At 33.6% G+C, this 72089-nt stretch overlaps 4 protein-coding genes and 2 pseudogenes across 4 annotated transcripts; 2 read left to right on the forward strand and 4 right to left on the reverse strand.

Annotated features, from left to right (window-relative positions):
* Positions 1-29304: 29304 nt before the first annotated feature.
* On the reverse strand, positions 29305-32766 carry LOC132252642 (rust resistance kinase Lr10-like). Its single transcript, XM_059733851.1, has 6 exons — positions 31945-32766; positions 31798-31833; positions 31664-31696; positions 31426-31467; positions 31150-31179; positions 29305-30610 (listed from the first exon to the last, which is right to left on the reverse strand). Exons 1-6 carry the CDS (start codon positions 32672-32674, stop codon positions 29487-29489), a joined length of 1995 nt encoding a protein of 664 aa, XP_059589834.1. The 5' UTR covers positions 32675-32766; the 3' UTR covers positions 29305-29486.
* A 478-nt stretch (positions 32767-33244) lies between these two features.
* LOC132252731 (rust resistance kinase Lr10-like) lies at positions 33245-36771 on the forward strand. Its single transcript, XM_059733852.1, has 3 exons — positions 33245-34190; positions 35361-35387; positions 35499-36771. Exons 1-3 carry the CDS (start codon positions 33518-33520, stop codon positions 36605-36607), a joined length of 1809 nt encoding a protein of 602 aa, XP_059589835.1. The 5' UTR covers positions 33245-33517; the 3' UTR covers positions 36608-36771.
* Positions 36772-46021: 9250 nt separating this feature from the next.
* Positions 46022-48627, reverse strand: LOC132255335 (rust resistance kinase Lr10-like; annotated as a pseudogene).
* Positions 48628-62141: 13514 nt separating this feature from the next.
* LOC100248613 (rust resistance kinase Lr10-like) lies at positions 62142-64022 on the reverse strand (annotated as a pseudogene).
* A 155-nt stretch (positions 64023-64177) lies between these two features.
* Positions 64178-65654, reverse strand: LOC132252599 (LEAF RUST 10 DISEASE-RESISTANCE LOCUS RECEPTOR-LIKE PROTEIN KINASE-like 2.1). The gene is made up of 2 exons (XM_059733854.1): positions 64484-65654; positions 64178-64391 (listed from the first exon to the last, which is right to left on the reverse strand). The coding sequence occupies exon 1, from the start codon at positions 65526-65528 to the stop codon at positions 64740-64742; it is 789 nt and encodes a 262-aa protein (XP_059589837.1). The 5' UTR covers positions 65529-65654; the 3' UTR covers positions 64178-64391; positions 64484-64739.
* A 355-nt stretch (positions 65655-66009) lies between these two features.
* LOC100243477 (putative RING-H2 finger protein ATL21A) lies at positions 66010-67696 on the forward strand. Its single transcript, XM_019225999.2, has 3 exons — positions 66010-66755; positions 67149-67178; positions 67302-67696. The coding sequence occupies exons 1-3, from the start codon at positions 66062-66064 to the stop codon at positions 67679-67681; spliced, it is 1104 nt and encodes a 367-aa protein (XP_019081544.2). The 5' UTR covers positions 66010-66061; the 3' UTR covers positions 67682-67696.
* Positions 67697-72089: the final 4393 nt, after the last annotated feature.

Consider the following 72089-nt stretch of genomic DNA (forward strand, 5'->3'; position numbering starts at 1 on the left):
ATTTGGCCTTTAATTTATGACTACAATTTTAAAAAATTAAGCTTAATTCTCTACCATCATTTCCGTACAAAGCAAGTGGCTTTACCTTTAGAAAGGTCTCATATGGATGCATTATCAAAGACAAAGTTCATTAATATTGAAATTTGGGGATGGTTGATCATCCCCTTACCTCTATCACAGTTCTAATGCTAATGGAATATCCTCAAAAGGCAAAGGATCAACTTCTTTTAATGCTAAGAAAATTTATTTAGTGGTAATTTAAAATGAGATATTTAACCAATACAAATTACCAATGGATCATATGTACGGTAGACCATGAAAAATATTAAATTGTGGGAGAAATTAACCAATGAGAAAGAAAGAAAAAATATATGGAGTGAATAGATTATGATAATAATAATGGACTCAAACTCTCTCAATAGATTATGGTATATATTGTTTAACCTAAACAATAAAAAGTCCAGTGTCTTAGGACCTTGATGCAAACAAGCTTGTCTTAGCCGAGGGGTCTTAGGGTTCCTCCATGTGTTTAAGATCAACTACAATTAGGCCAGAACATCGAATCACTGGAACAATCTACTCTATTTGACTGGGCCAAGCCCAATGGAAGGTTCATAGGCAGAGCTTGGATCATGTGCTACTCAGGCTGGGTTGGGCTTGATACGGAGTTTGATACCAACTTTCTATTAGTATATGGGACATAATTTGATCATGGCAGCCCAATAAGATATTTATTTTCCTTGTTTTGTGCTTTTATAATTTTTTTTTTATGTTTATAGTAATTAATTATACTATAATCATATCAATCATTACAACTATTTTTGTAATTAAATTTTTTGTCCCACTATTTCAGTATTTCTAATTTTATTTGATAAATTAATTCTTCTTTATCATCTATAAAATATTTACTTAAACTTATTTTATTATAAATTTATTTATCCATTTTTCTTCCTATTTATTCTTAAAACTTTGGAGTCCTTATTTATATTTTTCATAAATATAATTGTAATTTAAACAAAAAAAATTACTTAGAGATATACCAAACAAAACATACACTTCTTCAATGAAAAAGTGACACAAAATTAAAATATAAATTCTAAAGAATTAGACTAAATTAAAATAAATTTAGAAAAAATTAATTGATACCAATGACTAATAGTTAAACCACTTAGATAATTTTTTGATAAATTTTATTTTTATTATATAAAAATTATTTATATAATAATGAAAAAAACTTTGGGACGTTTTCTTAGTTCTTTTAGAAAAATTTATATTGAAAATTATTAAGGTAATAATGAAAACTATAAATTATCATTCTTTCTTCTTCTTCTTTACCCTGCCGCAAGTTGCTATCTCCATATCCAGTTAGTCAATTCTTTTGAAGGTTTTTCCTTGCATTTGACAGACTTTAAATTCTTTTGCAACGAGCAATGTGGAATGGGATAGATGTAGGAAGAGGTCATAACCTTCTCAACTAAGCTTATCTTTATGGAAGAGTAGGTAATGTATTTCTAGAAAGGGAGAAGGAAATTTTTTTGGTTTTGTCTTTCTTGACGGACCATAAAGGCCACCAAATTGAAAAATGAAGCACTATCTTTGATGATGGTCATATTGAGGCCTTTTTAAAATGTAAAGCTTTTGTAGGAAAAGGATAGTGGGGAATTAAGCTAAATTTATCAAAAATTATATTCAAAGCTTAATGAAGAAAATCAAATATAATTAAAATTAATTTAAAATTTATTATGTAATTTTAAGTTATTTAATTATACATAAAAAAGGAAGAATGTGTAAAATTAATTTGAAGTGACACATAAATAAAATTCATTAATTTCAAATCTATTTTTTTCTTACTTTTTATTTTTCTTCTTCAATTTCTTTTCATCGTATTCTCTCAATTTTTCTAAGAACTAAATATAGCTTTAGTTTTCAAAGTTTCTAACTCCATTTTTTATCCAAAAATCTCTAAAGAAATTAATTTCCCCATCATTTATTTTCTAAAACAAATCAGCTGAAAAAGGTTTTCATTTTCATCAATGAAAAACTCCTAACCATTTCCATACACTCTCCACCCCCTCCTACCCTTTTCGTATCTCTCCACGAGCAGGAAATATAGCTCAATATTTAGACGTTTTCCCTTAAAAAAATGCACTAAACCATAGTGTGGAGATTGAGACACTCTTGCCAGTATTGAAAAATGGTATTTATTTCTATATTGGAACCTTTGTGGGCCTCATGTCTCTATAGCTACGCCAGCAAAAAGTAGAATAATATATTCACACCAATTTATTAACGAAACTTTCAAATAAAATATTTTATATAAAAAATTATTTAAAATCTTGAATGACTTAATTTTTTATTTATCAAAATGCAATAAAAATACTTTAATAAAATTAATAATTTTATGGTGTATTTTTAAATTTTTTTAATAAATGAATATAAATATATTAAAGAAATCTATGATAATTTTAAATCATTTGAATTTGATTAAAAAAAACCTTATATTTTCCGATAATTTGATCACATAAGGTTTTACTATTTCATGCTTTTTATATAAGGGGATCCTTTAAGTTGTCTTATTTCCATGAAAAGACTATCAATTAAGCTAACTCATCTAAGACTACCTACAAGTGCTATCGGCTTGAGAATTTTCAACACAAATTCAATTCAATTTAATTGAACCTTTTTTTTTTCCCCATTTGCTTGCCAAATTATAGAATTGAGGGCTTAATAATGGTTGTCTCAAGTCAAAATAGTTTTAATTAAAAATGAAAAAGTCCAACTTACAAAATGATTAATGAGGGGATCATTTTTAGGGTAAAGAAGAGGTCCAAAGGGCCCCCATTTCCTTAGCCTAATCCACTACTCAAAAGGCATAAAGATAGAATCACAATTAAGAGTATAAGAAAATGAGTATCAAAACCTAAGATTCCAATTCAATATCGCTTAAACCAAAGCTTATAAACAAGTATGTTCAAACACAATCTAAGAAAAGGAGTTTAGGACATTAAAAAACAATTACAAAGTCCCAAAAAAGTAGGCAAATGAGTGTGGCAACCCAAGCTCCAGCTGCAACAAGGTTTTCTTCCCTAAAACTCTCCCAAAGAAGGAGCAACCCATGAACAATTGCAAAATAGCTTTTTATAGTTTCTCCAATGATGACCTAGGTAGTGTACCACACGGAGACATAAAAACAATACGAGAGATCCAATGGAGGGGCTTGGGAAAAATATTACATGTTAGTGCCTCAAGACAATATTACATTATATATTGGACCTTGCAAGAGGAGTTACAGCCCATGCGTACATCTATGCCAAATTACAAACATATGATATCATAGGAGAGAATGCAAGTAGGTAAAATGCTACTTATCCATGGAATTGTGCCAGGAAATTGATGCTCCTATTGGATTGTTGATATGATCCTCAATTGACATTTCTTCATAGTATAGAGTAGACTTAGGAGACATTTCTAACAATTCAACCTTTCCTTCCAACATCTCCAAGGCTTTGCTCATTGAAGGGCGGTCTATCGGCTTCATCTGTATACACCATAGTGCAACTATAACCATTTTCTTTACAAACTTCTTTTCATCTTCAATGGCATCTTCCAAGTCTATATTCTCTCCTTGATCATATCTGAGGTAAATCCATGATGGGAAATATATTTGACTCGAGTGCTTTGCATTTGCATTCACATTATTTCTTCTCCCTACCATTTCCAACAATAACATTCCAAAACTATAAACATCAGCTTTGTATGAGACACCTCCAATGTTTTTATAGAACAATTCTAGAGCAATATATCCCAATGTTCCTTGTGCAACAGTGAGGGATACTATACTTTCATTTGTCGAATACAATTTGGCAATGCCAAAATCTGAAAATTTTGGTGTAAAGTCTTCATCAAGAAGAATATTGTGTGGCTTGATATCAAAATGTAGAATTTGCATGTCACAATCTTGATTTAAGTATTTAATCCCACACCCCACTCCAATTGCGATCTTATACAACCTTTCCTAGCTCAAAAGAGTGTTGTTTTCTTCTTTAAGAAAAATAAACTTATCAAGAGAGCCATTGGGCATGTAATCATATATAAGTGCCCATTTTGATCCTTGTACACAAAATCCAACAAGTCTCACCACATTAACATGATGAATCCTTCCTATTGTAGCAACTTCATTGATGAAATCTTGTCTATTAGCTTTTGACATGATCAACACTTTTACAAATACAATGTGACCACTTCGAAGTTTTCCTTTATATACAGAGCCAAAGCCTCCTTGACCTAATTTATTCGCAAAGTTATGAGTCATCTTCTTTGTATTTGAATATGAGTACTTGATAGGTTGGAGATTTTTGTGACTCCGTAGGAATTCTTCAATGCTATCATATAATGATATATGTCTCCTATGGAACTTGTAAACCAAATAGGCAAAATAGGCACAATATCCCGAGTAGAGTTCTTCCTGTGACTAAACACAAATCAATTGTCAAAGCAATGAATATTTTCAAAAAAAAAAAACAAGATATCACAAATAAAGTTAAATCCATCTGATACAAATGGCAGGAAAAACCATTCTACCTTCGTACCAAGTAAAACATGTGGTAGTGTTGTTAGAGAGCCAAGTGAAGTAGCTACTTTAACAATCACTTAATTCACCTAAAATGAATTTTTTTCACTAAGCTTTTACAGCGTATTGTTGCTTGGGGAGCAATTTGATGGAATTACTAATGGGTTGAATAGCAGAAAAAAAAATAATATGTTGTTGGATGCATAGGACTGGGGCCTTGGATAAGAAGACCCCAATTTCAATTCAATTATTTTGACTTCTTTAGATGTTGGTGGAGTTGAATTACACTTAAATTAAGTTCACCCTAGTCAATATATAAAAACAATTTGGAAGTAGAATTTGAATTTACAAATTTAAAAATTGAATTCACATTCAATTTAATTTGTACTATTAAACAAAGCAAATTCAATTTAGAGATCACTGAACATCCTTTGAATGTAAGAATTCCAAAAATTTTCATATCAACTCTTTATAATATTACTTCACAAAAAATTAGTAGTGGAATTTGGTAGCCTTACCAATAATGCGTAGTAACCAACCTCCTAGCAAGGAAGAAATGCACAGTATGATGAAAATTTAAACAACATAGGATCACATGTAGACATTAAAGCATGCATTAAACAAGAATAAACGAAACGCTCACCTTGATTAATGTCGTGGAAAGCCATTTTCGTGCTCCACTGCCTCCAAGACGAAGCTTAGTCTGTGATGGTATGTGAATCCGGGTTCAATGAGCTCTTCCATTTTCTACACTTAAGATTCAGTCCAAATGTGATGTGTGTGCCCTCTCCAGCCCAAAGAAGAAGAAGCTGAGAAATGGAGCAAAAGAGCTTTCTCTTTTCACTTATATATATGCACACACACACACACATTATTTGGACCACTTGACTTAATGGGTTAGTCAAATGAATTAGGGTGAGCCCATAAAAAAAAAACAAGCAACAATATGTGTCCAACCCCATTATGGACCACAATGCAAAAATAAAATAACATTGATTTATGGCATTATCACATTGATTATGTAAGTCCACACATAAAAATTCCAACAATTCTCCTACTTGGACTACATAATCAAACATCACCACATATACATAATCATAAATCAATATCTCATAGAATCTCATCAAAACAAATAATCAAAAGCAATCATACATGCTTCATTGCTTGATTCACAGGAAAATATACAATAATAGCAATCCTTCCAACAATAGCATAATATTACAATACCAAAAATGGCTTCCACTAACTTAATGCAACTTAGGCTCCCAACAACCCCATTTGAGATACATGTTCATGAAACACAACTATGGGTAAACCTTTTGTTAGTGGATCTGCCAACATACATTTTGTGGACATGTGTTCAATATCAATAAGAGACTCTGCCATTTTCTCCTTAACAAAATAAAACTTTACATCAATATGCTTGGAGCAAGAAATACTCTTAGTGTTCTTGGAGAAAGCAACAGCTGCGGAATTATCACAAAATAATTTCAATGGTCTAGAAATGGAGTTAACTACTCCCAAACCTAAAATAAAATTTTGCATCCATATAGCATGACAACAAGCCTCATAACATGCCACATACTCTGCCTTCATAGTTGAGGATGTTGTAAGTGTCTACTTGACACTTTTCCAAGGTACAGCCCCTCCTGGCATCATAAAAATATAGTTTGTAGTGCATTTCTTATCATCTATGCAACCAGCAAAATCAGCATCACAAAACCCAACTACATCAAGTATGTTGGTGCGCTAATATGTCAACATTAAGTCCTTAATTCCTTGAAAATACCTAAGGACCTTCTTAGCAGCTTTCCAATGTTGACTCCCAAGATTGCTCAAGTACCTTCCCAACATGCCCACAACAAAAGCAATATCAGGGTGTGTACATACTTGAGCATACATAAGGCTGCCAACTAAAGATGAATAAGGAATGGTTCTCATTTCCTCTCTCTCATGATAATTTTGAGGACACTGAGCCTTTGAAAACTTATCACCCTTCACAATTGGTGCTCTAGTAGAACTACAGTTATGCATATTGAACCTCTTCAATATCTTCTCAATATAGGTTCTTTGAGACAATTTAAGCACCTCATTAGCCCTATCACGAAGAATCTTTATGCTCAAAACATAAGAAGTCTCACCAAGATCCTTCATGTCAAAATAGGTTGACAACATGTGCTTTGTCTCAATCAACAAGTTAGAATCATTTGATGCGAGTAGTATATCATCAACATATAAAACAAGAAATATGTAACTACTCCTACTAACCCTTAAATATATGCATTTGTCAATTGTATTCTCTTTAAAACCATTTTGGGTGATAATTCTATCAAACTTTAGATACCACTGCCTCGAAGCTTGTTTAAGACCATAAATTGATTTATTGAGCTTGCAAACTAAATCTTCCTTTCCAACTTCTGCAAAACCAGTAGGCTACTCCATATACACGTTCTCATCCAGATCACCATTCAAGAAAGCTGTCTTGACATCCATATGATGTAGCTCCAAATCAAAATGAGCTACTATGGTCATAATCACTCTAAAAGAGTTCTTGGTCGATACAGGTGAGAATGTTTCTTTAAAATCAATTCATTTTCTTTTACTATAACCTTTAACCACAAGTCTAGCTTTATATCTCTCTATTTGCCCGCTAGAATCATGTTTGGTCTTAAAGACCCACTTGCATGCAACTGGTTTACAACCATGTGGCAATTCAACCAAATCCCAAACACCATTCATATACATAGTTCATTTCATCATCCATGGCTTTTTTCCAAGAAGTGAATTGAGGACAATGAATTGCTTCTTGATAAGTGACTAGATCAGAAGCATCATAACCATCATACTCATGCTCCTGCAAATAAATCATATAATCATCTGAAATAGCCGGCCTACGAACCCTTTGTGATATTCTTAAAAGAATCCCATCAACAACAGTACCATCAACAGGAATATCAAGTTCCACTTGATCACAATACTCTCCTTGATTAGTGGTCGGTTGTTGGACAATAGGAACATCCACATCTGGAACATGAGATGTAGGAAAAGGAATTATAACATGCTCTTCTCCAAAAGGTATCTCATGAGGCACAAAATTAGGATCAACATTAACTTCATCTTCAAACTATACAACTCTGTCTGACTCAATGATCTTAGTGGTATGAAATGGACAATAAAATCTGGAACCCCTCGATCCAATGCAATAACCAACGAAGAAACCACTAATGGTTTTAGGATCAAGTTTCTTTGATTGTGGGTTATATGGTATAACCTCAGCCTTACATCCCTAAACATGAAAATGGTGAAAGCTCGATTTCTTCCCTGGCGGCTCATTAGGTGTCTTAGGCACAGACTTAGTGGGCACTTGATTCAAAATATATGTCGTAGTCCTTAAGGCTTCACCCCATAGAAATTCTGGTAAGGAGGAATTAGACAACTTGCAGCTCACCATATCCAATAATGTGTGATTCCTCATTTCTACAACCCCATTATGTTAAGGAGTGTCTGGCATTGCATATATAGCATCAATGCCGCATTCCAACAAAAACTTAGCGAATGGTCCGAGATTTCATCCAATCTCATCATATCTCCCATAATACTGACCACCTCTATCAGACTTTACAACTTTAATGGGCTTTCTCAACTACAACTCCACCTTAGCCTTAAAGGCCTTAAACATATTTAGGGAGTCAGATTTCTCATGGATTAGTTCAATATAACCATATCTAGAGAAATCATCAATAAAAGTGATGAAATATTTATAACCTCCTAAAGCAGTTGGTGTCATGGGACCACATATATCTATGTGGATCAAGTCTAAAGTACTTTCACACCAATCAATCTTTTCATTTCTGGTCTTAACTGTCATCTTCTCCTTTAAACAAACAACACAAGTCTCGAAGTTTGAAAAATCAAGATTAGAAAGCACACCATCTCTAACCAATCTCTCTACTCTTTGCCTAGAAATATGACCTAGGCGTTTGTGTCACAACATGGAAGAACTTATATTCATTCTAGCACGCTTGCAACCAATAACAGAATTAACAGAAGATGAATCACATAAAGGACCATGATGTAAATTGAGACTATAAAGATTGCCAAACAAAAAAGCATTGCCAATTAGAACTGAGTTGCTAAATATATCCACTTTTCCTCATCCAAAGTGGAAAATGTAACCTTGTCTATCCAAAATAGATACAGAAATCAGATTCCTCCTAAGTAAGGATATGTAGGCAACATTGTGTAACAACAAAAAAACTTTATGTGATCAATCTTAGCTTTATCATGCCAAAAAATTCTACTTTCACTTTGCTTCCATCACCCATATACACACATTCTTCATGCTTTGACGACCTCCTTTTGTTTGTCATCTCTTGCAAAGAATTAGTGACATGAATAGTGGCACCTGTATCTAACCACCAAGAATTGGCATGAACATCAACAATATTAGTCTCAATCATGTTTGCATTCAAATTAACCACAACCACAATTTCACCTTTCTTTTTTTTTTCGAGCCAATTTTTAAACTTGAAGTAATCAGCCTACTTGTGGCCAATCTTGTGGCAAAAGTTGCACTTCCCCTTGAATCTCTCACTCTTTGTAGCATTAGAAGAAGCAGATGCATTGGAGGTTCCTTAACTCGAATTCCTTTTCCTCTTAAATTGCTTAGAGCCTCCAAAATTCTTGTGTGAAGGTTTTTTCTTCATATTACTCACTTAGTCAGTAACAAGAGCAAGGGAGTGAGTCTCATTTTCTTCAGTGAGACTTGATGTTGCACCACAATGGACATCAACTCCTCTAGAGTCCATTCTTCCTTCAAGGCATTAAAAGTCAACTTCACCACATCAAAGGAAGTAGGAAGTGACTCGAGTATCAACCATTTCAAGAATTTCTCACTCAACTCCACTTTCATCTCATTTGCCTTGTTGAAGTGGTGCTTTAGCTTGATGATGTGATCTCTAACCCCACCTACTCCATCATACATAGTGGTTGTGAGAAGCTTCAAATAAGTTGTCATTTCTGCCTTATCAATCTTGGTATAATTGGCTTTCACATATTCCAAAAAGTTTTTGGCCATTTCCGTTTTTGGGACACATTCTTTAATAGATTTATCCATAGTATACTTCATCACCATCAAAAACCTCCTATTGGAGTGCTCCTATTGGAGTGCTCCCATCTCTCATAAAAGGATCTTTCATCAGCAGAGCTCACATCAGTGGGCTTACTTGGCACATCAACTCTCAAAGCCAAGTCCAAATTGTGTAAAGTTATATGCACATTGAAAGACTCATACCATTCCTCAATTATTTCCAGTAAGGGACTTGATGGCAGATAATTGCAGAGTAATTCCAGGATTGCTAGTAATTGGAAAATATAAAAATTAAACAATATGCATGTTACTACAATATCATGCTCTTTGTTAGTTTCCATAAATTTTCAATTTAGCAATAGCTTGGAATTTTGAAATTCCACAGCGGTAAGGACAACTAATTAAATATCACAACTAAGATACACTAATTTTATTACCGAAAGGGAAAAAGAAAATTAGTATGGTTCATAATATATAATTAATTTCCTTCACCAATCTAAACATCCTACCAAGTATTATAATCATCGATAGGACAATTACAATACCCTTATGGACCTTAATAATCACAATAATAAAGCAACCAAAAGTGGGAGATAAAATATCTCAACAAAGACAATTTGACACATATTGGATCACGATAAGCAACCACATATATGTTCACTATTGTTATGATAAACTCAAATATTTAATTTGCACAACTTGACACACTTGGAATTGCAATAGGCAATCACATAAGTGTTTTTCATTGCCATAATAAATTTAAATATTTAACAAAAATGGCCTAGGACAACATTATTGGTATAAGATAAAAAATTATACCATAAAGAACAATAATAATAATAATAATAATTGTCCCAATAAAACCAAATTTAACAAATGCATAATCATTCCAAGAATACCAAGACAACCAAAACCAAAAAAAAAAAAAGTTTTTTTAATGATGTCATGATGACGTCATCTCATCTTCTCCACCAGAACAGGACTTGGTTTTGGTTCTTTTGGAAAAAAAAAAAATTCGGCCAAAATTTTGTGCATTTTCCAATGAAAACACTTAGGTTTCCACCCTCAAACATCAATCTTTCAATCTAAACCCAAAAAATACACAAAAAAACGCATAAAAGGAAGAACCAAAATAAGCCCTAATTTCCGAAATTCCATCAAATGAGCTCCAAAAACCATTAAAAAAAAAAAGATGGGTTTTAATTTGCTTTAAACAATATTCTTTACAAGTCTCCAACATCAATCGGGCTTGAAAACCGAGAAACAACACCAAACGAAAAAAAATAAAAATAAAAATAAAAGCTCCAAAAAAAATGGCTTCCAAAACCAAAAAAGGGGGAACCTAAAATAACCCAAATATGCAGCTCAAATGTCATCCATGTTGGCTCTGATACCAATTGATGAAAATTTAAACAACATAGGATCACATGTAGACATTAAAGCATGCATTAAATGAGAATAAACGAAACGCTCACCTTGATTAATGTCGTGGAAAGCCATTTTCGTGCTCCATAGCCTCCAAGACGAAGCTCAGTCCGTGATGGTATGTGAATCCGGGTTCAATGAACTCTTCCCTTTCTTACACCCAAGATTTAGTCCAAATGTGTTGTGCGTGCCCTCTCCAACCCAAAGAAGAAGAAGTAGAGAGATAGAGCAAGAGAGCTTTCTCTTTTCACTTATATATATAATTATCATGCATTAAACACATTATTTGGAGTCAAGTGAATTAGGGTGAGCTCATAAAAAATAACAAGCAACAATATATATCCAGCCCCATTATGGACCACAATGTAAAAATAAAATAACATTGATTTATGACATTATCACATTGATTATGTAAGTTCACACAAAAAAATTCTAACACAGTAAAGTAGGAGACACTTGAGTGAAGAAAGCCTTACCAATCACCAAGCATTTGCAGCAATAGTAGCATTCCAAACAATTATAATATTCTTTTTGAAGTCCTATATGAAACCATCCAAGCCATGTTAGTCACAAGGAATAATGCCCTTGACAGCCCAAATAATATTTTTATGAGAAGCAAGAATGGGAGGGATTAATTAAGATGAAAGAACTCTAAATAAATCATTTATCTTGTTCTTTTGAGAAATTGATGATTGCAAGTAGCAACCTTACCTCGGAATGTTAAGGTGTAGGGAGAAAGTAACCCCTCTGTTAACAATGGAAGTCCAATTTGTAAAAATTAGGAATGAATAAAATAAAATTTTAATTTTAAAGAAAATTGGAGTTGAAGCCTTACTCATAAAGGGTAGCAATAGATTAATTGTTATGAACTTCCAAAGCGCTGCAAGATTAAACCAAACCAGTGAAATTAGGGATAGAAATATTGAAGACTCATTCAAGGAAGATAAAAGCAGGTCATCATGTATCCTACTCACATTTTTAGTACAAGTTGCTTGAGTTGTAGCATTGAAAGGTATTCTCATCCATAGCTGTACAGTTGCAAATTTGCCCTTTCATTTTGCGTTGGCTGCTGCAGAAGAGAGGCAAAAATGAAAGCTGAAGCCCCAGAAGCAGGTAATCTTGCAAATCTGACATGGAAAGATTGCTGGACTCTGGACGTGCCTTCAACGGTTGAATAACCATGTATGTGCTGATGGTGCAGGAATACGGCATATCTACCACGGACACGTATTCTCCGACTATTGCATAAGAGTATGTTGGTGATGAGGAAGAGGAATAGCCTGTCGTGTTGCATGGAATAATAGGAATGTAGTTGTGGTCGCTGATTGACTGCTCACAGTTCATCGAAAGTATTGTATAGAATATCGGTCCAGACCCGAACCATGATAAAAAGTTTTCCATGCAGAAGGCAAATAAGATCGAAATCCATTCATCCTGTAATATGCACCAATGGAATGAAGAGGACTGGAGATCAAACAGTTGCCCTTCTTTAGCCCAGGATCCACCACCCGAATGCTATAATTCTGGTAGTTGATATCCACAACATAGTATTTCCCACCGTACAGGTTTATCATAGTACAATTGTTTTCGCAAATAAATTCATACTCAGGTTAACCGCAAATGGGGGGATCGCCTTGTAATCCAAAAGGGTAGTAAATATCTCCGCAGGAAGAGGGGCTGCATATCTGGTACTTGTGATCCTTAGCAACACAAACTGAAAGGAAGCAGGCATGGAGAACTACAGTAATGAGGCCTACTCCCACAAGTTTTGCGTCCTTCAACATCATCAACTTAGAGAGAGAGAGAGAGGGAGAGCGAGAGAGAGAGAGATGCTCTGTTCTTGGGTTAGTTCAGATCAAATTAGTCACTCACATGGCTTGGTAGGATATCGATCATAATTCTACCAATTTAAATAATATATATATATAAGTAATTTTTTCTAAAAAAATTCAAGTAAATTTTCATTTATAATTTTTTAAAATTTAAAATTTTTTTATTTTGAAATTCCCAAGAAGCGCACCTACTTCATAACTTCCTTGTTTTCACTATTTTGTTCAAATCTAATTATAAATATAAAGTAGGTGAGAAACCCTGCAAATTAAAAAATTAAAATAATAATAATAATAATAATGCTTTAATTATTAGAATTTAGTTCCTAATAAATCAACACATTTTAAAGTATTCCACCGGTGAAGAGCAAACCATCCTTTTCCTAAAAGCGACATTTTCAAGAAGCGGGAGATAATCCACGTGTCAGTATAAGTCTATCCTGAAATTAGATATTTTTGGCTTAATTCTTTCTTAAGCAGCAAGCAAAGGCACATAGGTTCCCCCTTTCGTGAAAGGAGTCCATTTGCTTATTGGGCCTAGAATCATAGCCAATTGGGCCAAGGAAGCAATTCTAGCCATCAACACAAACCTATCTGGCCTTGCTCTCAAGTAATATTAAATGGCTATATTCTAGCAAGTTATCGGGACCCAATCAATGGGAGAGCCCAAATGGGTCTTTATTTGGACCGGCAGTGAATATCAGTCAGTGGCTACATTCTAGCAAATGCCTCTCACCTTAATATAGATTCGGTGTACATGGTACCATAATTCCTGAGTACTCTATTGCATGTCGTACTTACTCTTGAGAAGTTGCTTAAGAACCACCATCAGATCTTCAGACATCATTTTTCCAGGTTGTTTGATGGTTTGATAAGGAGTGACATGCTATTTTATTTTCTAAACCATTTTTTATTCTTTAATTTACCTTTAGAATGACTCCATAATATTGATGAAAGCATGTTCAACTTTGTAGAACTCCTGAATGCATGTTAGACCGAACGATTAACCGCCCTATAATGCTTGATCTGTGTAAGCCAACAACTTTCTATTAGTTAAGCTTATCTTTAATTACCACTAACAATTACTAATTCAATAAGTCGATGTGCCTTCATCTAACTTGTTCAAATTAGCGCCTCTTATTCCATTGAAAAAGAAAAAACTTTAGAGAGAGAAACAATCTTAAATTTAATTAATTAATGGGTTATTCAACTCTACATGATAGATTTCATAGCTTTATCATTAAGAACGTGTTTCACACATTTTCTCCTTTTTCAAAAATATTACGGATCGATGAGCTTTATTAAAAACTAAGCATTATAAATAGTGTTTTAATAAAGTTACCAAAATTTTTGGTCAACAAAGAATAATACTAGCTTATTGGTCAACATAAGAAATATAAGAAGGTAATAAGTTTAAATATAAAAGTTGTTTTTCTTAAACAATAACTTTAAAATTCAATTAAAATTATCTTTTCAAAAGACAATTTTCAATTGATTTCTTAAAAAGTGCAATAGATTTGGAAATAGTTTTAAAAATGACATATTTTAATAATTATTTTTTAAAATTGTTATATTTTTTTCAAAAACCATTTATATGTTTTATTTCTTTTGTCATTTTGAGCAGGCATTCTGGTATCGGGACTCTTCTTCATTGGTAAGACATTGAATTTCCTCATTGCAGTGATGATGAAGAAAAGGAAACAACTTAAGGTGGAAAATGTAAAAGACAAGCCTTTCAAGATCATCTGGTCGGTTAATAAATAAAAAGGAAAACAAAAAACAAGAGAAAACTGTAAAACTCAGCAAAATGGTACCACAGATGGAGCAATTGAAGTTCTCCTGCTGATTTTTCTATAATTGTCCTTTACAGTGGCTATTGTTGCAGCAGTGAAGACTTTGTTCGGGATTCCATGTGTTGAATGGAGAAGAGGAACTTATCCATGTACCATGCGATTGAGGAGTTCATTCAAGCTCAAAATAATCCAACACCGATAAGTAACACTCACTCAAAACAACAACAAAATTGTTCCATTGCTTCTAGCTTTCTTACTTTTAGGTTCCCCTTTCCTGAATTATGCCATGAGGAATTATGCCATAGATTCGGTGTGCAGTGTACCATAATAAAGCTAACTAATTCCTGAGTACTCTACTGCATGTCCTACTTCGTCTGGAGAAGTTTCTTAGGAACCACCATCAGATCTTCAGACATCATTTTTTCCAGGTTCGGACTCATTCGTACGGAAATTATTGATGAAGTTACGGTGGGAATTGTTCGAACTCAGTTAAGCTAAATGTTGTATTAGCTATGTTCTGTTGAGAACAGTTTGGGGCCTCATTAAGGGAAGTTGATATTCAAAACTCCAATCTACTTTCTTTTCCTCCCTAATTTGTCCTCCATAACATCTCCCATGTCCATGTTTTCTCCTCTATCATATCTGTAATAAATCCACAATTAATGAAAAATATATTTGACTTGAGGATGGTACAAATGCAATCACATTCTTCTTTCTCTCTTATAATTCCATCAACAACATTCCAAAAACTATAAACATTAAACTTATAAAAGATGCCGCCAGTGTTTTTGTAAGATACTAATGGATTGATATATACCAGTATTCCTTGTGATACAGTGGGACACAATAATTTTATCTATCAAACATAATTTCATTTAGTAAAAGTTTAAAACTTTTGGTGTAAAGTCTTCATGAGGAAGAATATTGTAGGCCTTGATATTAAACCATATAATTTGCTCGTCATAACCATGATGCAAATATTCGATTCCTCTGGCCACTCCTAATGCAATCTTATACAACATTTGCAAGCCCAAAGAAATAGAATTTTCTCTTCCAAGAAAAATGTACTTATTAAGAGATCCAATAGGCATTAAATCATATGTGAGAGGGCATTTTGATCCCTTCACGCAAATCCAATTAGGCGAACCACAATAAGATGAAACCATCTAATAGTAGTGATTTCATATTGATGAAATCTAGCTCATTAACTATAGAAGTGACCAACACTTTTATAGCTCACAATGCTACTACCTCGAAATTTCCTTTGTATGTCATGCCAAAACCTTCTAGTTATAATTTGTTCTTCAAATTGTTAGTCATCTTCTTTATATCCTAATCATATAGACTTAGTCATAATATGCACTAATGAGATTTTAAACTTTTTCTACCGCCTCGCTTTCCTCTTTTTTTTTAAAAAAAAAGGTTTAGATGAGCCCAAAAAGGTATCATAAATTGTGTATTGGTACTAGTGCATTTTTTTCATCAATTATTCAAAGAAAAGAATGATAATGACTTTCACAAAAAAAAAAAAAAAAAAAGTTTCTTTTGGTAGGAAATACGAAAAAAAAAACAAAGTTGCCTTTTGCATTTGGCATATCTTTTAATCAATTATTTGAACATAAGAAATATGTCAAATAACGATAAAACCAAATCAATTTGGAGGGGATATGATATCCAACTTTAGCACCATTAAATTGGACTAAAATCTTAAATTATATCTATATGCCAAACCTACCTCCATAAGCATAGTTGATTTTGACATCTAGCTGTACCACAAATATGAAAAGTACATGTTGGGCATAACTATAAAGGTTTAATTTCACTCACATTTTTAGAAGTTTGGGTTAAATACCCTTAGTTATCATTAGTTTGAAATTCCATCAAATAGATCCCTTACTTCGTATCAAAGGGATGTGGTTCACACTTTTTCCCATTAATGAGTTATTTAACTCTATATGATAGATTCCATAACCTTATCACTAAGAACGTGTTTCACACCTTTTACCCTTTTTTTTAAAAAAAAAAATTTAATAGACGAGCTTTAAGAGAAGTGTCATAAATAATGTTTGAATAGAGTCATAAATAAAAGCACCCACCCAACAATGCTGAAATCTAAATGGCTGAGGTGGGCAACTTGTACAAAATTGGATACTGTTTTAGCGAAATGAATATTGAACTTTTATGAAAGGTATGGTGTATACGGTTAGCTTGTTGTGAAAACAAATATGGATATGCAATTGGCACAAAAGAGAGCCAAGTGACCATATTTTTTCCATGCTCTACTCAAGTACTAGTACTAACTACTATTCATCCCTGTAACCGTGCCATGACATCTTTTTTATCTTTTCACTTTACTTGTGTTCCTAAACATGGGTAAACTACCTACAAATATTATTGCTTGATATAGCATGTGATTTTGCGAAAGCTAATAGGAAATAGGGGTGGAAATGGCAAGTCTAAGCACGTTAGGTAACCGTTTTCAAAAACAATTTTTTTTAAAAAAAGAAGAAAGAAAATAGTAGAATACATTTGATAGTTGAAAAATAAAAAATAGTTTTCTATTTGTAAAAACGGTGTTTTCAAAACATATTCTTTAATTGTTTGAAAGCATCCTTTAATTGTTTTCAATTTTTTTGAAGGTCTATTTTAAAAAATAATTATACAAACATGGAGAATGATAAAAAAAACAATACATTAAATATAAAAATTATTTTTAAACATATTTTAAAATATAAAAAAATAGGTTAATCTTATACCTATTTTGAGAGCCTCAAGTTGCATGATTAAACCCAATGAATTAACAAGTAATATTAGTTATACATGTTAAAAAAGCTTATGCTAGCAAGCAAAATAAATTTATAAATCAATTAAAATAGGCATTGATCATTTGTATGTTTGGAATATAATATATGGTATTATCATCATAGTTCATTTGGTATTATGGCCCTATCACATCTAGCTCATTGCACATTTCTAAAGATAAAGAAATAGTCCTCTAAATGTAAGGACCTAATTCCTTTTGTGCCAAGAAAATTGACTTGGTCAGTTCATATTTGAAAAGTCATATTCAATCAATAAAGTATCACAATTGACCATATGTATAATGGACCGTAGAAATTATTGAAAGAGTACAATACTTGGAGACCATTTTAAAATTTTAAATATTCATATGCTCCTACAATTTTATACTTATAATGAATTATGATAGTAGACATATGCCAAAGGAAGGTTTGAACTCTCAAATTGTTCTTTGTTAATTTTCTCTTTATCAAAATGCAACTTTTAATTTGCAAGCATGATTTAAAGTGAGAAGAGTAAGATCAGAGTCTTCGACAAGGAGTAGAAATCTAAGAATAGAGAAACCAAAGCATCCATTAATCTAAATAAATGTACATGGAATGACGCAATTCAATGTCGAAGAATGTTATTGTAACCTTTGTAGAGGCCCAAAGATACTTCTCTAATAGAAACTATTTGGAATTAGTTATAATAGAAATGTTGTAATTGACATTATTGATCTTTGAAAGCCTAGATTATTGTAGATAACAAATGCATAACAAAATAGGGAAATCTATTTGATAATTTTAAGAGCTTCAAAGAAGACAACTCAAACATTCGAAATGATATTTTATTACCTATACACATACTCACTCATAAGGAGCCAAGCTATGGTTCAAGGATGAAACTTTGTCTTATTACATAGACCAATCTTATAAAAACCTTATACCTAAGACTATCACACATTATTATTGGATTACATAATATGCAACTAGATGGTGTAGTAGTACCTTCCATTTAAGGTGATTGTACCCATGGAATTGGATGATGAAATTGGTACCACTACCATGGATTGCTCGTGATTCTCAATAGACCATAGAAATGGCTTAGGAGGCATTTTCAAGATTTCAACCTCTCCTTCAAGCATCTCCAATGCTTTGCTCATTGAAGGACGATCTACAGGCTTCATTTGTATACACCATAGTGCAACTATCACCATTTTCCTCACATACTTTTTTTCATCCTTAGTGGCCTATCCTATTTCCATGTCCTCTCCTTGATCATATCGATCATAAATCCATGATGGAAAGTATATTTGACTTGAGTGCTCTGCAAATGCATTCACATTCTTCCTTCTCCCCACAATTTCTAACAATAGCATTCCAAAACTATAAATATCAGCTTTATATGAAACTCCTCCAATATTTTTATGGAACAACTCTGGAGCTATATATCCCAATGTTCCTCTAACAGTAGTGAAAGACACAATACTTTCATCTGTTGAATGTAATTTTGCAAGGCCAAAATTTGAAACTTTTGTTGTAAAATCTTCATTAAGAAAAATGTTGTGTGGCTTGATATCAAAATGGAGAATTTGCATATCACATAAAGATTAAATAACTTAAATATATATATATATATATATATATATATATATATATATATATTTTTAATTAATTTTAATTATATTTAATTTTCTTTCTTATTTTTTATAATGAAAGTAAATATAAGAAAATTATTTTTTTTACCATTTTTTTTCTTTTTTTAGTAATTTCTGGAACCAAACATGGCCTCAATGTTTGGAACATTAATTGCGCATTCCATCAATGGCCTTCCATTATTTCTTTGGGTCATTTTTCTCCTTACCAAGTCTCACTGTGGGTGGACCTTGTAATGAGATTTAATAAACCCAAAACTCAGGCCCAAGGTCGGCCCAAACAACTCCGGCCTTTAATAAAAAAATATAAAGCCCAGTGGCTGCCATTTGGACCACCCCCATCCTATATAGCCCATCACAATCGTCTTAATTCTTTTTCCGTCTATATTAGAGTTCTGATACAAAGTATGGAAATTGATAGCATGAATTTTGACAAGAAAAAGCTCCATGTTCACTGCTCAGGATTACAATGGAGATCGGGTTCCCTACTAGACAACTAGACAAAATGGCAATAATTTCAGAATTAGAGTAAAAATAATTGTCTACATGTTCAAATTATTATGAATGTATAATTTGATAAAAATTCATCATCATAGCATTTCTATTTATATTTGTGTTAATTGAACAAATGATTGTGCAAAATGATTATACCAGAACCGATGTTAGATTCCAAAAGTTCTTGTTCCCACGTAATGTATTTCTCATGTATGATATTTTAATGAATATGTCCAAGAATATTCTCACAACCCAAGTTATAGTTCAACTACACACGACTCTAATTAACACGACTTTAATTCAAAATTGAGCCTAAAAGTAGTCTATTGTAAAAATATCTCATTGATCATGAACCATTAATTACAACATTTGCTAACCATACATTCATAAATAATAATAAAAAAGAATTTTATTTTTTCACTCTAATTATAAGATGATTGTAAAATTAACTTGTAAATAGGTGAATGTTAGCCTAACTTGTTTTTGACAGTTGAAACATTAATGATTATTGTGCATAAGTTATTAGTTTTAAGATTTCATTGAAATTATTTGCTTACAAGGGGGTGACACCATGACTAAACAGAACAAAGGAAAGGAGGATAAACTTTTTGGAGAGAAAATCGATATAGAAAAATAGTGGATTAAGAGGTTTGGGTTTAAATTTTGCTTTAACTATTGTCTTAATTGGTTAGAGGTTTCAATGAAGGACCATACACTCATTAATTACATACTATAATTTCATCTAGGTTGATTTGAAGTAGGATATAGGATAACCATAAAATTATGACAAAAATTATTTTATCAAAAAATATTTTTAGTAATTTCAATCCTCACCTTAATCAACTTCCATGACCTATACTTTTTATGGAATAACAAGTTTCTAGGCAAGATGTGGAAATGTGTACTTCATGTTTCAATTGAATCATAACTTATTCATGACTTCATAGAATAAGGCTTTTGATAGAACCTTGACACTAGTTTAATGTATTTTCCCTTTTATAGAATTTTTTTTAATAGATTTTTCCTTCGTATGAATGTGGCATGTCTACTTTTAATAGCATTTTTCAAAAATGAATTTTGAGAATAGTCATAATAATAGTTCTTTATTATTTTTAAGAAAAAAAAATTATTTGCAAACTTAATTTGACCTATACTTTGTGTGTTTTCTTTCTATATCTTGCATTTTCTAATCCAAGACCACGCTTTTGTATGTTAACCTTTCATCCAACTTACAAGGCTTTGGAAATACTCATGGGCACCATATTTTTCAAAATAATTGATTCAAACTTTAGTTTTACAAGCAAATCATGATAGCCTTCTTATTTTCGTGTTTACTTTATCTAAGGGTGCATGCTATGCTCCTAAGGTCATATTAGCTTTATTAATTCTCTTTATCATATCGGAATTTAACAATCTCATGAAAAAAAATGGAATCTACATATATTTTGGACAATAAAATTACTTCTTGTATTTATTAGATCTCTTAGATATTTCTTTCAAAAAATATTCATGTTAATCACTTTGAATAACCAAAATAAAAAATTAAAAATAAAAAATAAAAGCATATATATATTAATTATCATATTTCATTAATATTTTGTCCTAGTCTAGACCGTAAATTAAATATGACCTTAATTTACATAATTTCATCATTTACATTTACATGTGTTTAACATTCATAAGAAGATTATAGATAACATTTTATGTTTTTTGACAATGATAGTGCAAACCAAGCAAATTTAAATATTGAAGTTTCCTAGCTACTTAAAGAAGCTGCCAAGGAACCTTTGCAATCAAGATTAATTAATGTCTTATTTGGTCAGTCAAGCAAGACAAAACCAAAAAAATTATTCATCACCTTCTTGAAATATACTACCCACTTTTCCACTAAAATCCATATTTGAAAAGTTCATAGATCCTTCCCTCGGTCATATTTCTTAAGGCAAAGGAGTCAAAGTCTTTCAAGTCAAGGTTCATAGATCCATTTATTGCTAAGAAAATTCATTGGTAGACATTTTTTTTTTTTTGAAATTGAGACATGTATAGTGGACCATATGACTTATGACAATATAGTGGTCATTGTTAACAAAACCAGTCTTGTTGGAGTAGTTGAAGGAATATGTTGCTATCCATTTATTGCTAAGAAAATTCATTGGTAGGCCATTGTTTGAAATTGACACATGCATAATGGACTATATGATTTATGACAATGTGGTGGCCAAGATCAACAAAGCTGCCTTATTTGAATTATTGAAGGAATATGATGCTTGAAAGGGACCAACTAAGAATTTTGATCCATGTACAAGGGTTGTTGATGTAGTAATGGGCATTTATATTCTTCAAAATAATTGATTTACATTTTAGTTTTATTTGCAAATCATAATAACCTTTTTTTTTTGTTTGCTTTATCTAAGATAGATGCTATGCTCTTAAGATCATATCAACTTTATTTTATGTTTGGTTGAAAAATAGATAAGAAAAATGATTATTCATTTTATTTATCATATCCCTTTATATGAGATTTAATAATCTCACAAAAAAACATGCAATATAGATGTCTTTAATAAAAAGAAGAAAAATCTCAAATAAAGAAAAATAAAATTTTTATTACAAAAAGAAGAAAAATAAAAGCATCTTTATATTATAATACAAATCTAAATTATGTATATATATATATGAAATACAAATTAATATTTTATCCTAGTTTAAACCCTCAATTGAATATAATCTTAATTTATATAATTTCACCACTTTGTATTTGGTTAACATTCATAAGATAGTGGTACATGATATTTGGCTTTTTCTTACTACTTGGGGAAGTTGCCAAGACACCTTCATAGTAAAGATCAATCAATATCTTATTTGGTTAGTCAAGCAAGACAAAACTCAAAAAATTATTTGGTTAGTCAAGCAAGACAAAACCCAAAAAATTAATTGTCGGCTTTTTGAAATATATCACCCACTTTTCCACAAGAATCCATATTTGAAAATTTCAAAGATTCTTCCTTTATCACATGTCTTACAGTCTGGCAAGGGCTAATATCCATTTATTGTTGAGAGATTCACTCGGTAGGCCATTGTTTGAAGTTGGCACATGTATAATGGACCATATGATACATGATTTATGACAATATAGTAGTCAAAGTCTTATTGGAGGGCTATGATTTATGACAATATTGAATTTAACAATCTCATGAAGAAAAATGGAATATATATACTTATATTTTGGATAGTAAATTTATTTCTCATATTCGTTGGATCACTAAAATATTTCTTTTCGAAATATTTCATGTTAATCACTTTGAATAAAAAAAATTTAAAAATCTAATTTTAAAAAGATAAAATTTTGGTTTCAAAAAGAAAAAAAAAGTATATTTATATGATAATATAAATTAAAATATCACACACACATATAGATTTCATTAATATTTTATCCTAGTCTAGACCATCAATTAAATATGACATTATTTTATGTAATTTCATAATTTGCATCTACTTAATATTTATAAGAAGATGATAAATAACATTTACCTTTTTCTTGCAATGATAGTACAAACTAAGCAATTTTAAAGAGAACTTTCCTGGCTACTTGAAGGAGCTATCAAGGCACCTTCATAATAAAGATCAATCAATATTTTATTTGGTTAGTCAAGCAAGACAAAACAAAAAAGATTATTTGTCGCAAATTATTCTGCAATCACATGTCTTCCTGCAAAGATGTTAAAGTATTCCAAGGTGAGGACAAATCTCCATTTATTGGTAAGAAAATTCATTGGTAGGCTATTGTTTGAAATTGGCACATGTATAATGGACTATACAATTGAGATTATTTGTCGCAAATTATTCTGCAATCACATGTCTTCCTGCAAAGATGTTAAAGTATTCCAAGGTGAGGACAAATATCCATTTATTGGTAAGAAAATTCATTGGTAGGCTATTGTTTGAAATTGGCACATGTATAATGGACTATACAATTGATGACACTATAATAGTCACCGTCAATAGTCTTATTGGAATTATTGAAGGACTATGATGCTTGAAAGGGATCAACTAAGATTTTTTATGGAATTTATATTCACTCCTTCAATTTTACACTAAAGATGAATAATAACGATAGACATGTACTATAAGGTGGCTTGAATTCTTAAACTATCAATTGAAAGACATTCACTAGACCAGCATGTTTTTGTTTAGGTGCTAGCCTATGCAATCTGCTAAGGTTTGGTGATAAAAAGACAATAATCGAATAAAATCAGTTGAGTAGGTCATCTCTTCATAAAAGTAATTTATTTAATTATTTGTATGATTTGAGTTGTGAAAATGGAAAATTTAATAATATGATGTTGTTTTAAACATTAGTCCATTTCAGCCAGAACATTAACATAAAAGGCTTGTAAACGAGTTTATCAACTCTTGGCTATTTCATTTAGTTCCAAAATGCCTTCCAGAGGAGCAAGCGTAATAATAGGCTCATGGGGTAAGCCTAGTGATCAGCCCATACACAACTAGGCTATTTTATTCGATTCCAAAATGCCATTACTCCACTGGTGGACCCAAGGTCCCTAGCCTTGGGATTTTGGTTTCTGGGTTTTGGGCGACAAGGTAACATGGGACCCTAACGTTATGTTTGCCATTTGCCCTCCACGTGATTCACATGCAATCAACAATAGTTGTTACAAAGTTAGTAGATTGTCCATTCGGTTGTTGGCCTTTTGTTATTGTGATCATTATTAGGTGAATACTACTAGTCATGCAAAGTACACATCTGGAATTTCATTTTTGTTTTGTTTTATTTTTATTTATTTATTTGTGCTGGTCTGTTGTTATGCTTCGCTTGCAAATTGTTTGAAATCTGGACCGTGACAAAGGCCCACGTCCCCACCGTTGGTAGTGGTTCTGTGACTATAGGAGTACCTGTTGTACATGTATGGGGTAGCATGCCACGCCGGTGACTCAGATTCTGAATTGACAAGCCAATGCCACTTCATGGTAAAAAAAAAGAAAATAGCGTGATTGGGCCGTCACTTGAGCAAACAAATCAGAGCTGTGATCGATTTGATTGATGGATGGTTCGTTCAGTAAGTTTACCACCTCCCTCACGGTGCCCATACACAACGACACAGGCCAATTTCTACCTATAGTGATACTCTATGGAACATGTTAACATTTCTACTTGATCAAGAAGCAACAAGACCATGGCTTCTTAATTATCATGCTTTTTACTTGACTGACTACATAGCATGGTGGGCTATAAAAGCACTGTATGGAATTATCACTCACTATAGCCTGGTTGATCATCGCATCGATCATCGTGGACCCTATTTCAACATTGATTGAAATCAAATGAACCACACAGAAAAATGTAAATTGTCTGAAGGAAATGCTATACTATAAATGATTAAAATCCATGAGGCTTGTACAACCTATTGCCAATACAATCTTAGTGAAGAGCCTACCATTTTTTAATCATTTTAATAAAAAAAAATTTCGTCAAAGTCACCATCACAGTGAATGGATACATTATGAATATTTCCAAAAGCACATAATCAAAATATTCAATATCTTGAAGTTGTAAACAAAGAATTCCCCTAGTAAAATTGCATAGAAAATGGGAAATTTTTCATAGGCTCTCCAAAAGCAAAAATGTTAACATCAACATTTCTTCATATTCCCGGTAAAATAGTGTTGTTTATTGTTTCTCTATTCCTTAGAAAAACATTAAAACATTTTTTTACTAGGTTTTCATCTATGAAACTTCTTCATGTGTATAGATAATGATCACAACAAATATAAAATAAAATACATAAATTATACTTTAGGTTTTACACTTACAGACGTCTATGCTTGGCTCTTCACATTTTTGTGTGGTTCAATGTTCATACATATGGCCCACTATTAATTTATAGTGATGGAATCTATACATACATGTCTTTTGAAATGAAGACCCTCTTGTAGCATCATACATCTTTGGTAATTCCAATGACTATTTTTGTTTCCATATGGTCAATCATATACATGTGAACTCATTGCAATTCACATTTTTGTGTGGCTCAATGTTCTTACACATGGGCGACTATTAATTTATAGTAATGGAATCTATACATATATATTTTTTTAAATGAAAACCCCCTTGTAGCATCATACATCTTTGGTAATTCCAATGACGGTTTTTGTTTCCATATGGTCAATCATATACATGTGGTTCGACGTTCTTACATATGGGCCACTATTAATTTATGATGATGGAATCTATACATATATGACTTTTGAAAAGAAGACCCCTAGTCAATCTTGGCATTATATTGAGGTTTGTCCTTACATTTGGAGTATTTGATTCCTTTGCCTTTGGATATGTGCAATGAGATAGATGGGAAAGGGTGAAAACTTCTTAATGGTGGATTTTTTTTTGTAGAAAAGTAGATGAACTAGATGTGATAGATGGAAGGTGAGAACTTCCTAATGGTGGATTTTTCATGGAAAAGTAGATGAGCTAGATGTGATAGATGGAAGAAGGTGAGAATTTTCTAATGGTGGGTTTTTTGTTTGAAAGTAGATGAGCTAGATGGAAGACGGTGAGAAGCAAGTCAATTTCGTTTTGCCTTACTTCACTTTTCAACATTGGCATCCCTTATGGCCTATCGAGCACGCGGTACAATAAATTAACTTGACCCCAAAAATCCATGGTTGAGAAATTCACACATTTCCTATATCACATCAAGCTCATTACACATTTGTAAGGAGATGACAAATTTTCATTTAAAAAGATAAAATTTTGGTTTCAAAAAGAAAAAAGAAAGTATATTTATATCATTATATAAATTAAACTATTACACATATTTCATTAATATTTTATCCTAATCTAGATCATCAATTAAATATGACCTTAGTTATGTATGTGTATATATATATATATATATATATATATATTAATATTTCGATTTTATTTAAGTTTTAAGTCCACCAGGTCATTTGCACAAGGAAGATGATTACATATAGTGTACTTGGGACGCGTGTACTATTCCCATCCCGGGGGTGAATGATCATAATTGTACCTCACCAGCCTGAGAAGGCAGAGGGGTCGACAAAGCCAGCTCATGCAGACAAAACGGTCAGCAATTGTGGGCCATCCGGCCTAACGACAAACTTGATGATGAAACGAACCTGAACTCACTCATGCCACATTTCCACATTTCATTGGGTTGACTTGTAAAACTCAAAAAGTTTGGTCAGCCTAGCCAATTAATACTCAATTCTGAGCTCGGACCCCATCACTCGCAGCTATGGCAGAGATCTCTGTGCCCCTAATCTCTTTACCACCTTCACACCCATTTGATTTTTTCATCTGAATTTCACATTTTCTCGCTTATCATTCTGGAGCTTCATCGATATAATTTGTAAAGTTTAGATTTCCACAAAGTCCTCTCTTTTTAAGCGTGCTTAAGCTCATCTAAAAGTGCTTTTATGAGAATCATTTATCAACTATTTCTTTAAAAAATAAATACTACAAAGAATTTTTCAAATTTTTAAAAATATTTCATAAATTTTGTTAAACCCTTTTTTTTTTTAAAAGACACTTTTCATGTTAAAAGCACTTGCTAAAATTATTACCAAACAGACTTTTAGTATTGTTTCATAGCACATACTGTGGCTGAATTATATTAGATATATTGGAATGCTATAGAACGATCTATGTATATATTCTTATCCTCTTCTATTTGTACCCAATCTCAAATGCAGCACATTAATAATATTGATTCCCATTTATTGGAGAAGAGGTTCCATATCAGGGTGCAAAGGAATATGGCATAGGCTAATATTGTGTAGCACGTACCTTTTTCTGGCTTCTTTACGCACTTAATTTCAGATTATATGTCATTACTCATCCTATTTCTTTAAAAAATAAATATTACAAAGAATTTTTCAAATTTTTAAAAATATTTCATAAATTTTGTTAAACCTTTTTTTTTTAAAAGACACTTTTCATGCTAAAAGCACTTGCTAAAATTATTACCAAACAGATTTTTAGTATTGTTTCATAGCACATGCTGTGGCTGAATTATATTGGATATATTGGAATGCTATAGAACGATCTATGTATATATTCTTATCCTCTTCTATTTGTACCCAATCTCAAATGCAGCACATTAATAATATTGATTCCCATTTATTGGAGAAGAGGTTCCATATCAAGGTGCAAAGGAATATGGCATAAGCTAATATTGTGTAGCACGTACCTTTTTCTGGCTTCTTTATGCACTCAATTTCAGATTACACGTCATTACTCATCTTATTTCTTTAAAAAATAAATACTACAAAGAATTTTTCAAATTTTTAAAAACATTTCATAAATTTTGTTAAACCCTTTTTTTTTAAAAGACACTTTTCATGCTAAAAGCACTTGCTAAAATTATTACCAAACAGACTTTTAGTATTGTTTCATAGCACATGTTGTGGCTGAATTATATTGGATATATTGGAATGCTATAGAACGATCTATGTATATATTCTTATCCTCTTCTATTTGTACCCAATCTCAAATGCAGCACATTAATAATATTGATTCCCATGTATTAGAGAAGAGGTTCCATATCAGGGTGCAAAGGAATATGGCATAGGCTAATATTGTGTAGCACATACCTTTTTCTGGCTTCTTTACGCACTCAATTTCAGATTACATGTCATTACTCATCTTCAGCCTGCATTTCGCACCTTTTGCTTCACAATTTCCACACACAGGTTTTGACCAATTCATGGAAAATCTAGATTCCCCATATTCTATATTTAATGGGAGTGAAGCTTCGGAAATCTAGCAAGCAAAATATATTCATAAATAAATTAAAATAGACATTGCTCATAGATACGTACTGAAATACAATGTATGGTATTATCGGCATAATTCATGTAGTATTATGGTCCTATCACATCTACCGCATTTCACATTTCTAAAGATAAAAGAAATAGAGTCCTATAAATATAAGGACCAACTTACTTTTAGTGTCAAGAAAATTGACTCGATGGTTTTATTTGAAAAGTCATATTCAATAAATAAAGCATCAAAATTGACCACATGTACAATGGTCCACAAAAATTATTGAAGGAGTGTTATGGCTGTAGGAGACCATTTTAAAATTTTGAATATTTATTTACTCCTACAATTTTATGCTCATAATGAATTATAATAATAGACATATACCAAGGAAAGGTTTGAGCTCTCAAATTGTTCCTTCTTTGTTAATTCTTTCTCTATTAAAATGCAACTTTTGATTTGAGAGCCTGATTTAAAGTGTGAAGGGTAAGATCAAAGTCCTAATTAAATTTCAACAAGGAGTAGAAATCTATGAATGGAGAAATCAAAGTGTCCACTAATTCGAAGAACCATATATGGAATGGTGCAATCCAATGTCCAAGTATGTAATTGTAACCTTTAGAGGGCCCAAGGACACTTCTCTAACAAAAACTATATGGAATTACTTACAAAAGAAATGTTGTAATTGGCACTATTGTTCCTTGAAAGCCCAGATTACTACTAGCAACAAGTTATAACAAAATAACTTACTTGAACATCTACAACCCTAATAATTATTTTTGTAGAATACTTGAAAAAAAAAATAGAAATTCAAAGGAAATGGAGGATTTTCTTTGATAATTTTACGGGCAAGCAAGAACACTATTCAAACATCTAAAATGATATTTTATTACTTGTAGATAACCTTTCTTACAAGGAACCAAACTATTGTTTGAAGTAGAAACTTTATTTTATTACATACACTGATCTCATAGAAACCTTACACATAAGACACAATCACACATTATTATTGGATTACAAAATAAGCAACTAGATGGAGTAGGACTACCTTCCATTTAAGCTGATTGTACCCATGGAATTGGATGATGAAATTGGTACCTCTACCATGGATTGCTCATGATTCTCGATAGACCATAGAGTTGGCTTAGGAGGCATTTTCAATAGTTCAATATCTCCTTCAAGCATCTCCAATGTTTTGCTCATTGAAGGACGATCCATAGGCTTCATTTGTACACACCATAGCGCAACTATCACCATTTTCCTTACATACTTTTTTTCATCCTCAGTGGCATCTCCCATTTCCATGTCCTCTCCTTGATCATATCTATCATAAATCCATGATGGGAAATATATTTGACTTGAATGCCTTGCAAATGCATTCACATTCTTCCTTTTTCCCACCATTGCCAATAACAACATTCCAAAACTATAAACATCAGCCTTAAATGATACACCTCCAATGTTTTTGTAGAACAATTCAGGAGCAATGTAGCCCAAGGTTCCTCTAGCAGCAGTGACTGATACAATACTTTCATCTGTTGAGTATAATTTTGCAAGACCAAAATCTGAAACTTTTGGTGTGAAGTCTTCATCAAGAAGAATGTTGTGTGGCTTGATATCAAAATGAAGAATTTGCATATCACACCCTTGATGTAAGTATTCGATCCCACGTCCTACTCCAAGTGCAATCTTGTATAATCTTTCCCAACTCAAAGGAATGTTGTTTCCTTGATCAAGAAAAACAAACTTATCAAGAGATCCATTGGGCATGTAGTCATATATAAGGGCCCATTTTGATCTCTGTATGCAAAATCCAACAAGTCTCACCACATTAACATGATGAATTCTTCCAATTGTAGCAACTTCATTGATAAAATCCTGCCCATTAGCCTTTGACATAACCAACATTTTTACAGCTACAATGCGGCCACTTCGGAGTTTTCCTTTGTACACAGAGCCAAAACCTCCTTGACCCAATTTATGCTTAAAATTATAAGTCATCTTCTTTATGTCTGAATATGTGTATTTGATTGGTCGAAGATTTTGGTAGTTATGTAAGAATTCTTCAATATCATCATCTAATGATAAGTGTCTCCGTCGAAACTTGTAAATTAAATAGGCAAAGAGGCACAAAATACCAATCACAGCTCGTCCGATGATGATCATGACTACATATAAATCACATGTTAAAGATATGAAAAATGTCAGAGGAAGATTTATAATCATCTAACCACATTCAAGCATCAAATGCAACAAATGAAAAGGTCATTTCACCTATATCTTAGGTTTTGGATTTCCACTCAAACATGGTCATGTGACTCTTTTTCTTTTGGGTGACAGCATGATATACATAAAGGATGGAATAATCAATTGAGAAAATTTGTTTTGTTGTACAAAATTAAGGAATGAAATTAGATGCCAAATTCCAACTCTATTCTTCAATTTCCTTGTACTCTAACAAATCTGGGAATAATTTGAAATCAAATACATCACAAATTTTTTTAAAAATAATAATAATTTTATTTGAAAGAAAATTTCTGAATTTCACAAATTGGAATTTCAATTTATGATTCATTTTGTACAACCAAATGCATTGCCAAACTTGATTGTCAGCTTTTATCTTGAATGAAAGGATTCCAAAAGTGCCAGGCAAAAAGAGGTATAAGACGTGTGCAATTATATACTTATTGGGATCTGGAAGCCTTACCCATGAGTTGAAATATCAAGACTGCCCCAGCTGCAAATATGAGAGGAACAAAAATTATTAAGTTCAAGAAAAGAAAGATTCATACATATGATAGATTTAAAAATAAAATTAAGCACATACCACATATTGACTATTGTGGGATTGAATGTGTAATTTAGAATAACAGTTCTTTATTTTATTCATTTATTGTGAACTCCAAAAATAAATTATCATTTCATTTTATCATCAAATTAATAATTTATTATTATTATTATAAAGAACTTCTCAAAGCCTTACCAAGTAAAGTTGTTACGCCTCCATCCGAAAGATATCCGAAGTCTGCAGGTTGAAATTCAGTAAATATGGTCAATGGTAAAAGTAGAAGAAGCTTTTGCATTTTGCTCTATGTGACTGCCAACTAGACAATGATATTAAGCAGCCCACAGGTACCATGTTGAAATTAATGGAATGAAAAAAAAAAAAAAAAAAAAATCTCTATCTTTCTTCTACAACAAATGGAACTAATAAGCCTTACATTCGATAAAACGGTCCACACCTAATATAGATCCTGTTAACAGAAAAACAACATAAATTGAATTTAACATGAGAAAGATAATAGAAGTAAAAATGAACATGAAAGATAATAAAAGTAAACTCCCAAAGTCTCACTGATATAGAGAGAGAACCATTTCAGAAAGTTCCGAGCTGCAAGATCAAACCAATTAAGCAAATATTATTAGTTATAAAATGTTGAAGGGACTTATGCTTGCAAGCAAAATAAATGCATGAATGGATAAAAATAAACATTGCTCATACGTTTGGTGCACTGTACGGTATGATTGCTATAATTCACGTCGCAGTTTAGCCCTTTCACCTCGCATTCGCTTTTGCAGCGGAAGCTCAAAAATGAAAGATCAAGCCCCAGAAGCAGCACTTCTTGCAAATCTGACATTGAAAGATTGTCGTGCTTCAAGAATCGAGTAGCAATAGTCCTGAGGATGGTGCATGAATACTTAATATCTCCCACTTCCATGTATTTTCCTCCGACTAGTGCATAAAGATGTGCTTGTGAGGAAGATGAAGTCACATTGCTACTGTTGCAAGGAGTGATAGGAATATAGTTGTCATCACTTATTGGCTGCTCGCAGTTCATCAAAACCGTTGTATTGCTCACTCCCAGTACCGAATAATAATATGAATCAAAGATGTAATATGGCAAGGAATAGAGAGGAGTTGAGAAACAGTTGCCCTTTTTCACCCCAGGATCCACTACCCGAATGGTAGAGTGATCGTAGTTGATATCAGCAACATCGTATTTGTCACCATTCCGGCTGTTTATCATAGTACGATTGTTTTCGCAGACCAATTCATAATCAGGATCACCACACCCAGATGGATCACCTTTCAATCGGAAAGGGTAGCTTATGTTTTGAATATCCCCACAAGAAGAGGGCCGGCATGTCTGGTTTCCATTAGCAGCACAAATTGCAAGGAAGAAAGTGTGGAAGAGCGCTAACACCACAAGTTTTGCTTCTCTAAACATCATAACATTTGAGAGAGATACGGAGCTGGAATTCTTTTGTTTTATGTTCAATTTAAGAGAGAGATATCAAATGAGCCTTATTGACTGTTATAGTCAACTACTTTGATTTTTCTATGTATGGATAACTTCACATTGAAGAAACGCATACCCACCCTCTGTTCATGATCAGGTTCAATCATTAGAGGCTTCTGAATTAGCATAATGAAAATGAAAATCAAGAATCACTATATTTGAAATTAATTTTTTTTTTTATTAAAAAAAGGATCTTACTACTGAATTAGCAACTTTCCTCGACATGGGCCATAATGTATACCAAATTAACCTTGTACAAATAATGAATTATGTACGGTATCATGCTAAGTTACCATTTTTCCAATAATTTAAACTTCTATATGTTTTATATAGTTTTTTATTATTTGTATATTAAGTTTTATTTCTTCTAATCAAATGCCTACTTTAACTCAAAATTTGATTTTTAAAAAACATACAAAATAAATTAAGGAGGATGGTCCATTTAGATTTAAATTATAATAAATGAAGTATTATTAAATTTTAGAGTAGGTAATGTGACTTACATAAAAATGTTTATATGTATAAATTAAATGGAATACTTACATTTTGAAAGAGACAAACTAAACATATACATGTGATACAGGGTGAAAGGACATTGTTATAAAGTGAAAATCTATTAGTAAAATGTACCGCCGCAGTAATCCTCCTTCCTACAATTCTTCTCTATAAATTTTCAGGCTAATCTCCTCGCGATATTTGTATCTCCCCTCCCACTTTCTTTCCTATCCCAGAGACTTCTGTCCTTGGCAAAAATCACAAATTCCTTCCATAAAAATGGATCGATATCTCTGTTTGTTTTTGTTCTTGTTTCTGACCTTGTTTGTGGAGATGAGAGGGGGCCGAGATGAGTGCATGACATCGAATGGTTGTGGCGACCAGGGTCCACTCATCCGGTTCCCTTTCCGTCTAAAACACCAGCCACACCACTGTGGATATCCGGGATTTGAGTTATCTTGCACTGAGAATAATCAGACCATGCTAGACCTGCCAGTTTCGGTAAAGCTCTTGGTGAAGAAAATAGTTTACAAATCCCGGGAAATCATTGTCCAGGACCCGGATAATTGCATTGCGAGACAGCTTCGAAACCTCAATTTAGCTGCCTCCCCCTTCCACTTCAAATTTGAACGGGACTTCATCTTGTTCAATTGTTCCTCAGATAAAACAGAATCATCTCGTTTTCAGTCCATCCCTTGCCTTTCTATCCCTGGTAACCCAGTTTATGCTGTTTATTCCTCCAGTTATGTCCAATATACGGATCTATCCTCTTGCCGCAGGCTTTACAACGCTTCAGCTCCGGGTAATCGAGATTATGGGGATTTTATATTCAATGGAAGTGCATTTTCTTTGAAGTGGTCGAAATCAATATGTGGAAGCTGCCCAGAAGGAGGAAAAATATGCAGACTGAAGAAGAGTAATAGCACGGAACCAGAAACTGAATGTATTAAAGGTAAAGAGACTCTGCATCTTAATTCCCCATTCATCTTCTTTTCATCTTTCATGCTCACCTCATATCCTCTACTATGATTTAATATACAAATGCTCCATTTTGGAATAAAAAAAAAAAAACCATTGTAAAGGATATGAGCTGATAAATTCTGCTGATTGAATTTGCGTTTTATTGGGATTTTGAAAATCTGAAAAAAAAAAAAGAAAAAAAAAAAAAGAAGAAGAAAGGAGAATAATTTGATTACAAGGGATAAAATAATCTCTAAATCTGAAAAAATAATTTAAAATAATTAGTGAAAATAATTTTTTACATTTTAAAACTCCTGTTAGATGAATTTTTGGTTAAAGTAATATATTGTTTTTCTTGCATTTCACCTCAAAACATCGAGCTAAACTAATGGATCCAAACTAAGGCCTTTTCTTTTCTTTCTTTGAATTTTTAGCGCTCAATAAAATTAAGGGAAATTATTGAACAAAGAGTTAAATGTTTATTTGGATTTAGTTTTTTGAAAAATTAAAGAAATAAAAGAAAAATGTTAAAAGTTCTTTTATAATGGATTCTTTCCTACCTACTTACAATTAATATTTTTCTTTATTTTCTTCTTATTTTTCCAAGGACGTGAACCTAAAAATACAAAGTAATACAATTGATATTCATTTTCTAGTTTTAATGGTTATCCACATAGATGACTTTTCCCTTATACCTAACATGAGAAGTTCGATGTTAATGGTCAATCGAATCGCCAAGTGTCATCGTACCTACCAATTGGATCACTGTATATAATGGTATAGAATAAGGATAGAGATTTCTTCACATTCCTTTTACATAGAGTTTCATTTTTATTTTTGTCATAAAATTGGATGAATTTGTGTTTAGGGAGTCATGAAGACAATACGGTATTATAAAACATAAAACTATGATACATAATAGGGATTAGAAGGGTATGTTTTAATTTCCACTACAAGTTAGGATAGAGTTAGTAGTAGAATTGGTATTGCCTCAAAAATGAACCATAGAATACAAGAAAGGGACCCAAAAAGATAAGGTTGAAGCCTAGAATAAAATTAATTAGATTAAAATCATATCACATGAACATGTAATTTAGCATGTTTTTATTAATTCCAAGAGCATAACAAGCTAATTACTTTTTTTTTTCTTAATTTTTTATAGGTGTATCGAAGAAAATAATTGTGACAGGTAATATTCTATTTATACATATTTTATTATAGAGATAAAGATTTTTAATTTGGTTATTTTACCTATTTATTTAAATAAAAAGTTTAAGTTTTCTTCTTTTTATTTATGCAGGTGCAATCTTTGGTTTCTTTCTTCTCATGTTAGTAATTGTTGTGCCTTATCGAGTCTATAGCTCAAATAAAGTAGAAAGAGAGAATAGAGTAAAGGTTAAAAAGTTTCTAGAAGACTATGAAGCTCTCAAGCCCTCAAGATACTCCTATGCTGATATTAAAAGGATTACGAGTCAATTCAAAAATAAATTAGGGGAAGGAGGATATGGAACAGTGTACAAAGGAAAGCTTTCAGATGAAGTCTTTGTTGCAGTAAAAATCCTTGACAATTCTCAAGGAAATGGGGAAGAGTTCATTAATGAAGTAGCAACAATGGGTACAATCCACCATGTTAATATAGTTCGTTTAGTTGGATTTTGTGCTGATAGATTTAAACGAGCTCTAATTTATGAGTACTTACCAAATGAGTCATTGGAGAAGTTCATATTTTCAAAAGTTGTCAAGAACTATTCACTTAGTTGGAAGAAACTTCAAGAAATTGCTATAGGTATAACAAAAGGAATTGAGTATCTTCATCAAGGTTGTGATCAAAGAATCCTTCATTTTGATATCAAACCTCATAATATTTTACTTGACCACAACTTTAATCCAAAGATTTCTGACTTTGGTTTAGCCAAATTGTGCTCTAAGGAACAAAGTGCAGTCTTTATGACAATTGTAAGGGGAACAATGGGTTATATCGCTCCAAAAGTGTTATCTAGGAATTTTGGGAATGTGTCTTATAAGTCAGATGTTTATAGTTTTGGAATGTTGTTACTTGAAATGGTTGGAGGAAGGAAGAACATTGATGTTAGTGTGGAGAGTACTAGCCAAGTATATTTCCCAGAATGGATTTATAATCATTTGGATATAGGGGAAGAATTGCATATTCGAATTGAAGAAGAAGGAGATGTTGAGATTGCAAAGAAATTAGCAATTGTGGGACTTTCATGTATTCAGTGGTGTCCAATGGATCGTCCTTCCATGAAAATTGTGGTTCAAATGTTGGAAGGAGAAGGAGACAAGTTAACCATGCCTCCTAACCCTTTTGCTTCAACAGTTCCAACAAACTTGAGCAAGCCAGGTAGAGTTTTTCAACAAGAGTTGGCAATAATTTCAGAACTAGAGTAAAAATAATTGTCTATATGTTCAACTTATTATGAATGTATAGTTTAATAAAAATTCATATTGTAGTTGTTCATCATCATAGCATCTTTATTTATATTTCTGTTAATTGAACATATGATTGTATAAAATGATTATACCAGTGGCTCAATTGATGTTAGATTCCAGAAGTTCTTATTCCCATGTAATGTATTTCTTGTGTATTAAATTTTAATGAATATGTCCAAGAATATTCTCGCAACCCAATTTATAGTTCAGCTACACACAACTCTATAGATCACCTTTCAATCAAGTAAGAGTAACTAATGTCCATCACATTCAAGATAGAAAGTATTGCACGAAATGGTAATAGAATTAGATCTAGGAAACTTGAAAATAAGAGTCCCATCCACTACACCCATATAGAGTTTTTTTTGTTTTTTGTTTTTTGTTTTTTTTCTTTTTTGCCTTTACCACTTTTTTATTGGACTGAGAAGTAAGCCTAATTAGTTATGTAATGACTAAATTATACTGAATGGTGAAGGCTCGTTGGAGAACTTTGCATCGAATAAAATGGAGATCGATTTCGATGTGTTTACTCCTTGCATGAAACACTGGATTTGCTGCTAGCTAAGTACCACTTTGGTTATGACACCATATCAATGGTGAAGATAGGGCAGGTATCCTAACAATAAAGGAGTTAGAGAGTCAGGTGAATGCTTGATCTTGAACTTTATCAATACAAATTACCAATGGACCATATGTACTAGACCACAAAAAATATTAGATTGTGGGAGAAATGAACCATATGATCTGTGACCATGTAGTAATCATTGAGAAAGGAAAAAAACATGGACTCAATAGATTATGTAATAATAATAATAATAATAATAATAATAATAATAGACTCAAACTCTCTCAATATATGGCATATATTGTTTAACCTAAACAAAAAAAAGCCCAGTGGTTGAGGACCTTGATGCAAACAAGCTTGTCTTAGCCGAGAGGTCTGAGGGTTCCTCCATGTGTTTAAGATTAACTACATTTAGGCAGAACATCAAATCAATGGAACAATCTACTCTGTTTCATTGGGCCAGGCCCAATGGTAGGTCCATAGGCAGAGCTTGGATCATGTGCTAGTCAGGCTGGGTTAGGCCTGATACAGACCTAATTTGATCATGGCAGCCCAATAAGATAATTATTTTCCTTGTTTTGTGTTTTTCTAATTTTTTTTGTTTGTAGTAATTAATTACATTATAATCATAGCAATCATTGTAACTATTTTTGTTATTAAATTTTTTTGTTCCATTATTTCAGAAAATCTAATTTTATTTGATAAATTAATTCTTCTTTATCATCTATTAAATCTTTACTTAAACTTGTTTTATTATAAATTTATTTATTTCTTTTTCTTCCATTTTCTTCTTACAACTTTCGTGTCCTTATTTATGTTTTCCATAAATATAACAATAATTTAAACAAAAATAATAATTACTTGGAGATATACCAAACAAAACATACACTTCTTCAATGAAAAAAGTGACACAAAATCAAGATATAAATTCTAAAGAATTAAGACTAATTTAAAACAAATTTAGAATTGTAGGATTTAAAAAAAAATTATTTGATAAATTTTAGCTTTTTAAGCTATTAAAGTAAAATGAGGGTTTATCCCTTATTCTTTAATAATATATGAAAAATTATTTATATAATAATGAAAAAAACTTTGGAACATTTTCTTAGTTCTTTTAAAAAATTTCTAGTTGAAAATTATTAAGGTAGTAATGAAAACTATAAATTATCATTCTTTCTTCTTCTTCTTATTCTTTACCCTATTGCAAATTCTTTATCTCCATATCCAGTGAGTCAATTCTTTTGAGGGTTTTTCTTTGCATTTGAAGGACTTTAATTCTTTTACAATGAGCAATGTGGAATAGGCTAGACGAGGGAAGAGGTCATGACCTTCTCAACTCAGCTTCATCTTTATGGAAAAGTAGGTAGTTTATTTCTAGAAAGGGAGAAGGAATTTTTTTTTTTTGCTTTTGTCTTGCTTAACTGACCATAAAGGCCACCAAATTGAAAAATGAAGCACTACGTTTGATGATGCATGTAATGCCGTGAGTTTGCAGGAAAAGGATAGCAAGGAATTAAGCTAAATTTATCAAAAATTATATTCAAAGGTTAAATCCCGAATATCATGTCTTTATCTTCGTGTAGGAAAGGAAAAAAAATGTAAAATGAATTTAAAATAACATATAAATATAATTTATTAATTTTAAATTTATTTTTAAATTTATTTTCTCAATTTTCTTTTCATCTTGTTCTCTCAAATTTTCTAAGAACTAAATATTGCTTTAGTTTTAGGAGTTTCTAACTTTAGTTTTTATCCAAAAACCTCAGAAGAAATTGAGCACATGAAATAATGTTTTTCTTAAAAATTCCTCATATATACTAAGTGGTCATCATAGAAAATAAACTATGACTTGTAACTGAAGCATAAGCATTCCAACAGTAGAAATGAGCAAAAGAGGGGGACGGAAATTCCCAACCTAATCCTCCCCACAAAAAAAAAAGAAACAATAACAATTGTCCAATTGCTTCCTGCTTTCTTACTTTTAGGGTTTGCCTTTCCTGAGAGGGCTCCATTTGCAGACCAGATTTTCCGTTTTTAAAGACAGGGTCTCTAGAATTAATATGCAGTATTTGGTCCTTAAAGGCCTAGTAGACCAATGGGCTAGCTGGCAGGGGCAGGGCTAGCTAGCTTGGATTTGGGCTAGCCCAGCACGTTTGAGGCCTTCCATCATCAGAGCCCAATTTGGCCGAGGAGGGAACTTTATGGTCAACACAAACTATTTGGGCTAGAGCTTTTTGTTTATATGAATTGCTATTATTACTATGTCTATTTGTGCAATTAGAAATCTTGTGCATGAGATTGATGAAGACTTGACCATTATTGATATTGGAATATTAATTGAATTTATAGATAAAATAGAAATTTAATGTTGGGGATAATCACGTAGACCACTTGTTCATTCTTTTCGAGGTAGTTCCATATATTAAGTAAGGATTAAAATATCTGAAATTAGATAAATATTGGTTGTTGAAATCTATGTACAAAAATAAAAAGTATTTGTAGTAATTTTGTTTAAATTTAGATAAATTTTGATAATTAATTTTTTTATATTTACAAATAATATTTATATTAACTCAAGAAAAAAGAACAAAATACAATACTAATGGCTATGAATGTTAATTTCTTATTTTAAACTTAAAAATTATTAAAAAGACAACTTAACACTACAACATTAAGTTATTGGAGAAATACTCAATTTAAAAAAATAGCTTTCAAACAAGTCTTTCATTTTCTTGTTTTATAAAAGCAAAATAGGGTAGTAGAGCATATGAATGGAACTTTGTCAGAAAAAGTTCCATGTATGTTGTCAAATGGTAAATTGAGCAAAAAAAAAAAACATTATAAATTCCCGCATCATTATGGTTGAGGAAGGAATGGATCGCTACTATAAAAGCTCATATAACTGGGGAAGGAATGGGTTGCTGCTATAAAAGCTCTTATAGGAATATATGGCCCAATAGGCACAACCACATGGGCTGGGTTTCTGCTATAAAAGCTCTAATAGCAATATATGGCCCAATAGGCAGAATCACATGGGCTTGTCCGCGACCATAGAGCCACGATATAAGCACAATCTCTCCTGCCCAATTTAGACTACTGAACCCACTGAGAGCCATGTCTTTTATCGTTCACTCTTCTTAGCCACCATTAGAGACCATTGAACTCTTCTCCCAAAGCCATAACACCCATCCTCATCACTGTATATTTCTCCGACTAGATTGTTGTTGTCACTGACGTCCTCATCACTAATGGGGCTGAGATCAATGACCAACTCGCTCAACGACCAATTTCTTTAGCCACTTCATCGCCCACATCTTCCAAGTATTCTTTCGATTCCTTCCACGGCTTCACACTCTGTTATTTCTTTCTTTCTTTCTTTGATTTCAAATTAGGTTTCTTTTCATCACTTCTATTTCCCCCCATCTCTCTTTTTCTGGTTAGGGTTAGGGTTAGGGTTAGGGTTTGTGTTTGGATTCCCTGGTATATATTTACTAATTATTATGAGCATCAATCTCTCACCATACTTTCACATACCTCATCTCTGCACTCTTATTCTTCTTTCCATTTTCATGTGCATCGAAGCTTAGCTTGGAAGCAATGATTGCTCGTGCCCCTTCTCTTTTGTGTTTTTTTGTCTTCCGTGCATAGAGGAAGTTGAAAATTTTAGTGATATGAAATTCAATGGAGTCTGCTATTATTATAGTGCCTTGTCTGCAGCTAATGAAATCAAAGGCTATGGAAGCTTCGGATAGAGCAAAGCTCTTCATTTTGCACCCTAATTTGGATTCTACACTTTGACTCATCTTAATCTTGTTTCCTTTTTTTTTTTTCATTTTATTTATCTATTTATTTATTTTTTATTTTGAATCCATCAAAGTAGTAAACCCCCTTAGACTACTTTTGTTCTTCATGTAAACACTCAAAAGAAAGGGAAAAATGAATATTAAGTTTATCGATATTAATGGGTATCGACTAGAAGCATTTTGTCAAAAATATGAAAATTCAGATGTTGAAATTCATGTCATTTAACTATATTTATTTCATGTATAATTGCTATTCAGGAGACATATTTGATAGGTTTTGGGGTTTATGCAATTTTGAAGGAGGGAAAAGGCTTCCTAATTTACCTCCCTCAATTTTCATTTCTTAGGATTCAAGTGGTAATCTAAAATGGACTTCAACATTTGTTTTTCACCAACCATTCTTTTACTTCTATACAAATCCTGTTATCTCATGTATGGGGCAAATGCAATTTTGTGATTTTCTAACTTCTTAAAAATCAGGAATTGATTTTTTAGGCTCATTTTTTCATTTTTAATTCAGCTGATTGACATAAGCTTGATATTTGTTCTTTGAGTGGAAATTTTGATGCTTACAGGAGAGACACTTTACTAATTTTATCTACTAGGTTGAAGGCATTTGCTTTTTCTTCCTGCCAATTTACTAATTATCGAACTCCTTTTCTTTCTGGTTGGTTTTTCCCTTTCCTTTATGTTTTCATTTGAGGCCACCATATCTCAGGCAATTCACATCTTGAGAGAGTTAGCTACAAATCAAGGTATAATAGCCAAGATTGGCTTATAAATATCTGAGAATGATAATCTTACCATTCTTTCATTCTCTTTTATTGAGCACCCCTTTTCCTTAATGTAGAATATTTGAAACTCAATGGTACAAAGAGATACAAAATTCAGAAGCAGTTTTATATTTCACATATGTCATAGAGGTTTAATTGAAAGACCAATTGAAAGAATCAAACTTTGAATCTTAGGTGTTTAGTTATATGTTATAACATGTCTGACAGGTCTAATCGGCCTAATTTGGCAAATCAGATGTTAGCAAGATGAGGGTTAGCTTAGGAGGTCCCACAACACAAGACAAGCCACTTGTGAGATTAAGCAGTCTGATTTGGAATACATTGTTTGGCTTCACAAGTTAATACAAGGCAAAATTAAAACATTAATAATTTGATTTTAACCAAAATTGATGTCTTAACCACCATGTTTCCTTTCTAAATGGATTAAGATGGTTCAATTTGAATGGATCCTAATTAATTGGGAGATTCAAATAAGGTCACTTGTTGTTAGAAATCGTTGCAAAGAGGAACTAACACAAACTTTTGATCAAACTTTGCCCTACATCATGTTTGGCCCTCGAACCCATATTTCACCTAATTGATTTGATGGAAGAGGCTTCAATGTATCTATGCTAACTATTTGGGGTTCATCTTTCTTTTGTTAGATCATTCTCTTTTTTGCTTTTTTTTTTCTTTGTTCCTTTTTGGTTTTCAAGTTACAAATCATTTAATCAAAGAAATGATAACCAAATTTTTTTTTTACTTTTATTTTAATGTACCTTCATTTTTGGGTGCTAGGAGTCTTGTCTAGTGTGTTTTTTTTTTTTTTTTTTTCCTGTTTTTCATGTTTTTGGGTTTTCTCAAAATATAATGTAAACTTCAAAGTTCCATCAGAGAAAAAGAAAAAAAAATGCAATCCCCATCAAAGAAACAAAGATTCATTTAATGATTTCATCTTACTAGTCCCTCTATCCATATATCTGAAAGGGGTTTACTATTAAGCTTTTTGTTTAGCTATTTGCTAACATCAGCCAATTGCCAATTGTTTAGAAATTGGGGTTGCCATCTCTCCAACCTCATCATACAAAGGTGGACAATTTGATATCAGCTTACTGGTCTGGAAGAAACTCAATTTTTTTTCCCTTTTGTTCCTTTTTTTCGTTTTTGATATTGAATATGCTAAAGCTAAATGTGATTGCTATGATAGTGCATTACTTACAATAAGCATAAGAAAATTTAAAAAATGAATTTGTTTATTAACTTAATCTGTTCTATAGAGCAATTTTATCATGTAATGATTTTTCCTTTCTTTCTTTCTTTCTTTTGATCATTGTATGAATTATTACAATAATAATAGTAATAAATAACAAGTAATAGTTTTTATAATATAAAGTTTTATGTGAAAAGAAATGCTTAAGAAATTAAGTTTTTTCTAAGAAACAAATGAAAAAAGGAGTGAAACAGAAAATACTTTTTTTTTTCTTGTATTCACATAATTGAAGTATCCTAAAAAGATAATGAAGTATATAGAGCATCTTATTGAGTCAATTTTGGTCTTCAAATATTGAACTTGTGAATTTACTTGTTGGCTTTGTATTTAGTCTACCCTGAACTCGATGATTTGAATCTGAAATCCTGTTCAAATTTCCATGCAGGTAGTAGTTTGATGCATTTTTGTGAGGTTATGATCTTTCCAAAATCCTCCCTAGTTAGATCATAAGTAGAATGAAAATTTTAGAGTCCTAAGTATGGCCTTTCAAAGGTTCTCTTTTAAAATACAAGTTAATAGGTTCATTATGTTGCATCACTAGTTTGTTATCTCTTAAATTCTATTATTATTATGTTTGCATTCCCTATTTTGACAAATTGAAAAATACCAATAGACATTGCTTTATATTTTTCTTATAAAGCAACCAGATTTTTTATTATACTAAAAACAATCTTTATATTTTGGTTTTTTAAATTATGTGTTTATTACATGTTCTAGGCCTAAGCAGTTTAGTAATTTATCCTTTAAAGATGGTTTGTACTTATAAGTAGCTATCCAAGTCAAATAATCAGCAAATTAAGCTTAAGGTGAAAATTTTCAAATTACAAAAATTTTACATTTGTCAAAAGAAATGAAAAAAACCAAGTTCTTATGTGGAATGTTTATTTTTATTGATCTTAAAGGCTAAGTTCTTGGCCTGACTGTTGAAAAAATTGTTGGACAGGTCTAAGCAGGTGAAGTTTGAAGCATTTAAAATAAATTAGAAGACCTGCAGAATGATAATTATTTGCTAGTAATAATAGTTGTAGCCTCAACCTTCTTTTGTTTATGATATTAAGACAATCGGTTTTTGTTGATCAATAAAAACTTTAAACTTAATTTACAAATATATGTAAGAAGATATTTTATGTATGGGGAAATTTTTATGGTACTAATATTATCATTCTAAAATTATAATTTTGGCTTTACCTTTGACTTCCAAACAAAACCAAGACCAAAAACTAACCCGAACTACATTTACGTAATTGATTATTACAATACTAGAATATTAAAAGCCCATTTAAAAATGATTTTGAAAGGGACTAAACACGCTTCTTAATGTTATAAGTGTTTTCTTACAAAAATCATAGGTAATATTTGGTAATTGTTTTTTTAAAACAGTTTTCTATTCTCATGAACAAAACAACTGAAAAACATATTTGACAATCAAAAAGCAAAAAACACTACTTTTTTGTTTTTAAAAACAAAAATAAAGGTATTTTAAATAACATCTTTTAATTATTTTTATTTGTTTTTTGAGGATCATTTAAAAAAATAATCATATAATGAAAAATGATTAAAAATAAGATAATAATATACATAAAGTTTATTTTTTAAACATATTTAAAAATATAAAAAATAAGTTAAAAATATTTCAATTACTACATATACTTTTGTTTTACAAAACATTAAAAAACAATTTTTAAGAACTGTTTTTCATGAAAATACTTTTCAAAATTAAATGGGATCATTTTCCACGGCATTAGTGTTGGATTGACATGAGACTTTTCACTGAGGATTCATTAAGTTAATTAATTTCCATGGAACAAAGCTGAGGAATGAAAACATGAATTTCCATTCTTTGGCATTATAGCTAGGCATGTTCACTTTGATTTCATTAATCTCGTAGCATTTTATTAGATTAAAGTATGAATTCTGCCACCGACAATCAGAAAATTTAGGCTGTCTTCAATCATCCAGGAAAATTTCTTCACTCTTTTAAGAAAACAGTTCCTCTGTTGACTGACCTATTAATTCGTGTTATATTCATTGCTTTTTCCAAGGAAGAACAGATACTTGTTTAATTGTGTGCTTTTACTGATTCCCACTTTAGATTCTGGTGGAAGAACTAGATAATGTATGTATGTCAATGAAGAGGCTGCATGTCTTCTCATCCTGTTGTACTTAGCTGACTAAGAAGGCACTAATCAATGCTCTTTGGCATCGTCTCCAAGTAGGTAATGTTGGACCCAGACTGACCAATTATGAGGAATTGCAGAACTGATTGTTTTTAATTTGAAGTCCAATAAAAGAGCAGAAAAGAGAGAGACCATCTTCAGGTATGTTGAGAAGGATCTTATTTCCTGGTTTTGCAGCCCTTCTTCTACTTCTGTTAGTCCCTATAACATGTAAAGCCAAGCGGAATCATCAGGTCTGTACCTCTTCCTGCGGGCATATTACCCTTCCCCACTGAAAGATGATCCGCAGAGCTGCGGAGAAAGCGAGTATGAGCTGGCTTGTGAGACTAACCGCACAATCTTATACTTGTATCCAGGAAAATACAAAGCAGAAGAAATCAAGTATTTTTGAAAACACAAAAAAAAAAAAAAAAAAAAAAAATCTATTTTTAAGAACCATTCTAAAAACTGTTCCCAAAACACTCCCAAACAAAGCTAAAATTAACCTTTGTCATTTTGTTTCTTTATTTTACATATTTAATATCATAAATGACAAGAAAACTAGTATATTACTGGAAATCAACTCTAGCCAAAGAAGGGGATGTGGAATCGGTGGACATCAAGAAGGGCATTACTACAAGGGTAGGGCATATAATTACTAGGGAAAGCTGATAAATAATCTGTGGCTAACCTACCTTTCAATGTTCAAGAACAACTAAATACATGGGTAGAGCTTTATTGAAGTATCAATTTTCCTAAAAATTTAAAGCATGTAGAATTTGGGTTCATATTGTATATCACACTCTCCAACAAAGCTTGCACTATCATAGATGGGGATGGACATCAAGAAGGCTAATGTGGCGTACTCTTTTGAGTAGCTACACCAGTAGTACACACTAACTGATACTAATTCATGATATTTCTGTTGTGTTCGTTTTCTTTTCACGATCATCAACTTACACCTCTTGTGGAGTTAGAAAAGGCTTTGGAGGCATTTGCAGTTGGTCAACCTTTCCTTCAAGCATCTCTATAACTTTGTGCATTGAAGGACGTTCACTGGGCTTAAACTGTATGCACCATAAGGCTACTAGGACCATCTTTTTTGCAAGTTTTTGTTCTTCCTCTGTGGCATCTCCTATTTCTATGCCCTTTCCTTCATTGAATTGATCGTAGGCCCAGGAAGGGAAGTAAATTTGGCTTGAATGCTCAGCAAACACATTCAAATTCCTCCTTCTGCCTGCCATTTCCATCAACAACATTCCAAAACTATAGACATCAGCTTTGTATGAGACTCCTCCAATGTTTTTGTAGAACAGTTCTGGAGCCATGTATCCCCTTGTCCCTCTTGCTCCAGTTAAAGACACGATGCTATGATATGCTGGATAAGATTTTGCTAGGCCAAAGTCTGAAACCTTTGGAGTGAGATTCTTATCAAGAAGTATATTATGGGGCTTGATATCAAAATGTAGGATTTGCATATCACAACCCCGATGTAAGTATTCAATCCCGTGGGCCACTCCTAGAGAAATCTGATACATTTTCTCAAAGCTCAAGGAGATATATTCCTCCTTTTCAGGAAATATGTACTTGTCAAGAGATCCATTAGGCATGAAGTCATACACAAGAGCTCGTTTTGATCCCTCAACACAAAATCCAATTAGTTGCACCACATTGAAATGATGAATCCTTCCAATTGTAGCAACTTCATTGATGAAATCTTGTCCATTAGCTTTGGAATTGGCCAGCATTTTTACTGCTACAAGATGGCCACTTTTCAGCTTTCCTTTATATACTGAACCATAGCCGCCCTCACCTAACTTTTCTGTGAAGCCTTCGGTCATCTTCTTAATGTTCTAGTAAGAGTACCTAATAGGTTTTAGATTATTGTGGGTCTGAATGAACTCTTCGATGGCATGGTACATGGATAAGCTCCTTTTCCATTTGTAGATCAGAAATATTAACACACATGGAACCCCCAAGAAAATCTTGGCTGCAACAGCAAGAACTGGAAAGGAGAAATACAGAAAAATCATTAGGGAATCTTCAATTATTCTGTGTGCAATATCATTTTGTTAAGTTAAACTTAAGGTTTTCTTTTGTTTTTATTTTCCCTTTTAGTTCTTGGGTAACAGAAAGATGCTTTTGAAAGGCTTGTGTTTTCTCCGTAGGTGTCCTATCTTTCAAGACCCAAGTCATCTTTCCTAGTCTGTTACAAAATTCATATTACCGTATTTCTTTGGTTCAGAACCCGAATGAGGAAAAATACAATGTGTCTTACCAGTGAGCTGTTCAAAATAACAAAATAAATTAAACCAAATTAGAGGTGATACTGAAACATTCTATAGACAAGCATATAAAAGAAGGAAGCATTTGGTGGTGGAAAGAGAACTCTCACATGCTGCAATCCATTGTAACTTCTCCATTAAATGGTCCTTACCATCTGCATCAGCATGATAAAAGGAGGAATTAAATCATAAAGCTGGAAAAAGTAGTTCAAAGGAAACAATACATCATGTTAAGGCGGCACACAGGTTTACACAATGTGACATTCAATTACCAAAGGAACGGATGCAACATTTTTTATAGTGCTTCTTTGCAATTAAAAAAAAAAAAAAGATTTAGATAAACAAAATATTTAAAAAAAGTTCATTAATACATAGAAATTTTTTTAATTCTAACATCTCACCGCATGGAGTGCAGAAGAAGAATAGGACGCAATTGCACCATCTAAGGTCAGTCCCATACAGCAGCCGGTTATGGATGTCCGGAAGAGAATTATCAATCTTCTGTCCCGTGGTCGAGAAGCCAACCACCAAGCCTACGCTGCAAGAGTCCTCTAAATCTGACAGGGCCATGTCTTTGACTACAACATATGAATATGTTTGCATCGAAGATAAAGAAGAGTTGGGAGAACTGTTTCTTCTGCAAGGTGCCATGTCGATGTAGAGAGAAGAATTTATCGGAGCTTCACAATCAACGAAATTTACATCTGAGGTCTCATAGGACAGACGATATGGATCTCCGTAACTGAAGTTTGCATAAGTCAAAGAATGAAGAGGCAGAGAAGAACAATCATCTTTCTTTAGGCCAGTATCAACCACCCTTATTGTCTCCCTAGTATAATTGATCTCTTCTACATAGTATCTTCCAGAATATAAGTGTAAGATTGTGCGATTATTCTCACAAGCCAGTTCATACTTCCTCTCTCCACACCTGGGTCGGTCATCTTTCAGTCGGAAAGGGTAGCGCATATCCGGAATATTCCCACAAGAAGAGTGACAGAGATGATGATTCAGCTTGGCTTTGCAAGTTGTTGGGAGTAACAGAAGTAGAAAAATGGCTGCAAAACCGGCAAATAAGAGCCTCCTCAACATAGCTGGAGATGGTCTCTTTCCTCTCCGTCTCGCTCTTTTATTAGACTGTAGATTAAGAACAATCAGTTCTGGAAAAAAGTATCACCTCTTACCCACTGGGAGAAAGTGCTAAAAAACATTGACTGGACACATCAACCGCCCCACAATGTTGGCGTCTTTGCAGTCAACTAATAGAACGGGATTTCTCCACTTACATTATCTAGTTCTTCCATACAGGATTTCTCCACTTCCTCAGATAATTTGCTTGCATCCTTTGCCTCTAAAGCATGTAGCTTTACCCTAAAGAAAGGCCCCATAAAAGTGGATAAACTTTCTAAATGGTTATTTATAAAATTTTAATTTTCTATAATGCTGACTTTTCAACTTTGTGACCTTTATAGTCAGTCAGGCAAGATAGAACCAGAACAATTAAGTTGTGCTCTTCCAAAAATACGTACCTTGTCAACTTTTCTGCATAATTCATAGTTGAGAAATTCATGGTGTCATGCTCTATCACATCTAACTACCTCATTGCATTTTTGTAATTGCAAAATAATCAATTGTTGTAAAAAAGAATTAACTCAGTGGTTCCTTATTTTAAAAGTCACATCTAGTCATTAAAAATTAAGTAAAAAAGAAGTGAAATATAACTTAGGGAGTTTATTGATCCTACAAATTTTCAAAGAATGTATGCAAGTGATTTTCAAAGAATTTATGCAAGTGATTTTCAAAAAATCTATGCAAGTGAATAACTTAGATGACTTTATAGATCCTACAAATTTTCAAAGAATGGTTGGCAGTTTGCATTGTTTGACTAATATAAAACTAGATATTAAATATGGAGTTGGGCTTATAAGTAGATCTAGAGATTCTCAATGTTAGTCGCACTTACAATTAGGAAAATAGATCTTATGATACATTAAAGGTTTATAAAAGCAATGATATCTATTCTTCATGCAGGTGCTAACAAAATTGAGCTTATTGGATACATAAATAGTGATTGGACCTGTGATATGGATAAATATGGATAAATGAAAAAGTATTATGGGTTATGTATTTAATCTTAATTTAGAAGTTTTCTCTTGATCATCAAGGAAACAATAGATGATTAATGTTTTGTCAACAGCAAAAACAAAATATATTGTAGCTACTAATGGTGCTAATTAAGTAGAATAGTTGCATTCAATGCTTTTTGATTTAAAGTATACTCAAAAAGTATCTATAAAGATTTCCTGGGATAATAAATCAACAATAACATTGACCAAAAAATCCAGTTTTTCATGAAAGCAGTAAACACATTGGCATTACATCATGTACTATATTCATGAATTGATGAAAGACAAAAATTATGTTTGAGGTTTGTTCTTTTCAAAATTAAATTGCAGATGTCTTTACAAAATCAATCAAAGTGAAAGCAACATAAGAGTCCTAATGAAATCAAGTTTAAGATTTGTGATATTTATCTTTATTATCATGCAATATATAACCAATATTTTCAGAAAAGTTATCGGTTCACGATTCATTGGTCGGACCGACGGTCGAACCGGTGACATTATAAATAATTAAATATATAATTTATAAATTATTAAAATTTAAAATAATTATAAAAATAAAAATAATAATTTATATATTATTTAAAAATTAAAATTTTATTTGAAAATCAAAAAATTGGTTTCAAATTAGAAATAAATCAAATTATAATAAAAAAACACATTAAATATAAAACATAAAAAATTTCACTTTCCAGTTACTGCCACTACTCGAAGTGGGGCTTACACAGGGGAAATTTACGGTGGGTTGGGAGAAGGGGAGGATGGGTGTTTTTTACAGTTGGGGGGGGAGGGGGGGGGGGGGGGGGGGGGGGGGGTTTTACATAGAGAGGGGTGGGCAAGGGGGCCTTACATAGGGGGTGGCAAGAAGAGGGAGATTTACAACTGCCGACCGTAGGGAGGAACTTCCAGCCAGTATTGCAGGGGAGAGCTGGTGTCACAGTCGAGGAGGCTCACAGTCAGTGTCGGGGCGTGGGGGGCGTGACGGTGGCTTCATATTGAAAGAGGGATGTGATAAAACAAAGGTTATGAATAATTAAGGAAAATACCCAAAAAGGGGGAGGGGGGGGGGGGGGTGAAATGGGTTTTTCAAAATCTTTTTCCACACAATAATATATACACAAAATAAATAAAGGAAAGAGATAAAGTTAGAGAATTCAAATTCGGGTTTGTAGTGGTTCGGCACTTCCTTGCTTACGTCCACTCTCCTCAATCTCCTAACCGAGTGAGGGTTCCACTAACTTGAAGCTTCAATCAAGCTTTCAATCTTCTTACACTTGGATTCCAACTCCAATGGGCTCTTACACAATCTCTTCAAGATTTGAACCACTTGAAGGCTTTCACCTCAGTTTACACAAAGATGAAACTCTCAACCTAGCTTAAGGATGGCTCAAGTACAAGAGAAAGCTAGGATGATTTACAAGAGTGCACTAAGAAAGAAATGAGAGTTTTTTTTATCAAGAACAGGTAGGTAGGCTTTGAATGCAATTGTTCTCTTGGTCATAAATGAAGTAGAGCTTTCAATTTATAGGTTTCTAAGCTCGGGAGTCAAAAACAGCAAAAGGCAACCTCGTCCGGTCGAGCTAGGGGTCGACCGGTTCACTAGCCGTTGGAGCATTTAATGCATGACAGGTTACCGTTGCCTCAATCGGACCTCGACCGGTAAAGGAATCACCTCGACCGGGAAGAGAAGGCTACTGGGAGAGAGAGAAGGTTTTTAACCTTCCTCAACCGGTCCTTGACCGGACGACCTCAGCCGGTCGACCGGTTGGCCTTAGTCTCAACTGGTTGAGCCTTTTTAGCCCCGAAAAACCTATTTTTTGATTCCTTTCTTTTCTAACACTTAGGCAAGGTCTTTAGGTGAGTTAATATGCCAATTTTGAATCAATTTGCCTAAGGTATATTTGATAAAACTCGGGTTTTAAAGAAAATCAAGTTTTAAAGAATAAACCGAGTTTTCTAAGATGCATGAAAAGGTATGAACATCCTAAGTGCACTCATGCTATCATCTTACATTCATTTCCTATGATCTCAAGTCTTCCAAGCATCTCGATCTTGTATCCATTTGGTCATTTGATGAATTTTTGAGTTTATACCTGAGATTCTTGAACATTAAACCAATTAGTTACTTAACCATGGTTTGTTATCATCAAAACCCGATTAGGAGAACCCTTGGGCTAACAATCTCCCCTTTTTTTATGATGACAAACCTTGGTTATCTAGGAGAGAAAGAAATCTCCCCCTCAAACCAATCATGGATCAATCAAATGATAAGCAATGTAAAACACGAAGAATCACTAGATAAAAATATCATATCATATATATATGGAAATCTCACATGTACAATAAGATAGATATGACAATGATAACAATGACATGCATGAGAGACTCCTAGATCCTAGATCCTATAAATATCTCCCCCTTTGGCAACATAAAAAAGAAACGAAGGAGGATCCCAAACAAACTCAAGGCTAAGGAGGTGGTGGTGGAAACACAGAACGGAGGTAAGCCATCATCTCCTCGTGCTGACTCTCCTGGCGGCTCTCAAGACGCTCAATCCTTTGTACGAGATGCTCAAACTGAGAGGTGAAGCCGACCTGATACTGATCAAGATGCTCCTCTATAGAGTAGAAGCGGGAGTCATGGACTAAGGCAAACTCCTCCATACGAGTCCCAAGAGAGCTGATCTGCACAGAGAGATCCATCCAAGGCGCATGATCGGGAACATGAGGTGCCTGAGATGGTAGCTCGGTGAATGATGGCTGAGATGAAGGGCCTGCTGTGAAGGACGACTCAATCATCATAGGCTCGGAGAAGGTAGCCTCAACATGAATGCCCTCTGACCGATGTGGAGGTGGAATGTCAATCTCGGGCCCTCTCTGCTCAAAGTCCCTCTGAGGGTCCAACCCATCCTCCATCTCTTTGATCTCGACCTCCTCTTCTACTCCGGGGTGTATCTGATCATGTCCCCGGGCCTGTCGCTCAGCTTTTCTAACCTAGGAGCCATCGGGTGCCTTCTCGAACTTCATGCGTCCTAGAGACTGCTCATCATACGTGTCATAGGTGGTGGGGGCCTCAAAATCTGTCTCTCTACTCAAGTCAACCCCGACATCCTTGAAAGCACGGGTAAGGAAGCGGTCGTAGGGGAGTACACATGTCGAGCTCTCAACACAGGAGATCATGTGCATCATCATAAGGTAGCCAACATTAATCCGTCTCCCGGTGAGGATAGAGTCAACAATGAAAGCCTCGAGGTAGGAGACCTCGTCTCGATGTCCTCCACGTGGCAAGAGAATCGAACAAATCATATGGTGAAGGACTCGGCTAGTCACTATCAAGTTGTGAGCCAATGGTTTGCCCATCCCCTGAAGATCAGCAAGTCTGCACAACCTCTGAACAGCCTCCCTAGGCTCAAATCCCAGCATAGTGGGCCACGCCTTGGCCTCATAAACACGGAGTCCAACCGAGGGGATGTCGAGAATGCAGCAGATGCTCTCGGGACTCAAACGGATCTCAATACCTCTCATAGTGGATATTACGGGTCCTCCAAGCCCGTAGGTCGCCCAAGAATAAAAAGCCCGCACCAGTGTCGGGAAGACCAGCTCAGAGATCGTCACTATGGGCAGCCATCCCATCCGTCCGAACAACCCCTCAAAGCCAAAGTGCTGAAGTTGGGAGAAATTGACACTTCTCCCTATGACGACTTCCTCTGAGCAAATTTTTGCTTGTAGCGCTGATAGTCCTCATTCGAACTGAAGAGTGCGGTGTCGTACCTCGCCTTTCGGCGAGCCTCAGTCTGCTCGAGTTGAGATGGCTCAACAAGGCGCTTGACCTGAGCCCTAGAAGTACCCGTCTCCTTTCGAGGAGCCATCCAAAATCCCAAAAAAAAAATGGAGATAAGCTCGGAGAACTGAAGCAAGCAAGCAAAGAGAGAAGACCAACCCGAATAAGCCCTAGGCGCGCGGGAAAGGAACAAAACTAGAAGATGACGCGCAATCAGAAAGGAACCCGTCCAGATCCGAAGTCCAAATCCGTCCAGAGATGAAACCCTAGCCTCAAAATCGTGTAAAAAAATCACTCCAAAGCCTGAAATCAGTCCAAGGAATAGCCTAAACTGGTCTCTGAAGGCGGAAAGATGAAGAGTCTTCAAGGAACGGTGGAGAACAGTGGAAGAAACTGACGCACGAGGGCCTTTTAAATTCCCAGTCCCGACGAACCGGTCGACCGGTCGACCGCCTGGTCAATGGCATGGTCAACGGTCAAATTTTCCAATTTTTCTTGCATTTTCTTGTCTTGTGATCCTCCCCCTGCCCTTTTCAGTTGAAATCCCCAATTTTTGATGTCCAATGCCACGGGAATTTTGATTTTTGGTCAAAAATTGACCTATTTCCTAAGGAATTGCTATATGATGCGTATGAGATGAAATTTATGCAATCATAATGCATTTCCAACAAGAATTCATTATACAAACATCAGATCAAAGAGAAATAACCCCTAGTTGTCTTCTAATATCGGAAAATTGTTCTTCACTTAGAGGTTTTGTAAAAATATCGGCAAGTTGATCTTTTGTGCTTACAAATTCAAGTGTAATGTCACCCTTTTGTGCATGATTTCTAAGAAAATGATGTCTGATTTCTATATGCTTGGTCCTAGAGTGTTGCACGGGATTTTTCGAAATATTTATGGCACTAGTGTTATCACATTTGATAGGAACATGCTCAAAAGACAAGTTAAAATCACTAAATGTTTGTTCATCCAAAGGATTTGTGCACAACACAAACCGGCTGCTATGTATTCGGCTTCCGCCGTTGACAAAGCTACCGAATTTTGCTTTTTACTATGCTATGAGACAAGTGAGTGTCCTAGGAAATGACAAGTGTCACTAGTGCTCTTTCTTTCAACTCTACAACCGACAAAATCGGCATCCGAGAAACCAATCAATTCAAAGTTATCACCCTTAGGATACCACAAACCAATATTCATTGCCCCTTTCAAATATCTAAGAATTCTTTTAACGACACTTAAGTGAGATTTTTTAGGACAAGATTGAAATCTAGCACACAAGCATACACTATACATGATATCGGGTCTACTAGCGGTCAAATAAAGCAAGGATCCTATCATACCTCTATACATAGTTGAGTCAATAGATTTACCTTTTTCATCCATGTCAAGCTTGATGGATGAGCTCATTGGAGTTTTCATCACCTTGGCTTCTTCCATGTTCAACCTCTTGAGAAGATCCTTTATATACTTTGCTTGATTGATGAAGGTTCCTTACTTTAGTTGCTTGATTTGAAGTCCAAGGAAGAAATTGAGTTCTCCCATCATGCTCATTTCAAACTCACTATGCATACACTTAGAGAAATCTTCACAAAGAGAGTCATTAGTAGCTCCAAAAATAATATCATCAACATATATTTGAACTAGGAGTATATCCTTTTCTTTGGTTTTTATGAAAAAAGTTGTGACAAATTTTCCCATTTTAAAACCCTTTTTCAAAAGAAATTTACTTAGTCTTTCATACCAAGCTCTAGGTGCTTGTTTCAAACCATAAAGTGCCTTTTTAAGTTTAAAAACATGGTTTGGAAAGTTAAAGCTTTGAAAACCAGGTGGTTGTTCAATATATACTTCCTCATTTATGAAGCCATTTAGAAAAGCACTTTTCACATCCATTTGATATAGAATAAAATCTTTGAAGCATGCAAAAGCAAGCAACATTCTAATTGCTTCCAACCTAGCTACGGGGGCAAAAGTCTCTTCATAGTCTATTTCTTCTTATTGATTATATCCTTGGGCTACCAATCCTGCTTTATTTCTTACTATGATGCCATCTTCATCCATTTTGTTTCTAAAGACCCATTTGGTTCCAATAACACTTTGATTTGAAGGTCTTGGTACTAGTTCCCATACTTCACTTCTTTCAAATTGATTTAATTTTTCTTGCATAGCAATCATCCAATTTTCATCAACTATAGCATCTTTTATGTTTTTAGGTTCAATTTGAGAGATGAATGCAAGATTATTACAAATATTTCGAAGGGATGATCTAGTTATTACCCCACTTGATGGATTACCAATGATTTGATCTTGTGGATGGTTGATAACAAACTTCCAATCTTTTGGAAGGTCTTGGCTTGATTCACCTTGCACTTGTTGAGGAGGAGGTAGTGCCAAAGGTGATTCTTCTTTCTTGGGATCCTTTCCACTTTCTTCTTGTTGTCTTTTGTCTTCAATTTGCAATTTTCCCATAGAGGTCTCCAATCCTAAATCATCATCAAAACTTTCTCTTTCTTGAAGATAATTGTTAGATTCATAAAAAATGACATGGATGGAGTATTCTACAACCATGGTTCTTTTGTTGAAAACTCTAAAAGCTTTACTTGAAGTTGAGTAGCCAAGAAAAATTCCAACATCGGATTTTGCATCAAATTTTCCAAGATTATCTTTGGTGTTTAATATAAAACATTTGCACCCAAAGACTTTGAAATAGCTAATGTTGGGTTTCTTGTTTTTCCAAAGCTCATAGGGAGTTTTCTTAAGAATGGACCTCAACAATATTCTATTTAAAACATAGCAAGAAGTGTTTACCGCTTCGGCCCAAAAATACTTTGGCAAATTGTTTTCATTTAGCATGGTTCTAGCCATTTCTTGAAGAGTTCTATTTTTCCTTTCAACTACCCCATTTTGTTGAGGAGTTCTAGGAGCCGAAAAATTGTGATTGATACCATGCTTATTGCAATATTCCTCAAAGTCAAAATTCTCAAATTCTCTCCCATGATCACTTCTAATGCAAGTGATTGTAAAGCCTTTTTCATTTTGAACCTTGTTACAAAATTTTGAAAACTCATAAAAAGCTTCACTCTTTTGACTTAAAAATAAAACCCATGTGTATCTAGAGAAATCATCCACAATGACATAAGCATAAGATTTTCTTCCTAGACTAGGTGTCCTAGAAGGACCAAATAAATCCATGTGTAGCAATTCAAGAGGTCTAGATGTTGAAATGAAATTTTTGTTTTTAAAAGAGTTTTTTATTTGCTTTCCCATTTGACAAGCTTCACAAACTTTGTCTTTTTGAAAATTAATTTTGGGAAGGCCTCTAACGAGTTCATCTTTGTTGAGTTGGGAAATGAGGTCCATGTTAGCATGTCCCAACCTCCTATGCCACAACCAACTTTGATCATGCATGCTTGAAAAACATCTATCATGGCCATCATATTTTGAAATATTTATAGCATATACATTTTCACATCTATGGCCCATGAAGATGGTTTTGTCATTTTGAATATCCTTGATGATACAATGAGATGCTTCAAAAATTACTTTAAAACCTTTGTCACAAAGTTGACTAATGCTCAAAAGATTGTATTTTAAACCATCTACTAATAAAACACTTTCAATAAGGGAGGATGTACCATTACCTATGTTACCATGACCAATGATTCTTCCTTTTGCATTGTCTCCAAAGGTGACATATCCTCCTTTTCTTTTTGTAAGGAAGGCAAACTTGGATTCATCCCCGGTCATGTGTCTTGAGCACCCACTATCCAAGAACCACTTATCCTCCTTTAAGCCCTCATCAAGATCATTTATTGCCATGAAGCACATGTTTGCCACTTCTTTATCCTTTTCTTCCTCGGAAGATTCTTCACTCTCACTCCAAGTGGCCATCATTGCCTTCTTCATTCTTCTCTTGACTTCAATTTTGTAGAGAGGACAATCATATTTAATGTGTCCCGACTTTTTGCATTTGAAGCATATCAAATCTCCTTTCTCTTCCCATTTTTCCTTGTCACCATGTGATAAGGATTCCCTTCTTGAGGGATTTCTTCTAGAAGTAAACTTTTTCCCTCTAAACCTTTCACCTCTCATGTACTTGTTGAGCTTTCTTGTGATGAGAGCTAAATCATCATCTTCTTCACTTGGTTTTTCTTCTTCAACATCTTCTTCATCCTTGGTTGTGCCTTTGAGAGCTATGCTTTTCTTCTTTTTGTCTTCACTCTCTTGTAGTTGCTTTGTCAAACTGATTTCATAAGTCATTAATGACCCTAAGAGTTCTTCCATAGGTAGCTTGGTCAAATCTTTAGCTTCTTGAATAGCGGTGACCTTTGTATGCCACTTTGAGGGGAGAGACCTCAATATCTTCATCACCTTTTCGGATTCATTTATGACCCTTCCCAATGCTTCAAGGCCATTGACAATTTCAATGAACCTAGTGATCATCTCAACAATAGATTCAGTTTCTTTCATTGAAAACAATTCATAGTTGTGAACAAGTATATTAATTTTTGACTCTTTCACTTGATTAGTTCCTTCATGAGTTATTGCAAGTAATCTCCAAATTTCCTTAGCGGATTTACATTGACATATTCTATTATATTCATTCCTATCCATAGCACATTGCAAAGTAAAAACGACTTTAGCATTTAATTGAAAATTTCTTCTATCAAGCTCATTCCATTCTTGCTTGGGTTTTGGAACCAAAATTCCATCAACTAATTTAGTGGGTAAAGTTGGGCCATCTTCAATGGCATCCCATACATCTAAATCAGTTGATTGTAAGTACCAAGTCATTCTAGCTTTCCAATAGGGATAGTCGGTTCCCGTAAAGAATGGAGCTCTATGTTTTGAACAATTTTCAGTTTGAGATGAGCTTGATGGAATAGCCATTTTCCTCTTAGATGATTAAGTCTTAAGCAAGAGGTCTAGCTCTGATACCAATTGATAAAACAAAGGCTATGAATAATTAAGGAAAATACCCAAAAGGGGGGGTGAATTGGGTTTTTCAAAATCTTTTTCCACACAATAATATATACACAAAATAAATAAAGGAAAGAGATAAAGTTAGAGAATTCAAACTCAGGTTTATAGTGGTTCGGCACTTCCTTGCCTATGTCCACTCTCCTCAATCTCCTAACCGAGTGAGAGTTCCACTAACTTGAAGCTTCAATCAAGCTTTCAATCTTCTTACACTTGGATTCCGGCTCCAATGGGCTCTTACACAATCTCTTCAAGATTTGAACCACTTGAAGGCTTTCACCTCAGTTTACACAAAGATGAAACTCTCAACCTAGCTTAAGGATGGCTCAAGTACAAGAGAAAGCTAGGATGATTTATAAGAGTGCACTAAGAATATGCAAGTGATGGTTTAATGCACTAAGAAAGAAATGAGAGTTTTTTTTATCAAGAACAGGTAGGTAGGCTTTGAATGCAATTGTTCTCTTGGTCATAAATGAAGTGCAGCTCTCAATTTATAGGTTTCTAAGCTCGGGAGTCAAAAACAGCAAAAGGCAACCTCGTCCGGTCGAGCTAGTGGTCGACCGGTTCACTAGCCATTGGAGCATTTAATGATGACAGGTTACCGTTGCCTCAACTGGACCTCGACTGGACCTCGACCGGTAAAGGAATCACCTCGACTGGGAAGAGAAGGCTACTGGGAGAGAGAAAAGGTTTTTAACCTTCCTCGATCGGTTCTCGACCAGACGACCTCAGCCGGTCGACCAGTTCCTCAACCGGTTGACCGGTTGGCCTTAGCCTCGACCGGTTGAGCCTTTTTGGCCCCGAAAAACTTAGACACTCATAGTTCCACTCTCCTTACAGTATAAGATTCTAAACTTTAGGAATTTTAATTTCTTGTTCATTCTTGTTGTCTACGTTGCATGTTATTGGTAAGATAATGGTAGCTCCACACAAGAGGAATGACATGAGTAAGGTACATGTTGCTACAAGGATGAGATGGAGACCAAAAAATTTTGTCATGATTTGAATTGTTGCCCAAAACAGGTTCTCTCATTGCCAGGGTATAACTCTCAAATTAAGCTCATTTGTAATGTATGGGAAAATAATATGCTAATAATGTTCGAAAGCTGATGGCTAGTGTGGTTTGTGTATATATGAATGTGCTTTTGAGTTTTGAAGCTTAATTTACAATCTAGAGATTAAATATGGAATCTTGTGTTTTCTAAAAATGTTGGAGATGTTACAATACTAGAATTGTTGATTTTCTATGATGCCTTGATGTCTTTTGATAAACTTAGAATGAATTGTGGACTTGGGAAGGGAGGATTTCATCAATAAGCATGTAAGAAAACACCATTAACACATGTCAATATGAAAATGACTAAACTGGGGCATGAATACCAAAAAATGTTAACCTTGTACCTATAGTAAAATAATGGAAGTTCAAACTCCGGAAATCATGTGTTTTTCCTTTTTAAACTGATCCATGCATGGAAACATGAAAAAGATTGTTGAGGTTGTGGCCATTAACAATATATACCTAGAGGGATAAAGCAACATCATAAAGAGAAAATTTGGAAAAGGTACACCCTTGGGCTAACCTAGATCTACAAGCTAGGACAAGAATTGGTCATAGCCATGTACCTACAAAACCTACTTATAATTTCTAAGGAACTTCAGAGTGCATACACGTGTGTGTGTATACATGTTTGGATGTATATATATGTTTACAAGATAAAAACAGAACCTTGTACTAGATGTAGGCAAAGGTATTCACTAGATACAAAAATTTCCTTGTGTCACTTGTTGAGACCAGAGAAATACCTATTTGGATGTGGTGATTAGATTTCAACATAGCCTTCTTGATGGTTTGGTTCTTGAATTATGAGGCAGTGGTGTCTGTTGTACCCTTAAATTTTACTCCGTATGAAGTAATTAATTTATGGAGGCAAAAATTCCTTGTATCATGAAAGGAATAGCAGTTTCTTGTTGATACTATTTTGTTTGGATGTTGGGTTCCTATATTGTTCAAAATGTGATTTTGATTGCCTGATTGTTGCAACTCACATTTCATCCGTTGTTTGTATTTTGCTTGTCGGGTAATATGATACTATCAGATATTGGAGTTGCTGAGAAGTGAATATATCATTCTACTCTCAATGGTAATTATAACCTGCCTAGTGTAACATAATTGATAATATCATGGCCTTGCCCCCTAGTCCCAGTTGGTTTCTTTAGTTTTTGTCCATGAATGACACTTTATTCAAATAAGCATTGGTGTGGTGTTACTCATGTAATCTTTTTTCTTATTCATAGAAAAAATAACTATTTAAATATGTTGTTCTATGTCCTCATGGATCTCTGTTAACAAAACATCAAATCTCAAAGCTTTTTAGCCTTTCTTTTTTAGTTTCAAGTCATTTTCTCAATATGTTGATCTAAAAAATCTCTGTTGTGTTCCTACAGGTTTGTTTTGTAGATGCTAATTGGGATTCACCATCTGTATATATCCATTATATGATTCTATTATTTTTTTGCCGGAAAAAAGGTTTATAATAGATATCATGTTTAGGAGAAGGATTTTTGTTGACCTATGAGTTTTGTATTTCTCCAAATTTTGGAATATTACCGTGAAGCTTTTGTGTCAATCTTGAAGGGGTTAACCCTTTTTTTTCTGTTTACTCAATCTACACTTGCTATTGGTGTTGAAAGAGATCCAGAAAAAATTGTCATTCAGTTATGAGGTGGTTGGGATAAGGTCAAGCTACTATTGCAACATGAAATTGCATGTAATATCAAAAGAAAGATTATGCTTACTCAAATTCTTAGAAGAAAAATGTTTCTGATCCACACCATTTTTATAGTGTTTTGAAGGATTTATTGGGGAGCCTCACAAATGAGCGTCACAAAAAATTAATAATGATAACTTATAGTCGTGGCCAACTCCAAAATGCAACTATATGCCATTTAGCGGGGGCTAAAAACAAGATGCAGTTGTAAGAACCATTTGCTGCACTTTACTATGGTTGCTACTATTAATTTAACTTGTGTTTACGGTCACTTTCACAACTGCAACTATAAGAAATTGTTGCACCACCTATGGCTACACCATGTAGCGGTCAGCTTGGTGTGCAACCATAATTTTTAGGCACACCATTTCTGACCTCTAGTGAGGGTCACTAGCCGCTGCTATAAGGCATTATTCCTGTAGTGCTCCCTCTTACTATTTGGGCTTGGTTAATATCATACTAGTTTGAAAATTTTGGGTATATGGTTTTTAAAGATGCATTTGAAGTTCATTTGTTAGAGAATATTTGAATTTTGGGAGTTGGTAGTGGAGTATTAATTTTCCAAGGTTGAGATTTGTTGGTTTTTGGTGTAATTAGTATTCGTTAGTTTAGGGATTCCTTGTCCCACATGGATTATGAATTGGTTTGGTCAATGCTTGGAGGCTTATATATAAGCTAGCTTAGTGGCTTTAGCCAATATTAGTATAAAGAAAGCTCTTTGCCAAGTAAGAGCCTCCTAGTTTGATATTCTTCCAAGTTTGTAATTTTCTAATTTAAAAGTTAATGAATTGATTGCTATTTCCCAAGGACATAGGTAAGACACTCTTATGGTACATCATAAATATTATGTCCTTTCTTTTATCTTTATTAATCTTATTGCTTTTCTTTCTATTTAGAGTTAGTTTACTTTGTTTTCTATTATATATATTTTGTGTTATTTAAGTCATGTGAGGCTATGCAATACAACAATAATCATTTGAGTACTATGGAACTAGGCCTTAAAACATTAATTGATATTCCTGTTTGGTGCTATTTGAATCATTTAGAACATAGGTAATAATTATTACATGTTTATATGCTTGTTGCTAGGGTACCTTGCTAGGGTACCATGTCAATGCCTCAAGACAATATTACATTATATGGACCTTGCAAGAGGAGTTATAACCCATACATCTAATCCAAATTACAAACATATGATATCATAGGAGATAGCATGCAAGTGGAAAAATGCTATGCTACTTTCCATCTAATGTAATTGTACCCATGGAATTGCACAAGGAAATTGGTGCTTCTATTGGATTGCTCATATGATCCTCAACTAACATTTCCTCAGAGTATAGAGTAGGCTTCAGAGGCATTTCTAATAGCTCAACCTCTCCTTCCAACATCTCTAAAGCTTTGCTCATTGAAGGACGGTCTATGGGCTTCATCTGTATACACCATAGTGCAACTATCACCATTTTCCTAACAAGCTTCTTTTCATCTTCAGTGGCATCTCCCAAGTCTATGTTATCCTCTTGATCATATCTGTCATAAATCCATGATGGAAAATATATTTGACTCGAGTGCGCTGCATTTGCATTCACATTCTTTCTTCTCCCCACCATCTCCATTAACAACATTCCAAAACTATAAACATCAGCTTTGTATGAGACACCTCCAATATTTTTATAGAACAATTCTAGAGCAATATATCCCAATGTTCCTCATGCAGCAGTGAGAGACACCATACTTTCATCCGTTGAATACAATTTTGCAAGGGCAAAATCTGAAACTTTTGGTGTAAAGTCTTCATCAAGAAGAATATTGTGTGGCTTGATATCAAAATGTAGAATTTGCATGTCACAACCTTGATGTAAGTATTCAATCCCACGCCCCACTCCAAGTGCAACCTTATACAACCTTTCCCAGCTTAAAAAAGTGTTATTTTCTTCTTTAAGAAAAATAAACTTATCAAGAGAACCATTGGGCATGAAGTCATATATAAGTGCCCATTTTGATCCCTGTACACAAAATCCTACAAGTCTCACCACATTAACATGGTGAATTCTTCCTATTGTTGCAACCTCATTGATGAAATCTTGTCCATTAGCTTTTGACATGACCAGCACTTTCACAACTACAATGTGACCACTTCGAAGTTTTCCTTTATATACAGAGCCAAAACCTCCTTGACCTAATTTATTCGCAAAGTTATGAGTCATCTTCTTTATGTCTGAATACGAGTACTTGATGGGTTGGAGATTTTTTTGACTCCGTAAGAATTCTTCAATGCTATCATCCAATGATAGATGTCTCCGGTGGAACTTGTAAATCAAATAGGCGAATAGACACAACATCCCGAGCATAGTCCTTCCTATGACTAAACACAAATCAAATGTAAAAAAAATGAATATTTTAATAAAAAGGAACAAGATATCAAAAACAAAGTTAAATCCAACAAATATAGATGGTAGAAAAAATTATTCTACCTTCATATAAAGTAAAACACTAAGTTGTTGTGTTGTTAGAGAGCCATATGAAATAACTACTTTAACAATCACTTTATAGTGTACTATTGCTTGGGGAGCAATTTGACAGAAGTACTGGGGCCTTGGATAAGAAGACTCTAGTTTCAATTCCATTGTTTTGATTTCTTTACATGTTAGAGGAGTTGAATTACATTTAAATTTGGAAGAAAATTTTGAATTACATCTAATTGATTTTGCTTTGTACAGTCAAACAAAGCAGAATCAATTTGAAGTTCACTGTACAACCTTCAAAATGCAAGAATTCCAAGAATTTTCATATCAACTCTTTACAATATTGTTTTTACAAAAAATTAGTAGTTGGAATTTAGGAGGCTTACCAATAATACGCAGTATCTAGCCGCCTAGTAAGAAAGAGATGTAACAAATTAAAAATATGGACCAATATAAGTGAGAGACATAAATAACATTAGAAGAGGAGACATGTAAGTGAAGAAAGCCTTACCAATCATCAAGGTGTTGCAGGGATAGTAAAGTCTGCAATTAAAAAGTTGTTCTTGAAGTCCTACATCAAACCATTCGTGCCATGTTAGTCACAAGGAAGAATGCCCTTGATCGCCTAAATTTTAAATTTTTTGAGAAGCAAGAAATGGAGAGATTAATTCAGATGAAAGAACTCTAAATAAATCTTTTGTCTTATTCTCATGAGAAAATAATAATTGCAAGTAGCAACCTTACCTCGGAATTTTAAGGTTTTGGGAGAAAGCAACCCCCCTGTTAACAATGAAAGTTTGATTTGTAAAAAATTAGGAAAAATGACAAAAATAAAGATTTTATTTAAAAGAAACTTCTAATTGGAGCCTTACTAATAAAGGGAAGGAATAAATCATTGGTTATAAACTTCCAAAGCCCTGCAAGATTAAACCAAACAAGTGAAATTAGGGATAGAAATATTGAAGACTCACGCAAGGAAGATAAGATGGTTAGCATAATCAGATTTTCAGGGAATTAATTTCCTATAAAATCGCGTTTCCTTGATTGCAGGCACTGTAACCCCAACTCCAAAGATCAAGTATGAAATCAGGCACTCTAAGATTATAAGATGGTTATCTTGTAATTTCTTTACTCACAATTTTTCTCTGAAGATCGGTAGCATCCAAAGCCGACATTCCGACTGAAATCTGTATAGGAGGAGCAATCCTGCCCTTTCATTTCGCATTGGCGGTCGCAGAAGAGAGGCAAAAATGAAAGCTGAAGCCCCAGAAGCATATAATTTTGCAAATCTGACATCGAAAGATTGCTGGGCTCTTGAAGCGACTTCAACGGTTGAATAATAATAGATGTGCCGATGGTGCATGAATACGGAATATCTCCCACCGACACATAGTCTCCGACAACTGCATAAGCGTATGTTGGTGAGGAAGAGGAAGAGCCTCTAGTGTTGCATGGAATTATATGAATGTAGTTGTCGTCCTTGATTGACTGCTCACAGTTCATCAAAACTATTGTATAGATTTCCCATTCAGGCAAAAAATATAGAGATTCATGATTAATGTAATATGCACCAATGGAATGAAGAGGACTGGAGATCCAACAGTTGTCCTTCTTTCGCCCAGGATCCACTACCCGAATTGTATAATTATGGTAGTTGATCTGGGTAACTAAGTATTTCCCACCATAAAGGTTTATCATAGTACGATTGTTTTCACAAATCAATTCATACTCAGGGTAACCGCAGCTGGGGGGATCGTCTTGTAATCGAAAAGGGTAGGAAATGTTCCTCATATCTCCGCAGGAAGAGGGGCTGCATATCTGGTACTTGTGAGGCTTAGCAACACAAACTGAAAGGAAGCAGGCATGGATGACTACTGTCATGAGGCCTACTCCCACGAGTTGTGCCTCCCTTAACATTATCAACTTAGAGAGAGAGAGAGAGAGATGCTCTGTTTTTGGGTTGTGAGTTCCACAGAGAGAGAGAGAGATACTCTGTTTTAATTGCAGCTTTCTTCAACATATTATTCTTCCCCAAACTGTTTGATTTTTCAACATGGACCACACTTTCATCCTATCACATCCAGCCAACTGTTAAAAATGATGCTTGAAGTTATTATGGTTTATATTGGAATTGTTAATGTTTTAAATATTACATAATTTTTAGGTCTCAACAATGGGAAAAGGATAAAGAAGTATCATCTTTATCGTCTTTCTTTACTCATACGGCATGTTGGTAAATACTGATAAGACCAATTTTCTACAATTTTTTCAAGTAAATTTTATATTCTGAGATAAAACTAAATTTTTATTGTAGCAGTCCTCCATCCTTTTTGTATTCCCTAAAAGCACCTGCTTCCCTTTGTACAAAATTTTCGAATCTAATTACATATATATAAAGTAGGGGAGAAGCAGTGCAAATTAAAACTATAGAGATAAGCAGTTGCTTAAAAATGGGCATCTCTTTATTCTTCTTCTTCTTGTTTATGAGATTGTTTGCAGAGATTAATGGAGGGAGCCAAGATGATGACTGCAAGGCGTCAAGGTGCAGTCACCATGGTCCAGTCATCCGCTTTCCGTTCAGGCTAAAACACCAGCCAGAACACTGTGGATATCCGGAGTTTGAGTTATCATGCTCAGAAGAGAAGCGGACCATACTAGAGCTGCCCTCTTCAGGAAAGCTCTGGGTGAAGGAAATAAATTACAATTCTCAGACGATTATTGTTCTCTGGTACCTGCGTTATTGCCTTCCAAGGAAGATTCTAAACTTTAATTTATCTGCCTTTCCCTTCCAGTTCACAGACGAGTACGGATGGGGGTACGCATTAGACATCTCCTTCTTCAATTGTTCAGAAAGTAAAGCAGAGTCATACGAGCTTAGGTCCATCCCTTGCAGTTTTCTCTCAAGTAACCCAGTTTATGTCGCTCCTTCCTCTTACTCTCTCGCTAAAGGGAACTTATCCTCTTGCCGGAAGATTTTCAAAGCTACACTCCCATATTATTATATATATGGAGGGGAATACGGTACTTTTATGAATTGGTCAAAACCTATGTGCGGAAACTGTGAAGCAAAAGGAAACAAGTGCCAACGGAAGAAGAATAATAGCACGGAACCTGAAATCGAATGCATTGATAAACCAGCAAAAGGTACCAAATCCCGCTTCTTCATTATTTTCACCTTGCAGGCCCTTTCTTATCTCCTACTATGATGTTAATATGCACATGAAATTTTCTATGGTATTTCTTATGTATTCTCTGTTTGCACCATAAAATTGGATTGAACCCTTATGGATGTGAACCAAATTAACTACTATATATAGTAATGGATGTGAACATGCAATATTATTTATTCATTACAAGCTAGCTACAACAATTAGGCTTAGCTAAAACAATCGAACCTGTAGAAAGGACTGCAAAGGCCAAGGTTGAAATCTAAATACACCAAAAATAATTATACTCATGTTACAACGTCATGTAATCTACTATGATTTTACTAATTAAAAGAATACAAAAAGCTAATAAGTTTACTATTTTTTATAGGTGCTCCAATGGATAAAATGGTGCTTACAGGTGATTTCCTATTCATATTCTTTTCAATAATGAGGGTGACATAATGATGATGATTCTTAGTTTGTTTGTTTTTTTTTTCTTTGTTTCATTTACTTATAGAAACTTTTCTTCCCCTATGTGCAGAAGCAATCCTTGGTTTCCTTCATTTCACTTTTGGAATCTTTATAATATTTATTGTCTATCGCTCTAATAAGTTGAAAAGAGAGCATAGAATAAATATTCAAAAGTTTTTGGAAGATTATAGAGCTCTCAAGCCATCAAGGTACTCCTATGCTGATATTAAAAAGATCACAAATAATTTCAAGGACAAACTGGGTCAAGGAGGTTATGGGATCGTTTATAAAGGAAAGCTCTCAAATGAAGTTTTTGTTGCAGTAAAGATCCTTGATGATTTCAAAGGAAACGGGGAAGATTTCATTAATGAAGTAGGAACAATGAGTACCATTGATAACCCGACTCTTGGTAGCTTGGCATGTAAGGGTATCAACAAAATTTATACCTAACGTCCTTACACTAAAGTAGCAAAGCTACTATAGCATAGTGGCTCTAGGATCGAACACTGGGAAGGGTTTTTACTTTAACTGGTGAAGTTCGGAGGATGGAGTGAACTTTTCTTAATAAAAATTAAGTTAAGATGAAAACATATAGAGATGAAGGTGTGTAAACTAAACTAACATGAAAATAGGTTAAAAGATGGAAAAAGAAGTTTCTCAAAGCTTTGGATAGCCATGCTTAACTCACTATGTAAAAAATGGAGATTTTGGGACTTTTCACCTCGAGTTGGGGAAGCAACTAAGGTGATGCTTACTTCCCGAACCGGTATGAGTTTAACAACTGAGTTTTAGTCCTTGAAAACTTACAAAAAGGGTAGTTGAACCTCATAAATGCTCTTTTAATGATATAGGTCATCTCCTCGACTTGCAATACAATGGCTCGTAGGAGATAACTAATGAACATCAGTGGATCTAACAATAAGAATCCACTGAGACCAAAAGCTTATCAAGTATTGGCCATTCAAAGCAAGTCAGAGGGATTAAAAGCTTTACTTTGAATGAAAACATTTATGACGCTCAGCTACTTACATTCATGGCTTGGAAATCTCCATCCTGACACGGAAGCTTCACATGGCATCCATTACTTCAAGAAACTAAAAGGTTTTAGCCTCTCATCCTTGGGGATTTCATCCTCCAAGGATGTTTGGCTACTAAGAAAATGAGAAAGAAAAGAGAAAAAAAGCTTCTGAAAAAAAGTGCTCTTATAACTTATAAAGTTACAGGTTACAAGATTCGATCATCTGAGGCTCTTCACCTCTATTTAAAGACAATAACAAGCTAAATTACAAGAGCTATTACAAAAGCAACCTATTCATTGGTTGATTACAAGGGTAAAATAGGTATTTACAAAGCTAAAAATCAAGCAAAATATCTTGGAGAACCGGTAGTGGAATAACATCAACAACGTCTCAAAACAGGGGATTCAAAGGAATTTCGCAATGTGACTAAATCCTCCTTGCGAAATTTTCGCAATGTGAAATTCACATTGTGAAATGGCAAAATTTCGCACCATGAAGAAAATCCCCTTGCGAAATGGAAAAATTTCGCACCATGAAGAAAATCTCCTTGCGAAATTGGGCATTTGACATGATGCAGTTACCTTCCAAAGGCCATATCTTCCTCATTTCAGCTCCAAATCATACACGGTTTGAAGCGTTGGATTCTTGACTTCCTAAGCTTTCAAATGGTATATAGTATGCAAAAAATGGACTTCGGGAAGTGCTCCAAAAGTTCAAAGGAAGACTGCAGCTGTTTTCTTCACTCTGTTTTCCTCTTCTCCATTGCTTGTGCTCGTGTTTCCACTTGAAATTCAAGCCTATAAACGTACAAAATCCTTGCTTAACTCGCCCAAGTAGCTCCTCCATCAATTGGCATGCTTGAATCGATTCATAAGCTGATAAAAACATGTAAACTTGCCACAAAATGGTTAAAACCAATTACTAAGGACCTTAATGAATTAATTGGGTTAAATGAATATGATTACTACTCAAAGGTGCTTAAAACCATTATTATTAGGTCTACAAAATAGCACTTTTTGGTAGTAATCAACCATACATCATGTTAACGTGGTTCGGTTGCTCGGGTTTTGTGCAGATGGATATAAGCGAGCTTTGATTTATGAATTTTTACCAAATGAGTCACTAGACAAGTTCATATTTTTAGCATTTGGCAATAATTATTCTCTAGGTTAGCATAAGCTTCAAGATATTGCTATTGGCATAGCTAAAGGTATTGAGTATCTTCACCAAGGTTGTGATCAAAGAATCCTTCATTTGGATATCAAACCTCATAATATTTTGCTTGATCATAACTTTAATCCGAAGATTTCTGATTTTGGTTTAGCCAAATTATGCTCTAAGGAGAAAAGTGCAGTATCTATGACAGCAGCAAGGGGGACCATGGGTTATATTGCACCAGAAATGTTATCAAGAAATTTTGGGAATGTGTCTTCTAAGTCAGATGTTTATAGTTTTGGTATGTTGTTGATTGAAATGGTAGGGGGAAGGAAGAATATTAATGCTACAGTAGAAAATACTAGTCAAGTATACTTCCCAGAATGGTATCCAATAGATCGTCCTTCCATGAAAATTGTGGTTGGAATGTTGGAAGGAGAAGAAGACAATTTAGTTATGCCTCCTAATCCTTTTACCTCCATGGGACAAACAAGGACAAGTGTTAGAAGACGCAAAACATCTATCCAACCAGAGTTGACAGTCATATCAGAAACAGAATAAAAAGTTGTCTATTATGAGTGTTTAATTTGGGTAATAATCATGTTGTAATAAATGGTGATAATGTAATCTCCTTATTTATTGCTATAGTTTAATAAAATAGGTTGCTTTTGAGGCTCCACCTTTATTAATTGTTTCTTTCCTTACACTAATTGAGATTTTCCAATAAAGTTCGCAGATGGATTTTCAAAAAATAAAAATATGGAAAACTCTTGTTCTCCAAAGATAGTAGGCTTTGAGGTTAGGTAAGCAACTATAAGGGAGCTTATTAAACAACTAGCCTCAAACAAATAACCTTAGTCATTATGTCTTGCTTTCTTGGGAGAAGCTTTAGTACTATTAAGGTGGTTAGGAGGAGTTGAGAAAAAAAGGAAAATTTTATGTGGACAAGTTTTCATCTTGGGAACTAGAGCTTTGCATCATGGAAAGAATAAAATATTGAGAAGTTTTCATAGATTTGTTCTCATGTGATTTGTTGCCTTGTTACTTGCGAAATCTCGCAACATTAATTTGCATCTTGCAAATTAGACCTGGGAAATTGCAAGGTTAGGTTCTCACAAGAAAATTTGAGGCATGGTGGATAATATTTTCAAAAATAATTTAAAAAAATAGGTTTTTGAGAACAATTCATAAAAACAATTTTACATCATTTTTAGGAATAAAATTCTATTTGAAATTCTAAAAAATGGTTTTCTTTATTAGTTCTTAGTGAATGTAATTTACCATGCAAAATGCAATAATAAAAAAACACAAATCACTCTGTTTTCATGATATTTTTATTCTAAAATCTATTAGATGCATTTTTGAGGTTGGAAATTTATTTTTTATTTTTTAAATAAAAACTAATTTTAAAAATATTTGCAAACAAACCTTCAGTGTGTTAGTTGAAAGTACGTCTTTCATTATCGAAAACCACTTAGATTAGTTCTTTGGGGGTTAGGGTTTGTTATTTAAAAGTTTCCTAACTCGACGATGGATATAACTACATTGTTGAATCATGTGAACCCTATTCCTATGTGTCTATTTTCTTTTCTTTTCTTTTTTTGTAAAAAAAAAAACTTTAAAATTTTTAAATCATTCCCACAAGCATCATCATTTGAAGAAGTCCATAAATTTTTATAATCGACTATTTCTCACTAATGGTCGTGGACCATGTAGTCCATTGTATGTATGTGACCAATGCCTCACTATGTTTCATTATTTGTGTAGTCCGTTATATATAGGGTCTATTTTCAATTTGTGTGGTTCATATGACTATATAGTCCATTATATATGTGTGACCATTGTCTCACTATGATTCATTCTTTGTGTGGTCCATTGTATATGGGGTATATTTTCAATTTGTGTGGCCCATTGTATATAGAGGTACTCACCGAGTTCATTTTTTTGGCACTAAATGAAGATTTGTCCTTGCACTTGGAGGGACTTGATTCCTTTGCCTTTTGAAATATCCAATGAGCAGGATGAGATAAAAGAAAGAACCTATAAACCTCTCAATTATGAATTTGTATGAAAACATAGGAAATGAATTTCAAGAAGAGGATAAATTAATTGATTTTTTTGGTTTTGTCTTGCTTGATTGACATTAAAGCCACCAAGCTAGTTCATAATATAACTAATTTTTTATCTTTTATTTTATTTTTAGTAATTACACATCTTTATGATATATATCCCATCTTAGAGTAATTATAATGATTTCCTTTCCTTCTTCGTGTGTTTTCTTTCTATATCTTGCATTTTCTAACCCAAGACCACACTTTTGTATGTTAACCTTTATCCAACTTACAAGGGTTTGGAAATACTCATGGGCACCATATTTTTCAAAACAATTGATTCAAACTTTAGTTTTACAAACAAATCATGACAACCTTCTTATTTCTATTTACTTTATCTAAGGGTGCATGCTATGTTCTTAAGGTCATATTAACTTTATTAATTCTTTTTATCATATCAGAATTTAACAATCTCATGAAAAAAATGGAATCTACATATATTTTGGATAATAAATTTATTTCTTATATTTATTGGATCTCTTATATATTTCTTTCAAAAAAATTTCATGTTAATCACTTTGAATAACCAAAATAAAAAAAAAATCTAATTTTAAAATGATAAAATTTTGGTTC

The sequence above is a fragment of the Vitis vinifera genome, chromosome 16, assembly GCF_030704535.1.
Source record: "Vitis vinifera cultivar Pinot Noir 40024 chromosome 16, ASM3070453v1".
Classification (NCBI taxonomy): domain Eukaryota; kingdom Viridiplantae; phylum Streptophyta; class Magnoliopsida; order Vitales; family Vitaceae; genus Vitis; species Vitis vinifera.

What these genes read in the sequence shown, in the direction of transcription:
- LOC132252599 (XM_059733854.1), bottom strand. Translation starts at nt 65,528, where the DNA reads ATGTTAAGGGAGGCACAACTCGTGGGAGTAGGCCTCATGACAGTAGTC.
- LOC132252642 (XM_059733851.1), bottom strand. Translation starts at nt 32,674, where the DNA reads ATGATGTTTAGAGAAGCAAAACTTGTGGTGTTAGCGCTCTTCCACACT. An exon ending in TACCGTACAGTGCACCAAAC is followed by an intron (nt 31,834 to 31,944) that starts GTATGAGCAATG and finishes TTGATCTTGCAG; the next exon opens with CTCGGAACTTTCTGAAATGG. An exon ending in CTTGATATTTCAACTCATGG is followed by an intron (nt 30,611 to 31,149) that starts GTAAGGCTTCCA and finishes ATTTATATGTAG; the next exon opens with TCATGATCATCATCGGACGA.
- LOC100243477 (XM_019225999.2), top strand. Translation starts at nt 66,062, where the DNA reads ATGGGCATCTCTTTATTCTTCTTCTTCTTGTTTATGAGATTGTTTGCA. An exon ending in CATTGATAAACCAGCAAAAG is followed by an intron (nt 66,756 to 67,148) that starts GTACCAAATCCC and finishes TATTTTTTATAG; the next exon opens with GTGCTCCAATGGATAAAATG. An exon ending in GGATAAAATGGTGCTTACAG is followed by an intron (nt 67,179 to 67,301) that starts GTGATTTCCTAT and finishes CCCTATGTGCAG; the next exon opens with AAGCAATCCTTGGTTTCCTT.
- LOC132252731 (XM_059733852.1), top strand. Translation starts at nt 33,518, where the DNA reads ATGGATCGATATCTCTGTTTGTTTTTGTTCTTGTTTCTGACCTTGTTT. An exon ending in AGAAACTGAATGTATTAAAG is followed by an intron (nt 34,191 to 35,360) that starts GTAAAGAGACTC and finishes AATTTTTTATAG; the next exon opens with GTGTATCGAAGAAAATAATT. An exon ending in GAAGAAAATAATTGTGACAG is followed by an intron (nt 35,388 to 35,498) that starts GTAATATTCTAT and finishes TTATTTATGCAG; the next exon opens with GTGCAATCTTTGGTTTCTTT.